Raw genomic sequence first — 72,089 nt, forward strand, 5'->3', positions numbered from 1 at the left:
TATGGTTTTAAACAAAACCCAATCGAAAAATAGGAAGAATCGTGGCATTTTAATTAATATCGCGGCTCGCCGGAAAATTATCCGGTCGCCGGATTCTTGAAACCGGCCGGCCGGGGCTGGTGTTCTTGTTCGACCCGACAACTCGGTTCTCGACCAGATTTTTAAACCGTTTTTGATCTATTTTCCCCTATTTCAAATCTAAAAATCTGTTAGTGCAATTCTAATTTAAAAATAAATCAAAATTCTGTTTTTAATTTCTAAAATTTATTTTGATTTTAAAATTCAATATTTATTATTCTGAAAATTATTTTTAATTCCCAAATAAATCTAAATTATTTAATTAATTAATTTTAGTTGATAATTAATTATTTAATTAGTCAATTAATTTAAATATTAATTGATTAATAAATTTAATTAGTTATTAATTAATTTTAATTGAATATTAGTTAGATTTAATTATTTGTTTCAATTTAAAAATTCTAAAAAATAGTTTCGAGCTTTAAAATATTATTTTAAATTATTTTCAAGGCTCAATAATTATTATTAAATGATTTTAAAGTCAGATTCGGGTATTCGAACCTTATAATTTAAATATAAAATGATTCGACGACCCGTTTTAATTCCAAAAAATGTTCAAAAATTTGTAATAAATACCTGGAAAATCATTTTAACCCTGAATCTTCTTTGAAAAATTATTTTGATCGAATATCTTACATGCTATGTGCTACGAGCTATCTGATTGATGTGTTATATGCCTAGGTGGTTATTGTTTGACTGTTTTGGTCATAAATTTCGATCCATAAATCGGATTTGGGTAAAACGAAGGATAAATAGAAGCTTATGACGTCTATGTGACGATTAGAATAATATGAGATTGAATATTGATAGATACTTGTGATGCCCAGCAGAGTAAACGTGGCATAAAAAAAGAAAGACAGTGATCAGTAAATAGAACTGAAGCGTAGAAAAAGAAAGCAAATGATCGGTGAATAGAAGCAATGCATAGAAAAAGAAGATAAGTGATTATTGAGTAGAACGTTAAACGAATGCAAGTGAAGTTGGAAATTATCTGTGATAAGGCAAGTACTTCTGAACCTTCTTCGAGATATATTGCAAATATTTCTGAACTTTCTCATAACATGTTGCTAGTATTCAAAATAAGTCATGTTTTATATTGCAAGCGCTTTAAACTATTCGACCTTGAACCCTGATCATATCATTGAACTTGAGATATAAGCTTTATTTCTTGTAAACCACCGACGGTTGATTTCCCAGATATTAAACCATACAAATACAATACTACTCCACAAATACATACACACCATAAACTAAATACTAAAACAGAATGACTTGAGCATACAGAAACTTATATACCCTATAATACCCTATGACATCAAAGATCTATACCCTGTTTTATCATTGAAACAATATTCATCAGATACCTGATATTTCAACAGACTTGAAGACGTTCTTCATATATATACCTTGATATACCCTGGTGATACTTATGAAATGTCTTATGCTCCAAGATAAATGCTTTATCAATGTTAATTATGATTATGTTTTATTGAATTACAATGGTTATCATATTGAATCATTTTAGAATTGGATGGTTTTATAAATGTGGACCAGATTCGTGGTCATAGTAGGCCAATGCGTGCCTTGAATCCAGTATAGAGATCAGAGCTGTGTGCTTTGCTCGGGGTTAGTGCGTGACTGACCAGCAGCCTAACCTTGGTTTTTAAAATGAAAAGTGAATATCCAATTCTAATCATTGCTTATCCAGAAACTTGATTCTTCTAAATCATTTCAATTGATCATTGTTTAACCTCAGTTATTGCTATTATGACTTGCTGAGCTAGTTAGCTCACTATTGCAAATCTGTTTATGTTATTCCATAGTTAAAAAAGAAATGGTTGGTAACGAGGATTCCCAGACCAGTGTACGAGCTAGGATTCCAGGTTATGTTGGATCGAGATAGCAGGAACTTTACGTTTAGTTTTGAGTTATTAAGCTTGTAAGAATATTTTCACTTTCAGTTGTAAGTTGAATTAGTTGAGATTTGGTATGATATAATAAAAGTTAAAGTGGTGGCTTGTTTTCATACTTTAAACTGTTGTGATCCGTGGTTATGATAAGTAGGGTCATTGCATATATTACTTTCATAAACAGGTTTATATATTGGGGGTGTGTGTGTGTGTTGTGAACCTGAAACTTCTGACCCGGGTTTGGAGGGCGTCATAGTATAGTACCCTAAAGATATTATACTTAACATGTTTGGCTGTATAGATATAGATTACACAGGTTGTAAGAAAGACATGAGAAGCATCTCTGAAACTGTTAACTTAAGTGACATGAGAAGCATCTCGGGAAGCTGTCAACTTCATGGAAGAAGATTGATTTCTTGTTATGATGAGAACCAACTTCAAATCCAACAACTCTGTGGAACACTCTATGACAAGGCCTTGACACCAGGTTTCATTTCTTCGAGAGCATGTCTTTCAGTCAAAAAGTTACTTGCAAAAACATGAACTAAATCATTTGATAAAGTTAATTTTTCAAGACTAGTTTATAAGTGTGGGATATCATTCATTATATATTAGTTGGAAATCCCATCTGTTAGGAATTCTTTATATAAGTTCACAAGTATTAAATCTTCAATATTTAAAGAACTTGTGAATTTATCAGTGATCCAGTACCTCGGACTTAGTGCTACTATCTTGATTATTATGATTATAATGTCATATACATTTGTGGTAATTAAGTATTATAGCATTAAGTTTGAATATTATTTTAATTGATTTAAATTATGATGGTAGACAATTCCATTCGATATTAGTCTCATAATTTAAATTATATTAAAATAATATGCAACATAGTTATTTGTATCATGAACGAATAATTGTGATACTTTTAGTATTAGTGATGTTATTTAGAATTTTTATTCTAAGTAATCAATGCTTATTTCTAAAATCAATAATATTGAAAGTTGAAGTATTTTTTAAGTTATTTGTATAAAACTCTCAATATTTTATATGCTTAGAAAGTATTTCTAAAATTACTAATTATCCAGAAAGTGATTGCCATGTGTATAACTTTTATATTCTATTGGTAATTATTCAAGGATAATTATAAATATTTAAGTGCTAGTATCTAACTCATAGATATTTAGTATTTAGTTATTTATTATTTATTTTAGGAAGTTTGGATAATGGAAATTGAAGCAAATCAATGATTTTATTTGCTCCATAATTCAAACTAACTTAAAATAAATAAGCAGCATGATTGATCATAACAAAATTTGTTCACGATTGATATCTAGTATTTTGATTGTAACTAAACTGTTATAGGTTAATTGTGAGACTTTGGTTTCGTGAATTTATCAACTTATATCTCCAGAATTCACTGAAATCAGAATCATGATTGTAGCATGATTAGCTGTGTGTTAATTCTTGACTTATATTAGTTAATGATATTTAGTTAAGAGTTTAACTATAAACTAATTGTAAAGTATTAAGTATTTGTGGCATTACTTAGAACTCCTCTAAGTAATCAATGCTTATCCTCAATCACTTATACGAATATAAAAGGTGTGAAAATATTTCTTAAGTACAACTATGTCCAATGTGGATAATACTTTATTAAAAGTAACCATATGTTGTCCAATTAGAATAATTTTTATACTTACATGCAAATTCCTGAATGCTTTGATATAGATGCAATACTCAATGAATCAAAGTATATGGAACTTAAAATATTTTTCTAAGATTGCAAAAAAGACAATGTTGGTTAATGTTGCTTTATTTATCGAACCAATATTGTTTGAGATATTATAGTTGTTAGGTGTTCAATGAATCAAAGTATATGGAACTTAGAATATTTTTCTAAGATTGCAAAAAAGACAATGTTGGTTAATTTTGCTTTATTTATCTAACCAGTATTGTTTGAGATATTATAGTTGTTAGGAGTTAACAATTGTATAATATATGAAATTGAATGCTAATGTCTATTTGATAGATAATTGGTATTTAATTCATTGATATTTTAATTTAATATATTTAAATTATGATGTTAGACAATCCCATGTCAAATTAGTTTCATAATTTAAATTATATTAAAGTCGGTTGCAACATAATTATTGGTATCTAAAGTAGTTGACAAGTATCAGTCAATGATATATTGTTAATATTTTTTTGCAGATAATTGTGAGATTTTAAGTTCTAGTGAATTTATATGAGTTGCTATATCTGACATATTCACTATAATTTGAAATTAGTAGCATAGTCATTCTTATTAAGATTATTTTTCAATAAAAAATGTTGTTGATAATAATTTTATAATGATAGATTATGGAGCTTTTAACATGAATGAGAATTGCTTAGACTTTATCCTAAGTGAACAATGCTTTTATAAAAACTCATTCATATTAAAAGAAAAAATCTTTCTTTCTCTTCTTGATACTGCTAGGTCATGAGTCTGTGCCTTTTCATATTAAAAGACATGATTATTTATCTATTTATGCATAAAAACAAACTCGTGCACTCGAACAGTTTTAAGAGAAAAATCAAACTTCTTTCTATAGTTGTGATTACTTATTTCATGAAAATCTTTGTGAGATCACTATTGTACATCATTTTTCTTAAAAGATTCAATGCATGATTTTTATTCATTATATATTAATGTGCATTCTATCTATTTTGTGCTATATGTTTGATAGTGCAGGTTCAGCCTCCAATGGCCTTCTTTCATTTGGTAGTCATGAGGTTGAAAACCCACAATTTCTATCCCAGACTGTAAAGACAAACACGGAAACAGAACCAACCAACACTCTCTTACCAGTAAAATGAAGTATGAATGCGCGTGAGGGAGAAATTGCCTTAGTGCACCATATATGGAAGGTTCTGAAGTCAACCCAGAAGCCCTGTCTCCTACAAAGTTGAGTAGTATCAAACTGAGATAACTACTAGCCCCTATACATCTTCTCAAAAAGATATAATGGATGAAAAGGCATAAAAATAGTTACTAGATTTATCCTCTCAACAGGGTGCGTCTATTGAAATTCTCCTATTGGCCAGGGTATCCGATGTAATGTCACCACCTCAAACATAAACAATTCTTGATGTACAAGGAGAGGTACACACACAAAGGAAGAGTTGACAGAAATAAGAGTTTCAACCATTTTAAAGTCAGATTTGATTGTTCAAGGTTCTTTAATGGACCAATTACCTTTAAATGTGTTAGGAGATGATACTGATCCAATAGCCATATATCAGTGCTCAGTGTCTACCTCCCTAGGCTTAAATCCCCTGGATGCATCTGTGGATAGTGGGTTTGACCTAGGTGCAGATCGACAACTTGTGGACAATAATTCAGATTTATCTGATGAGTCACAAGGAAATGTCCTCATAGACATTAGAAGGAAACTTTGATCTTTATGCTTAATTCTTTGGATCATTGTTTACCTTCCCAAAGTTCAAACAAGGAAATCTCAAAAGGAAACTAGCAACTTGTAGATTATGACTCAGATTCATCTGACGAGTATAACGAGGATGGGGATTTGCGAACTTCCATTGCACCACCTGTGACCTCCTTAAGGATGGCTAAGGTGATTTTCCTTGCATATACAGCTGGATTTTGGAGCTATGAGAGGAGTGATACACTTGTGAGAATGAGTGTAAACACGAGTGGAGAGAAGAGTGAAACACTTGTGAGGTACACAAAACAGAATCACACACTCAGAGTGAGGAAGAAAGAGAAACACCATATCCCATTCCATATCCCTAAACATGGTTCATAATGTTCAATCTTTAGACAGATGATTCCTAGGGATCCAACTTGATACTTCGGGCCTCGAATCTGTTTATGATTGGAACCTAACTCTTAGGGACCTAACATTTACAGATTGGAATCAAATAGTTGGGGCCTAACAATTGTGATCTTATAGTTGGGAGGTATACGGAGTTGGGAAGATTGGTTAACAGGATGATCAACGGTGAAGTCATTCTTGTAGCATTTCAAGGGACATGGTTGATCAGACTATGACTTGTTATTTTTTTTCCAACCAAGTGAAATATGAGAACTCCTTCAGACGATAGCATTCATTCCTTCTCTAAAGGGATAATTGACAGTTTAAATAACAGTTTGGAGGATTCCTCAACTAAGAAGGAGAAGTAGCAGGCAGGTGGAGCAAGGTAAAATATATAACCACAAAACCATTATTGTTTGAAACTACGAATCCTATTATACGGGAGAGGTGGTAAACACGAAGGTGATTTCCTAGCTATCAGAAGAAGTGGATTGGTTCATAACTATTCTTCATAAGGGGATAAGCTGTTTCTAAAAGGGGAGTACCATTGGTTTTTATCTACGGATCCTATTGTACGGGAGATGTGGTAAACGAAGGTAATCTCCTTTAAACAGTTGACTCTCATAGGGGGAGAATCAAGAGAGATATGTGCTTCTCAACAGGAAATGTGATTGTACAAAAGAAGCTGTTGATGATTACTTCAAGACTGAGAAATGTTATCTGGCAGAGATTTGAAGAACAAGTGAAATAAATATGAGACTACTTGAAGATCAGTTCAGTGCTAGAGGAACAAGCATCTTTCATCTCAGTTACTCAAGAAATCTGGAAATGCAGAATTTGATCCAGAAAACCAGTAACATTATTTACAAGTCTTGGTACTTTACTTTTCCTAAGTTGTTAGTTGAGTTATCCTCTCTATTTAATTTGTTTGTTAGGTTTAACAATTAAATAGTGGGAGATTGTTGGTGAGATTGTGAAATTGTATGAACAGTAGACATGATAACTCAACACGAGAACAACACTAGAACCAGATAGGTAAATAATACTACGTCTATACTAGAAATCAGAAAGAAATGAAGACGAGGCAAATACAAAGAATCAAAAGATTAGAAAAAGGCTTGAAGTCTGTTTACAGGTCACAGTAAGAAGTTCATTAATATGTTCATGCCTTAATGAAGAATAAAGGTTAAAGACTTTCAAGGTTTTAGAAATATTGAAGATTCAGTGTAAAAGTGCCACCAGAAGATTTCAGTGTATCAGCATTGATAGAAGATAGACAGTGTTCGAAGCATAGGAATCTGAAGAATTAAAGATATGGTATAGACAAGGGTTAAAGAAGATAGCTGCAGTCTTGAAGTTATACTCATTGAAAGGAGTTCATTTATATGTTCAAGCGTCGGTGAAGAACAGTGAATGAAGTATTCAAGATTGTAGTAACAATGAAGACGTTGTCTAAGTTCCAGAAAAGATTCCAGTGAAAGTACATTTGTTTATTGACAATCAGTGTTCGAAGCAATGAAGTTGTTTCAAGCTTAACAATGAAATCAAGGCCATAATACGAAGACCTGAATCAGAGTTAGCCATCTGTGAACCAGACTAGTTGCACAAGGCGTTAACAGCTCGTGACAGGAATCTGAGTATTATTTGTAGAAGAATTGTTAAGTTGAAGAGCGTACTTGGATTGAACGTTTATCTGTTAAAGTACGAGAAGAGGTGTGTAGAGTATACAGCTAAACAGCTCGAGGAATTGGCCAAGTTTAACTTAGCTTAAACAAATTTATTTAATGGACTTTAATATAATTTATTTAATAAACTTAGAATAATATATTTCATAAATTTTAAATAAGCTTATTTTATAAATATAAATTATTTTATTTATATAATTTATATTTAAGGTTATTTTATAAATTAATTTAGTTAAAATTTAAACTTAAATTAAAAAAGAAAAAGAAAAAGGGAGGTGGCCATTTTGTTTTGTTTGTTTACAAGGGAAACTAAGTACTAGTACTTCCATTCTGGTCTCCATTGAACATACATGGATGGGTACTAGGTCGCAAGCTAGGAGTTATAAAACAAAACAAGCACCAAGGCCTTCTAGTCGCCAGCAAGAATAATGAATAATTATTTTAAGTGCTAGAACTCCTCTTATAATCGCAAGTAAAAGAAAATAGTCCTTGGTCGCTAGTCACTTCTCTGCCACAACTTTATTGTACAATCAATTAATTTATATGGTTGATTTTTAGCCACGTATTGCAATTGATATAAAAACTACACGCAAGCAACATCAGATTTAACAATTCAGTTTGTATTGTTCTGTTCATCTTCTCTCTCAAAAGAGCTGAAGAATTGAAGCAAAGAGAGACAGAAGAGATACACACTCAAATTTATATCCGTTAATCTTCTCACCGGAGTAACGTTATAATTCCAAATTTAACTCTTGTATATTCATAGGGGTTATTATAAACGTTACCTGGTAATTAAATCCTTAGACAAACAAAAGCTAAATCTTTGTATAGGATTTAATTTGTTGATCTGTAGTAGCTAGGAACTTTGTTGTTCTTGGATTGTATCCGGTTAATTTATTTACCAAAGTGTAGCAACCCCTCATGGATTTATATATAAATATATATTTCCTCGAATATTTTGTGTTCCTCATTTTATTATCCCAAACACTATCCACCTCAAGAACATAGAACCACTAACCTAACACTAAATTATTTATCCGCAAAGATTTGAATAAATTTTTAATTTAGTGAGTATCGTATTCAACCCCCCCCCCTTCTAAGATACTTCGGGACCTAACATGTACAAATAAATTCAAATTCAAATTAAGACAAAGATCAATGAACTTTCATCTATAGAAGTACAATACGCACTTATAAGTTTTGTATGACTTATCAATCACATTTTTATCACAACAAATACAGGACACCTTTTGAACATACAAACAAATAAAATAATTATGCACAAATCAATATTTTATAAATATTTAGAGAATGTTCATGCATCACACTAGCTAAAGATTGTGTTATATATAGGTAATGAACCTCGGAGATATCTTGTTAGTATTTTCTCTATCGTCCTAAGTGAGTTATATACCATTCTATTTCTCAAGTGTTGTTTTCTTTGAAATATATGGTAGAAAATGAAAACAGACACACATATAATTTTTTCTTATAGCCTTCATTAGATATATGATCATGTCGGTTTATATTGGTGTTTAGCTGAGACCTTACACGTCACAACTTGAAAGAATGGTAGCGATTAAAGGAGATAATCCTAGTAAAGTTTTTGTATCAAATGAAATTAAAAGGAGCATAACATGTTCAGAACTATGTATTTTTTAATATTGAATGAGAGATGTGAAAAGTTACTAAGGTCAAGAATAAATATTCAAATAACAATCAAAAATAAAATTTTAAGCACACAGACTACTATATTCTGCAGTATCTCAAACAATCACAAACACTTTACAACAACCCTCATGGATCACCCTTAGCAGTGGTCAACAAAAAATACCACAAATATTTTATAATAACCCTCATGAATCACCATTAGCAGTGGACAACAAGACATACCACTTCCGACCTCTATTGTTTCAGCTTAATGTCAAATTTCCAAGAATACGTTCAACCCACAAATCACTAAACCCCAAAAATAACTTACATACACAAACAAATACGTAATAAATCTACCGGGCAACGATATACATATGTTGTCAATAATTGCACTTAAAACAAATACTCGCAATAACATTGCAGCAACAACATAAATACTCATGCTCATATACACAAATAAATACATTATTTGTTCATCAGACATCAACATAAATATAACGTTAACCATTATAGTTGAAAATAAAATTTAATTCACGCAATATAGAGTATGTTCGTGCATTGCACATGCTATAGATCTAGTTTATACCAATAAGAGAACATTCCCAAATTTTAGGTCATCTATATTATATTAAAAGGTAGATAATATACCATTCTCATCCTAATACACTAACCACATTTACTTAATAATCATAATTTAAGTACATGATTACATAATTTAGGTGCACAAGGTGTAAGAGTGTTTTTAGTAGACCTTTGCAGACTGTTAGGTTTGCTGTCCCATCTTAGGTAAATGGCAAGTGGGAGGATCACTTTGGTTTTGGTTAGGAAAAAAATTTGGTCCCGATACTTATGGGTTATCTGGAAATTCCATCTCGGAATTGTGATCTGTAATAATAATAAAGTTGGTTATGTAATTTAAACTTCTGGTTGGTAGTTGTAGTCTTGTTTCATACCTTATCATGTAAAGATCTTGTTATGAGTCTCAGGATTCGTTATTATATTAATTATGTTGTTTAATATTTTTGTTGTGATCCTTAAATCAGTACACCGGATTTGAGGGCGTCACAAAAATAGTTTTAATTAGCATAATTTAGAGTATGCACGTGTATTGCACGAGTTATAGAGTTAGTTTAAATGAAAAAGGCAAATTGATTAAAAAATTTAGAGAAAAAAAACCATCCTTTCTATTGCATGACATAATGTGTATCGAGAAAAAGGTTCCTAAAGTTAACCTTGGGAAAATTATTAAAATTATTAGAATTTTGCATATAAAAGTTGGATGATATTTTTGTAATAATAGAATAAATACCCGAAATTTACAAAAGTAACCTTAAATTTTTATCGAAAATTCGCTTAATTGTAGATAATTATCTAAAATTAATTTTAAGAATTTTAAACCCACACGTATTTATCTAATTTGTTTCTCATAATCTATACTTTGCCATACTATAATAACCGGAATGGAGTATAATTTGTAGTTTGGTTAACCCCTCATTTTGGTTATCCATTTCCATCACGACTGTCAGCTCTTCTTCATCAAATAATCAGAGTCGTTAGATCCAAATACTAAAAAAATACACTTCACAAGTTCTCAGGTTCGAATCCCGTCAACAACAAATATTCATATTAATATTATAAAGATACATATAAGTTCTCAGGTTTGAATCCCGTTAACAACAAATATTTATATTATTATTTATAAAGATGCATATAACTTTTCAGTTTCAAATCTCACTCACCAACAACAAACATTTAGATTATTATTTATGAATAAGATCGCATCATTCATATACTATTTATACTATTTGAACCTAACTTGAAATTGTAATTATATAATCATTATTTAGTATTTAATTATTTATATAGAATTTTTAATAAAATTATAAAATAGAATTAAAAATATATAAATATTAACCAAGACCTGTGCATCGCATAGACTGTAAGCTAGTATTAAATAATACGTATTCATCACATTTATTTCTCACAATTAACTTCACCAGATATATACCTAACATTCCGATGTTTGTTGGAGTGAGGGTTACGATATACACATTTGATGCACAAAATCTATCTACATAATAAATTATGATTCCATTTCAAGCCTTTTTTATAGCCCATACCATGAACCTTCACACATATTTACATACTATACCATCCATTTAAACAGTTAAAACACTACAAAATAGAAAACACACGCTTTAGTATTACCCATTTACCCTTCACAAATATTTTGGTACCTGTTCATCATTTAGAAAGCAAAAAATCAGTTTCCCACACTTCACCCGGTCAATAAATAAATGAATAAAGGATACCTTATTGTCCTTCCAAGTACAAAAAGCTGTGCGAACCGTGTGAACTCCTCTTTTATTGTCACAATTTTTTAAATTTCAAATTCTAATATTCCATCTTTTATTAACCGCAACTCTATACACGTGCAAAAATAGTGATTTAATACCTATTTTATAATCAAATCAAAACACTACTCCCACTGCAAACATCGAAAATCGTTCACTAATTTAAAATTCAAAATTTGAACTCCATTACATATTTACATGTTATATGTACAATTTATTTTTAAAACTCTCATTTCATATCTGTTTTTCTTCTCTTCACACCTCTTTGATTTAGACACTTCATTTCTCTTTCCGATCTCAAGTTTAAATATTGCAACTATCCATTGTCGTGTGTTTTATATTTTCTTATACTAATTTCTTCTTCTATTTCAGGTGTTCCTGCTTCCATTTTCTACTAAAATACAGGTATTGTATCAGCTCGAGCATTTCTCCACTGTTATTTTGTTGGTTTAATATGTGCTTTACTAATTGTTTATTATTTTCTAGTAGGTCAGGAGTTTTGATCATCTAAAACTTGACAAATTTATTTCATTTCAAATCTTCCATCTGTTACCACCACACCTAACACATCCTTTCTTCTCTTGCAGTGCACATACTAGCAGGTTATTTCATTTGAATTTTTTTTGCTTATGTTTATTTTTTCACGCATGTTCAACTTTGGTATTTTTCATGCAGGTCAGAAATCACCAAATCTTAAACTTAATGAATGCTGAATATTTCAGTTTGATCGTGATAAATTTTTTTATTTAAGTCTGTGCTTACTAATCACTTTACTTTTAAACTTATTTGAAAAGCAATTTATGTAGTGTTCCTTGAAAATAAAACGTAGGTATAGGTGAAAAATAAAGGTAGTTTAATTCTTCTGACAAAGAGAATTCTTCAATTATGAAGATCATACCATATGTTTAAGCACTTTAGTAATTATCATCATCTTAAAATGATGAATCTCGAAATTCCAAACTTATCTTATGTGAGAACCAATTTTTGTACTCAAACATGTGATACCAAAATGGAGGTACCAGTACTATAATGATTTACTACCATTCACTTAATAAAATTTAAGTGGATTTTAGTCGTTTTTTAATCCTATAATTAGTCATTTTTTACAATTTCTGGTAGCTTACTCTTCTTTAGACTCAAAAAAGTAATCGTTAATCATTTATTATCATATTTTCTATGTGATTTTTGGTAGTTGACTAAGTTTGTGCCCCCATTACTTGATTCCATGTTCGGATGTGATAGACCTCCTTCAAAGCAATAGTGGACAAAGTCGAAGATTGTTGCGACACAATTTCTGAACTTAGTTTTCATGTTTTATTATTATCCTTTGTAATTATTATATGATTTTCTTGAGTTCAGCACTATCTAAAGATGTAGTAGTAATCAAAGGTCGGCGTTGTTCACGGATTTGTATACTATCACTGTAACTTGTGGTTAATATGATAAAATAATAAAAAAATTACACTTATATATTCATTACTCGGTTGGTTCACCCTGCATTCAAGCCATCAAGGATGGGAAAATATTTTATGAAAGTTGACAAAAAAATGTAGATACTTTAGTTTGCACTGCATTACCAGCTATTTGATGTCTCTTGGTTGATTGATAGACGGCTACATGAATTTGCTGTTTAGGCCTCTTGATTCATCATCATCCTTTTTTTAAATTGGAACTACAAAGATCGGTTTACTACATTAAACAAGTCTAGCAGCACTACTTTTACACGCTATAGTAAAAAACCTCACCATCCTTTACTTGCCAACGTGATCTATACTTTTAAAAATTGGCTCGGAACAAAGATGCATTCTTAGACATTTACAAGCCTACAAACGGAAGTATTTATTAAATTTAAATATATATTAATAGACATTTACACGTCAATATATATCAAAAATATCTTATCTTTAAAATAGTTTATAACCAAAAGAATGCATTTTTTTCTTCTCATTTTGTTAATAATGTTGTAATTCAAACCAATCCACCACTTGGTGGACCTTATATGCAACCTATTCCATTATTTTCATAAAAAAATTTAAAATTCATTTTTTTTCTCCATAAAGTAGAATATAATCACAAACCGAAATATTTAATAGAATTAAAATAAATTAATAGACATTTACAATTTAATACCTAATATAATTTAAAATTATCATAGCTTCAACCATTTTTTTTAACTTTTTATAAAGAGCAACCCAAATCAATCCCAAATACCTATTCTGATTCTTTTTAAATAAAGAATTTAGTTTATACAATTTTCAAAGATAAAGAATTATTTTATACAAATTTCAAAAATAATTGAATTTGTCGTTGGGTGCATTTTAGTATATTGATAAATAGTTTTAAAATAAGTATTTTGTGAATAAGAAAATTTTATCATAAAAAACCCAATAAGAAAATAAAGAGCTTGAATTTAGTTTAATTTAATATATTACTACTATTTATTATAAGTACTGAGTTAATTTATATTAAAAAATGTTAAAATTACGGTGTACCTACCATTAAATTGAAAGACAAATATCTGCATAACAATATGAGATTACGATATTAAAGCCATATCATATCTTAAAATATAATTGCATAATAAGACGAAATAATACTCTTAGTAGATATATATTTAATCTTAATGGTATAAGAGTGGTATACTGTTTTAGAAATTTACTTTTGACATCAGATTACAACAGGATCAAGGACCATAGGTAATACTTTAATCAAGTAAAAATCCAACATAACATCCAAAGCCTCAATACATTGACCAGTGCTTTCAATTCTACCAAAACATAAAAAATAAGAATCAACATCAAAGCCACAATTTTGGGTAGTTGACCACCTATATAAAAATGGCATTGAGAGGTCCTGAAAAATAAAGATTAACATCACATTCAAACAAACTTGAATAAAAAAAATTTATTTTACATATTAAAAGAAAAATAATAGATGAACAAAATTGCATATAATTTTTTCCATAAAATGACTTATAATGGGTTTTAACTTTGAAATGACCACGTTCACATAAATGACGCCAATTATAACATCCTAAGTGATATGCCAAATCATTTTGTAAGTACTCACCAATTTTTCACGTTATATTTCGAGATAAAATGACTGCACATAAAATTGATCTTACAATCAACTAAGTCTATTTTAGGCAACCGCAAAACTTCTTCCTAAAAAAGAAGAGAATGAGAATAGACAATAGGCGATTTTAGTCTTGAAATAACAATAAAATTAGCTAAAATTTTGAATTGCAGTGGATAAATTGGTTGCTGGGAAGTTTTGTTTTTAATGTACATCTTTAATTTATGCTATTTGAGAAGTTATTCGTCATATTTATATCTTTTTTATTATGCCGACATGCATACAATAGAACTTCTTCCGGTTCTAAATATTTAATTTTACAAAATCGAATGAAAAAACACCTATATTGAAAAGGTTTTGGTTCTAAGAAAAAATGCTAAAAATTATTATACAAACTCTGTCTTTTCTCCTTATGGTTTATTGAATTTGTGTGTATATATATGAACAATAAAAAATATTATGTATTTAACTTTTCCCATAAATTTTAATTTTATTATTCGTTAAGCGTACTGATATATCTGATTTTTTATTGGAGAAGTTACTTGTTTCATTAATAACTCAAAATTAACTTTAAAATCAAGTCTTGAAAAAATAATGGAGTATGTAGCATCATCCTCTTTCTCTGCTATAATTTATTTTATATCCATGTAATATCCTCTTTCTCAACTCTCAAGTAAGCTCTCCTACATATAGTTTTCTGTAATTGCGTTCATCTTACGATTGTGTTATGCCTTTTAAAACCAATTACATCCGTTGAGTTGATAACAAGGGTTCGAAATAAACTCAATATATAGCCTTTTCTTGAATTGTTAGTCCTTTATGATTTTGAAATCGTTGCTTTAATTGCTTAATTCATTTGATTCTATCCAATTCTCAACGGTAATATGTAGAATTGCTTAAATTCCATGGTTTTGTGTTTTTATTTCTAGTTACGAATTACTATATGTTGGTATCTACAATTTTCACTCATTTTGTTGTATTGACTGCGCTATTGTTGATTGCTTGCTACTTCATTTTGAGCGAACTTATAATCTCGATCACTTCGTAGGAATTATTGATCTCACGGGAATAAAGTAAATGGTGATTACTGATTAGAATTTGGTAAATGGAGATAACCTTAAAATCTTATTATAGTATAAATCTATTGCAAGTAGGCTATAGTCGGGTTATTAATAGGATCATAAATTAACAGTAATGAAAATTTCACGACCTCGTAGTTTACTTGTCGGAATTCAAACATTTTTATTGTCGGTTCTTGTATTATATGGTTGTAGATTAGTTGGAAGTTAATAACAGTTCCACCATTTAATCTCATTTCTGTTTTGTTGCAGTCTTGCCGAATAGGAGATTAAATCACTCAATTTGTCCTTCCAGGCGTCTTTTAGAACCTTCAGGTTTTCTTTTTTGTCATCTGTTACCTCTGTAGTGCTAGAACTTATTCGGTAATTGTGTGGTTGCTATGAGCCTGTATGCCCCTCTATTTTGCTTTTTGGATGAAGAGTTACCGTGATAGGACTGATACTTGTAGGTATCCTGACAGAAGTACTACAGAGTCTCCCAAAGATATTCCGGGTTTAAGTAATTCAGAGCCCGGAACGAGCGAAAATAAGCATTCTAGTACTTCGTGGTCGGGATTCCTGGTGTCTGCTTTCTCAAACTTTGAAAAGTACAGTGCATCGAGACTTTTTGGGAAAAAAGAATCAATTACTAAAAGGCATGGTTGGACTGCAACAGTGAAGAGGGTGATGGTTGGTGCGACAATGAGAAGACTTCATGAACGCATGTTAGGATTAAACAAATCTGGCATTTCTATCTCAAATAGTGACATTTGGCTTCTAGGAGTGTGTTACAATCTATCTAATGAAGATTCGTCTTCAGATGCGATTCATAGCCATGGATTTAATGCATTTGTAGAAGACTTCGAATCAAGAATGTTGATGACGTACCGTAAAGGTTCGTCTTAGGGATAGCTATTACCTCTTTATATGGCTTTACATAAATATCAGACTCTTAAATATGAAATTCTAGATCGAGGTCTAACTTTGTTGTTCACAGGGTTTGCTGCTATTGGAGAAACAAAGTATACTAGTGATGTAAATTGGGGTTGTATGCTTCGGAGCAGTCAGATGCTTGTAGCTCAGGTAATAAAGCTTGATAACTAGGTCTCTTGGTAATATGTGTTCCACCTCTATATCTGAATTTTGTAAGTTGTAAAGGTGCAGTTTGAAAAAGGAAAAGAAATGGACGTATGACTAATTTTTGTTTTCAGGCACTGGTTTTCCATAGGCTGGGCAGAAATTGGAGAAAATCGCTAGAGAAGGTATCTTTTAAATGAAACAGGGTGTTACTGTTAGTTATTAAATCTCAGGAGCTTATTTTGATCTGTAGTGTGTAATTTGAAACTTCTAATACTAATACTACCTGAGATTTGGAACTGAGGAGTTCCGCGTACTGTGAATTCCCGCTCTTTTAACTGCTTCTGTTTCAATGATGTAGCCACTGGATAAAGACTATATCGAGATCTTGCACTTCTTTGGTGATTCTGAGGCATCAGTGTTCTCTATACACAACCTCATTCAAGCTGGATCACTCCTTTCTCCTGGATCTTGGGTAGGGCCATATGCCATGTGTCGCACTTGGGAAACTCTAGCACGCTGTAAAATGGAAGAGATTGAACTTGAGAATCAGTCATTGCCAATGGCTATGTATGTTGTTTCTGGTGATGGTGATGGGGAACGAGGCGGAGCTCCTGTTGTTTGTATTGATGATGCATCTAGACATTGTCGTGAATTTTCAAGGGGTCAAGCTGAATGGGGTCCTATTCTTTTGTTAGTTCCATTGGTTTTAGGGCTTGACAAAATTAATCCAAGGTATGTCAAGTCTGGTGCTTATCGGCTAATTTGCTATTGTTACACCTCATTTTTTGTATAGTTTCTACTTTTTATGGGGTTTGGATTTAGGGAAGCTTTCAAATTCTAAAAGCAATAACCTTGATAGTCCAGAGATGGAATATATTCAATTATTCATTGACTTTGCATAATTTGTGAAATATTGCTGTTACTTTCTTTGGCGATAGTTCTCCTGTTAATTCATTTTCAATTCGAATTAGTTAAAAAAAATCTTATTATAAAATATAAGTCGCGTTGTCCAAAAAGAAGTGTCGTATACTTTTGTTAGTTCCATTGGTTCTTGGTTTAACAAAATTAATTCAAGGTATGACCAATCTGGTGCTTATCGGCTAATTTGCTATTAATACACCTAAAGAATCACAGTGAACGGAAGTAACGGATTAATTTGTATGTTATTAATTAGTTTATGTTTAAATAGAGTAGAGATACATAATATATCTATCAATATGTTTTATATGTGAGTCTAGGAGTTTATTAATTAAGTAGTTTATTTACAATAAAGTCTATATTGTTTATAGACCTTAGTCCATTAGGTGATTTTATTAGGGTTTCTTATCCCTATATAAGCATTGTAATCCCCACATTATTACTTAGCCCTCTTTATACTTTTTTCTTAGGAATAATATTTTTTATTCTTAAGATTCGTATAATTCATTGCTTTTCAAATCTTGTCTTGCATCTAAAGGTCAATTTTTGTATAGTTTTAAGGTGTTTTGATTTAGAAAAGCTTTCTAATTCTAAAAGCAATAACCTTTATTCTCTTGAGATAAAAAAATATTGACTGGCTTCGTATTATCTGTAAAATATTTGCCGTTACTTCCTTGGCGGTATTACTGTTACCATTACACCTTATGGTCATTTTTTTTAATAGCTTTAGGGTGTTCTGATTAGGAAGCTTTCAAGTTCAAAAAATAACCTGGAAGCAAACAATTAAATTCAGTGACCTTACCATTATTTTAAAAATATTTCCCGTGACATCATTTGGCTGTAGTACTCTTATTAACTATTTTTCAACTCGAATTAGCTAAAATTATTGGCTTTTTGTAAAATTCTAGTTAACTTTTGCTAAAAAAACTGTCTCTTAGATTGTTAAGTCTTGCAGATTGACTTTTTTTTGTCTTTTTTGTTTAGATAATAGTTATACATTATATATTTATGTCTCTTATTGGGAACCCTCATCTTATTCCTATCTATAATGATACTGAAGGTAACTTTTGAAATTAGTCTGTCTGGTGATAATTGTGTACTATTTCTTAATGAGTGTTGTTTTACTCGCCACACTCTGCAGCTTTTTTTTAATTTTTTATACTTTCGGCACATTTGAACGTGGAAATTGTATATGTTGTGTTTTGGAATTTGAATGTGCTAAAATGTATTTGAACTTAAAATTAGAACCAATCAATAGACTGGAACTCTGGAAGTTTATCAATAAGAAACCGAAAGGACCTGATTCGGACAAAGTTTAACGAAAAAGACATTGTTAGAATTAGTGGAAATCAAGTGGTCCAAGTATGTTGCATGGGACTCGGCCATCTGTATGACTTCTTGATAGAAAAAAATTGCAAAAGGTCCATTCTAAAAGAGTTATTAGTAGCTTCCTATTTAAAAAGTAAGTCGCAAAGTTTATGTATAAGGTACTTAATTAGTTGCAAGCGTACACTTTTTTGTCTTATTTGCATTTAAGTTGCTTTATCACATTGCCAAAAGGTATTGTTACAATGGTAATTTTATTAATGAATAACAAATGTTGGTTCTTCATAGGTATATACCGTTGTTAGCTGCAACATTCACCTTCCCTCAGAGCCTTGGAATCTTGGGTGGTAGACCTGGTGTGTCAACATACATTGTTGGGGTGCAAGACAACAATGCCTTTTACCTTGACCCTCACGAAGTTAAACAGGTTGGTATAATCCAAATTTGAGGCGTGAATCGCGATGCGCCATTAATTGCGCGCCTTTTGACCCAAAAACAAATTATCACAGATTTAACAAGAAACTAATACTTAACAGAATCTTAAAATTCAAAGATAAGAAATAGCATAGTTAATGTGATAATAATGTCAATAATGAAGCCGTAATCGAAATGGTTCTCTATGTTCAAAAGTTTTGGTATCATCTAACTCAATCTTTTAGATGGAGGCTGAAATGTAAAGACCGTTGAGTGACTTGAGATCGAGGCTAAATGTAAAGTGTCGTGTGCAACACTTTGGGAGTTCTTTTCTTTTACTCTCCTTTTTGAGTGTATTACTGTCCTTTACCCTTATGAGCACCTTTTTTTGCACTTTTTAGCGCCTTTTGGATGATTTCAGAATCGCGCTAAATTCCACTTTTTCAAATCACATATACCTTGCATTGCGCTTGCGCCTAAGGGTGAAGCGTCATTAATCACGCAATTAATCTCGCCTTTAACAACACCGGTATAATCTTAATCTTAATTATTGTGAAGTTCTTGGAGAGGTTACTGTCACATACTAGACATAGTAGCTATGCCAAAATATGCATTGCAACAAAGGCATCAGATGTGCTGAGACACAATTTATGTCGACTGTGATGCTAATTCTTCCGTCAACTCGAGAGACAATTTAAGGAGGCGTTGTTTCTGACTTTTGAACTTTCTATGATTAGCTTATAATACCATTCTCGCAATTATTGTTACCGTATATGAACCTGATAGAACCTTTGATATATATCAGCAACAAAAATCAACAATAGCCTAAGAATATCAGAGATTCAAGAGTATTTTATTGAGTATAATATCAGAAAGATAGATACCGAGGTATTCGAGAGACCTGGTACTCTCCCTAGAGCATAAGTAGCTCAATACAAATCAATTTCTGTCTCTCTCTCTCTCTCAACTCCTCTCTTGACAATATATTCTGTCACAATCAGTACTTTCCAAATATAGAAGATACTAATTTATTCTCCCAGATTCATATTAATTAATAATAGCATATATATATATATTATATATCTTCTAATTGATTTAGTAATATCAATTAGACAGTCTAGCCACCCCTTTTTATTGCGCCTCGAATACGTGTATCTGATTGGGGCTCTATCAGAACCTATCATATCTCTCTCACTTTTGGTCAAATTTCTGATTTTACACTTTAAAGTTTCAATAGTAACTTCTTCTATGTCTGTTTGTGCATGTAATAGGGTTCATGTCAACATGCATTCTATTATAATATCCGATGTGGGGCCGTACCTCTTTCATATTAAATAATAATACATTCACACTATAAATTGTATATTGTTATCATATCTGATGTGAACCCATATTTCAAAAGTTTGAAATATAAGTATGTTTTCTTACCTGAAGAAGATTATAAACAGTTTAACTACTATAATAAGTCTATTCCATATCTGGGAATAAATTTGTAGTTACTATATGCCTACCCAGTCCTTCAAGCTCGTTATTTTTTATTACATCTTTTTCTGTTGTATGTTATCATTTTCTTTAATGCATGCAATCTTTTCTGTTCCTTGAGTTGCTGGCTTGTCTAACTTTTAGCCTTGGATATTATCATGTTACCTTTTTCATCTAGAGCCAAAAATTGCTTGTAGCTCTTGAACCTCCACTGATTGCCATGTATTTCCTAGTGATATAATATTAGATGAAGTTTGATCTAATAAATGTACGTGTGTATTCGGAAAATTTCCAAGATTTCCTTTGTTCAATCAATTACGAATAATATGACAAATACTGACTGTGTCTGCTGATTGAATAATTAGGTTGTTGATGTCAAGCGAGATGATCTTGAAGCTGATACTTCATCGTACCATTGCAAGTAAGGAGCATGATACTTGAAATCAAATACTCTAGTCATATGTTTTGAATTTGACTTCTTTGTTCAATTAGATATCTGTAGTGGTTGAAATGACTTATTTTGCTATGTTGTTTATGCCAGTGCTATTCGACAAATTTCTCTTGACTTGATTGATCCATCCTTGGCAATTGGATTTTACTGTAGAGACAAAGGTATATCGGATCTTATTACGTCATATTTTGTGCGTGTTTGGAATGAACTGAACTGAATTGTAGAATAAGTTTAAGAATTAGTTTCTTTGACAAATACATTATGAATAGTGGGAACAGAAGAGTACTACATATGCAAGTACATCAGCTACCACAATTAGATTGAAAAGGATGAAATTGACCATTGTCACTCCTAAGATGAGTACTAACTTCCGAATTCGAATAAGTAGAAAGTCTATAGTGAGTGAATGATTATGTGTATAGTAGGAACAATTGAGGTATAATCTATAAGAATAATTCTCTTTGTGATGACCGTACTAAAAAGGATCCCAGGCTGAAGTTAGATAGTTTGAGATGCGAGAATTGATGATGTGATTTCCATGATTACAGATGATTTTGAAAATTTCTGTTCCCGGGCGTCTGACTTGGCAGCTCAATCAAATGGGGCTCCATTACTCACAGTTTCTCAGTCATGCAATTCAATGAAGTTAGCACGTCACTGTGAGACATCGTGTCACAGTGCTGGAGTTCATGACGACGATCCCTTTGCTGCCCTACCCACAGGTGATGCGGACAATGGTACACAAGAAGATGAATGGCAAATTCTCTGATTCAATTGTTATCTGGTTTTCTTATGATTTTGACTTTAGGATTGGGACACATAATTTGTCCTCAATCTGACCCTATATATCTTGTTCATACACATGTATGATTCTCTGGTACTGTGGTGGTTCTCATAAATTAATATTGTAGTTAGTTGAAAGTATATTTGTGGAAATTACAAGTCAGTTTTTCTCTTTCCTGTTTTGTTGATTTGGGAATGTTCAGTTAGAACAATCGTTACAGATACAAACTCCTGCAGTCTAGTGAACCTTTTCACCGTATTCTTTTTATAATAGCCTAATTACAACTAATAACAAATTGTGTAAGCAACTTCAGAGATTGACACATTCGAAGCAAAGATGGATAAAATTGAAGAATCTGCCAGGAAGAGAAGAAGCGAGATTGAAAGATAAAATTGTCAATTACATAATATATGGATATTTGCAGTACGTTCAAGCAGGGACCTTTATGGACCAAGTACACATAACCCTTACAATTGATCGGTTTCAATAACTTTAATATCTCATTTACAATGAAAAATTCCTGATGTAATAGTGACTTTACTGTAATTGATTCATCCAGGCATATGTCTTGGACGAAAGCCATGTCCAGTTTATCTATATATTTATCAAGAAATTGATAATGTATTTACAATCCATATATTAACACAAAACTCAAACAATCAAGCTTAACGCATTTTTTTTTTTTACATGTTCAGCCATTTGGCAATCCGGAGAAAAAGATGTCTACAGTTTGAGGTAATGACATGAATATAACTGAAGTAGAAAAAGAGAATACTCATCATTTTACCTCCAGTGTTTTAGAAGTGGAGAACAGGAGGTTCTAACCAATAAAATGCCTTTGTTTTATCCTTGTATGGACTCCCACAATTATACTTGTACTCGATTAAATCACCACTGCCATCCTCCAACAAGTTCGAATTGGTAGACTTAAACTCGACCAAATCACCATCCTCCAAGGAGTATATAATGCATCCACAGTTAAATATAATGCATCCACAATCGAAAAACCGATATATCTTGTTGGATAATACTCCATCATTTCTCATTTCTTCTCTACTAATTATTAGAACAGAGAGAAATTTGTCGCTAACAATTAATGTTTTGTTGCCTAAAGTGCTTACAGGAAGCCAAACCTTAGTTAACCAATCATACCTTTTGATACAATGCTTGCTGCCAGGAATAGGGCTGTTGTTTTCCTTCCATGAGCCTAAATATATCAGCATGAGCTCTCCATTTAGCTCAAACACTTGGTGCACCATGAATGAATTGTAATTCAGAGCAAAAAGTTGATCTATAAACAAACTCTCAAACTTCAACTCCCCATCAACAATACTATAAGATGCTAGTTGTCCATAAGGAGAAACAATGTACATGATTCCCCGAAAGTAGATAGGATCACAATAACAACGCACAAAACCATTCCCTCTATCAAATTCTTTAGCAGTCCATTCCTTATCACCCTTGCAGTACGTCACAACAACAATTTTGCGATAATTATTATAGGTGTCTACCAGAAAAAAGACACAGTTTGGTGAATCAGGGTGGGTGGAAAACGTAGTATTGAACTTTAAACAACGCGGACTCTCTAATTTAGGAAGTGTGATGAGCTTTTTAGTATAAGATGAGAATAATAAGAAGTATCTACACGTCCAAAAATAATAATGTGAAAAGCTGATGGTAATAAATAACCAATTATTCTTCGAAGAAGCTCCCACATTATCATAAGATGGAGATGGAAGACCTAATTGAGTCAATGATATATTGTGCACCCAAGCTAGTTGGGGAGTTAGCGATGACGTGGATGTATCATAGAGTCGAAATTCTAAACGATTACTCACAGTTGGTAATATTCGATCAAAACTCAGATACCATGGTATTTGTTTCTTGTCAGTAGCAATGGGAGTAGCAGCCAGCCAGTTCTTGCAAACAACACGAAAACGAGCCTGATCAGTAAGACATAGTCTGCCCATAATATCTTCCAATATATAAGTATCAAGTTCACACCATACATTCGTATCTGTACCACTGATCAATTCAGTATTTCCATCACTAGTTATTAATACACTGCACTCGTGTTTTTTGGGTTCAGGTAACGAGTGATAACGACTAGCAAATAAATTGTGTAATATGGGGTAAAACAATCGGAAAAAAGGAAATATCAAGACAAAACCAATCATGTTGTTTACCTTACTTATGCTCACTGGCTTCAACCAAAACCAATACTTCGTGGTGTGATTGTGAGTCTTTTTTGTTTACTTTAGTTGTATTGTGTCTCTAATATATGTTCAGCGCCGGCGCTCGAGGCCAAATAGGCGACCCCTAGCCTCTACAATTTCAAGGCCCCAATATTTATTTTATTATATTTAATATGAAATTTTATTTTGAATAAATAGTTTACAAAAATAAGTTATTTGTATGCATTTTTTTTATCATATATGTCATTTATTATTATATTTTATTTTTACTAATTTAGTATATATTTTGAACAATTAGAAATATAGAAAATATTAGGAGTATATTTCAATATATTAATATACTAATATTAACACTTAGAAAATATAATATAAACAAAAAATTTACAAATTAATATTAACACTTAGAAAATATGATATAAACAAAAAATTTACAAATTTAAATCTTGATAGAAGTATGTGGTCATTAATTATATACGAAAAAAACTTTAAAAACTACATTAAAAATTATAATGATTACTGTAAATAACATGAGGTTACAACTTTGACATTTGCTTGTTTTCTGTGCCAATGAGATTATTTAATGATACATTGTTCCCGGTGATAACTATATTTTTTCTGGTGATTATCATATGACCTTTCTTTCTTGTATAAATTCTACGTTCATTTACGTGCAAATAAAAATAATTTATAATAACTATATATATAATTATTTACGTCATAATAGTTAATACTAATAATTTAATATAATTACCAATTTCTGTGTTTCGTACTTCTGTTTGAATTTTTCTATGCAATGATTTCTTTTCACATTGATCGCATATGTTTTTTATATTTGAAAACTATCAAAATTATAATACAGATATAAAAATATAATTTTTATATTAGATAACTCCTTACTTATTATAATATAAAAAAATTATTTATAATTCATGCTCATTTGTAAGGATTATATATATTTTTTTAAATATATTTGTTAGGATAATATGATCTAAAGTGAATCAGTTAAACTGAGATATAATATAATTATAAAATTTTTAAATTAAATTATCTAATACGAACTTAGAATATGTAATTTTTAATAAATGACATTTTTTTACAAATAAGTATATTAAAATTTATTTCATACATAATAGCCTTATTTTCAAAATATTTAACCCACTCAAATAAATACTATTAAAGTGAATTTTATGTTAAGCAGAATTATGTCCATATTTGAGTACATAACTTTACGGACTTGTGATGATCAGTAGCAGCATTTATGAGATAGTCAAAATATTATTTAATAAGTTAAGAAGACATTTAAGAGGTACGAGGGTGTCATGATAATTTCTCGTTACTGCATTAAGTAAACTAGTAATAAGCACGAGTATTGGGTAAAAACAAACGAAACAAGGGAAATACTAAGACCAAACCAATCATCTTGTTAATGTGGCTACAAAATAGAGTATAAATCTCTCTTATTGTAAAAAACTCAGGACTTATTTTTCATTCCTGTACAATTACTTTTCTTCTTCAATGGACAATACATTTCTTCCACGGATGTTACAGAACAATACACATACACAGCTTCACATAATTGCTCTAATGGAGTTTCAACACAATATTAAGAATCTTAATATGGTATCAGAGTTTCTTCCCGCAACTGATTCTTCGATCTTCTCTTCATGAACTGTTCGATGCAATCTCCATTGTTTTTGTGAGCTTTTCTTCATATTTTTTTAATTCGATCAATTTGCTCTATGTTGTTTGTGTTGATCATATCTTTTTATAGTTCTGTAATTGTGTTTGACGACTGATCGCTGTGTTTGTTCGTGATTATACTGTTTCTTCTTGATTGATTGCTTCTATTTTAAGTTTATGTTATATTACTCGGATGTATTTGACGAAATGCTTCTTCGAATGTGTTGGTTCTGATCGATCTGAGCATGTGTTAGTTCGATTAGTTACGACTGTATCACTCATCTTCTCTCCCTGTACATGAATGTAATCTTATTCATCTCCTCATCGCACATATGCTCGTACGATCTAATACAATGACATCACCTGAAAATACTCGTTCTTCAACACCTTCCAATATAACTCCTCAGTATCCTAACTCTATCGATACCAATGCACATCCATTGTTCTTGCATAATAATGATCAACCTGGTATGGTTTTAATCTCGAAGAAGCTTACTGGTTCTGAAAACTACGCGTCCTGGAAAAGATCTTTGCAAATTGCCTTGCCTGCAAAAAATAAACTAGTGATTATTAATGGTGATTTTGTGGCACCTGCTACGTGAAAGGCATATGTCATAGCCTATTTGTTTATTCGAGGATTTAACTCAACTCAAATAAGGATGTAACAAGTAAATAATGGTTCCATCGTCAGAGAGATCTCTCAAAGTAACATATGTCAAAGAATTAAGTAACATTGTTCATCTACAGACTTGAGGACTTAATTCACTAGAAGAAGCTCAAGAAATTGATCAAGCCTCAGTGATATAAATCAAGATTGTGGAGTTAATCAAGTGACAGAGATCTCGTCAGAGTATCAATTAATTACAGGGATTTAATCTGAAGAAAATCAAGGCATGAAGAAACATCACAGATGTTAGTCATTCATGAACCAGACAGTACATCGAGTGTCAACATTGAAGTGGTGAAATGGATTCATAAGTTTCAGTGATTTCAGAAGATTGTCAGAAGAGTGGTTGCTGTTCAAGATTAGTATTAATTCTCTATTAATTAATTAAGTCATATAATTTAATTAAGAAAATAAATTATATCTGCAAAGATTAATTTATTGATTAATTGAATTAATTGGTTAATTAATTCTGAATTAATATTATGCATTTTTCAGAAATGATTTTGAATTAATATTCAAAATTAAATTAGCAAGACAAATATTTGAACTGGTATGACAATTGGATTGTCATACCGAAAGTCTTTCCAAACCTTTTTAGATAGTCCTACCGAAAGTTCTACCAGTTCAATCGATTGTCCTACCGAAAGTTCTACCAGTTCAATCGATTGTCCTACCGAAAGTTCTACCAGTTAAAAGGATTGTCTTGCTAAACTAAAAAGATTGTCTTTCCAGTTAAATCAAGGATTGATTTAATATAAAAGAACTGAAGCTGATTTTCAACAGAACACATCATTGAATATCAAAAGAAACTGAAGAACACAGAACAGCAGAGAACTTATTGCAAATTCTCAGGACATTAATTTCTAGTATTTATTGTTAAATCTAAACCACTAGAAATCCTTTTCTTGTTCTTGTGTAACTATCTAGCGGATCAAAATCCCTAGAACTTAATCTCAAATTGCTTTTAGCATTTGATCCTTTTTATTTCAAAAATAGAAAAAGTTCATGTCGAATTTATTCTAGATTTGGAATAATTTATTTGAGATTAATCCCTTGTAAACGATACTGTTGTTGTAACACCTTTCAAGTTTAATAATAGTTTTATTTAACTTGAATTTTGTTTCACTTTTTTATTCCGCATTTTATACGATTAAACGGTATAGTTTGTATTCAACCCCCCTTCTACAAACATATCGAGACCTAATAATTGGTATCAGAGCCTTCTGATTAACGAACAAATCAAGATCCTAGACTTTTGTGATTCTTCCATTCCTTGAATTTTTATTTACTCAAAAATTCATAATGACTACACAAAAAGTTGGAACCGTTAAAATTCCACTATTCAATAAAGAAAATTATGTTATGTGGAAGAAGAAGATGCTATTGTTTTTACAATTTGCAAATCCCAAATATCTGGAAGTGTTAAAGAAGGGTCCAAAAATTCCGATGGTTATTGAACCAGAGGTAATAGAAAATGATGTTGTGATTACCAAAGCTAGAACTTATGTAAAGAATCCTGAGGATTTTTCTCCTGCTGAAAAAGAAGAAGCCTCCCTGGATGCTAGCCTTCAATTAATTTTAGTTGATTCCCTTGATCCCTTGATGAATAAACATATGATGAACTATAAAGATTCCAAACACATCTGGGAAACTATTGAGGTGATTAATGAAGGCACAAAGGAAGTTAGGGAGAACAAGTTAGAGATCCTAACCTCTGAGTATGAATACTTTAAATCCAATCCAGGTGAAGGAATTACTGAAGTGTTTGAGAGGTACAATGCATTGATCAACAACCTGAACATAAATGGTAAATACTATTCAATCAGGGAGGTCAACAAAAAGTTCCTTTTAACACTGCCAACTCATCTCGAACATAGAATCACTGCCATAAGAGAAGCAAGAGATCTGAGTGAGATTTCTTTGGAGAGGCTCTATGGTGTGTTAAAAACCTGTGAGTTGAAACAGATTCAGCAGAAGGAAGTCTACGGGAAAGGAAGAGTGGTCAGCACGTCTACTGCTCTAGTAGATGAAGAACAACAATAACAACCATCACAACAACAACAATCTCAACAGTCAGAGAGAATGGTACAGTCTTCCAAGGCTAAAGAAAATGTGATAGTAGCAGAATTTGATCCTCCTACTACAAATCAATCAGGAGATGATTTTTATTCCTTGGAAGAACTGGAGCAATTGGAAGATGAGTCAATGGCCCTAATTGTCAAGAGATTCTCCAATGTCAGATTCAAGAGGAATCCCAAGTTCAAGTACAAGTCCAACTACAACAGATTCCAGAAAGGTGGATCTTTATCCTCTAACACCAGTAGTGGTGGGTACAAAACAGGGATGGTTGATCGAAGCACCATTCGATGCTTTAACTGCAATGAGTTGGGACACTTTGCCACAGAATGCAGGAAGCCAAAACAAGTTAGGAAGAACTCTTATGATTCTAATCAGAAGAGTAAATCTGAAAGGGCTTACCTGGCAAAGGGAAGAAGCTGGGATGATACTGACAGTAAAGATGAAGAAGTTGAGAATCTTGCTCTCATGGCTAGTGATGCAAACACCTCATCGTCAAGAAAATAGGTAAAATTTACTGATGCTGAATTAGTTTATCATTTAGGAGGTTCCTTAGATTGTGCTCGTCGTGATAATGAAATATTAAATCAACAAATCAAAGACCTTGAGAAAGAGGTCAATGAACTAAGACTTGTGCACATTAATCAAGACAAATTAAAAGAACAAGTATCTTTTCTATATAATAGAGTTGACTGTTATAGACAACTCGAAACTATTCTCAAAGACAAGATCACCGGTCTTGAGACTAAGGTTAAAGTATACTTTAATTCTTGTTCAAAGTCTAAAGAGTTTTACAATAAGCAAGCTGTTAATCAAACATCTGGAATAGGTTTTGATTACAATGTTGCTATTGGAAAATTAGGCATAAACTCCCCTCCTCATGTCTGTGCTAAAGGTAGGGAAGTACCACACGTGCTTAAGGGTGTTGATGAACCCCTCTATAAAGAATCAATTGCTGAACCATTTGATGAGACCTCATTTATTATTCAAGAAGAAATCCGTGCTGAAGATCTTGCTAATGAGAAAGCTATTTCCAAGTCAAGTGTGTCAAAGGTTCCAGTCAAAGTTGTGAAAGCAACTGAGACTAACTCAGACACACATGAGTTGGATAACACAAATGCCATGTCTACCATGCATAAATTACCTATTGTTAATCCCTCTCATAAAGCATGTGGTTTTCCTGATTGTATGTCTTGTGCTTTTAATTTGATGTATGCTTATTTTAATGGTAAACATGTTTCTAATGATAAGACTACTCCTCGTCAGCATGTGAATAATAGGAAGCATGATAGGTCTAAGACTACTAGTCCTCCTAAAGCTGGAAAGGAGACATTTGTGCCTAAGCCTAAACAGAAATTTGTCAAGGCTGTTTACAAGGTCAAATGTCCAGTCATTGAGAAAGTTGAGAACATTAAAGTTAAGAATGTTGTTTTGCCTGATAAAGGCCAATTTTACAAGTATGCCGGACCCAACCAAGCTTGGGTTCCGAAGAAGGTCTAATCCATTTGTATTGCAGGGCATTAAACAGGTACAACCGGTAGTGTGGATTCTTGACAGCGGATCGTCAAGACATATGACCGGAGATAGAGCCCTGCTATCAAATGTGGTTGAGAAAGCTGGCCCTGTTGTTACCTTTGGAGATAACAGCAAAGGTCTAACTGAGGGATATGGCTGTTTGCTAGCTGGTAATGTTATCATTGAAAATGTGTATATTGTGCAATGACTTGAACACAATCTTCTTAGTATTAGTCAGTTCTGTGACAACGACTACAATGTTTTATTCGATAAGCTGAAGTGTCAGATTCTGCACAAGAAAAGTGAAAAACCCTCCTTGATGGAAATCCGGAAAGGAAATCTGTTCGTAGCTGACATGAACTCTGGAAGCAATCATGAAGTCAATTGTTTCTATTCAAAGGCATCGTCAGATGAGAGTTGGCTATGGCACAAGAGATTTTCCCATCTCAATTTCAAAACAATGAATTCTCTTGTCAAAAGAGAATTGGTCAGAGGTCTACCTCAGATGGAATTCTCCCCAGAAGGACTATGTGAGGCTTGCCAGAAAGGAAAGTCAAAGAAGGCAAGTCACAGAGGCACTGACACATCCTCCATAACTGGTGTTCTGCAATTATTGCACATGGATTTATTTGGACCAGTTAATGTTCTTTCGATGTCAAAGAAGTGTTACTGTCTTGTGATAGTTGATGACTATTCCAAATATACGTGGGTTTTATTCCTTCACTCTAAGGATGAAACACCACAAGTTGTGATTGATCATATCAAGTTGATCGAGTTAGATTCTAATGTCCCTGTTAGAGCTATAAGGTCAGATAATGGAACAGAATTCAAGAATTCACTTCTCAATGGATTCTGTACAGAGAAAGGGATTACCAGACAATTTTCAGCTCCTAGAACCCCTCAGCAAAATGGAGTGGTAGAAAGGAAGAATCGTACATTGATTGAAGCTGCAAGAACTATGTTAAGTGAATCAGGTCTTCCAATGTACTTTTGGGCTGAAGCTGTCAATACTGCATGTTATACTCAGAATCGAACTCTAATCAACAAAGACTTCATGAAGACTCCTTATGAGATAATGAATGAACAGAAACCTTCTATCAAATACTTTCATGTAATTGGTGCCAGATGCTTTGTGCTCAAGGATGGAGATGATCGTCGTGGTAAATTCGAGGCAAAGGCATATGAGGGTATTTTTGTTGGATATGGAAGAAGATCATACATGGTGTATATCATTGATCAACTCAAAGTAACTGAAAGTGTCAATATTACATTTGATGACACTAAACTCCCTAGTATCCAAACTGAAGATCCTTCTGAGAAACTGAAGTTTGATGATATGTCAGATTCATAATCAGAACATGATCAAGAACCTGAGGTTTTTGCTGGTGAAGAACCTGTTAATCATAATGATACTCAAGGTAATGGTGATGGAAACATTGGCAACAATGGAGATACCACTGCTACTGAAGAAGAATCATCAAGTCAACCTGACAACAACTCAGGGGGAGATGCTAAAGGATCAACTAGTAGGACACAACATCCCAATGTGTGTCGAGGCGAATCATCAAGATCAAATCTTCCAAGACAGACTGTTTGGAATAAAGCTCATCCTTTTCAGTTGATTATTGGTGATCCAGATGTTGGAGTCAGAACTAGACGTGCTACTCAAAATGAATGTCTATTCTCAGGATTTCTTTCTGAGATGGAACCTAAGAAGATTGAAGAAGCACTGACTGATCCAGATTGGGTGATTGCTATGCAAGATGAACTCAATCAGTTTGAACATCAACAAGTCTGGAAACTGGTACCTAGACCTGCACACAAGAAAGCTGTTGGTACTCGGTGGGTATTCAGGAATAAACTAGATGAAGATGGTGTGGTTACAAGAAACAAAGCAAGACTGGTAGCTAAAGGGTATTCTCAAGCTGAAGGCATTGATTATGATGAAACCTATGCTCCAGTGGCTAGACTAGAGGCCATCAGGATATTTCTGGCATTTGCAGCATTCTCTAACTTTAAAGTTTATCAAATGGATGTCAATAGTGCCTTTCTGAATGGAAAGCTGGATGAAGAGGTGTATGTAGAGCAACCTCCTGGTTTTGAAGATCCAGATCATTTGGACTTTGTCTACTTTCTTTTCAAGTCTATCTATGGTCTCAAACAGTCTCCGAGAAAATGGTATGACACTCTCTCTGAATTTCTTATTTAAAATAGCTTTATTAGAGGTGTCATAGACAAAACTCTCTTTTCTAAAAAGCATAAGAATGATACTTTATTAGTCCAAGTCTATGTGGATGATATAATATTTGGGTCTACTAATGATAATCTCTGTAAGAGATTTGCTAAGTTAGTGGACAACAAATTTAAAATGAGCATGATGGGAGAGCTGAAGTTCTTTCTTGGATTACAAGTAAATCAAAGGTTAGATGGAACTTTTATTTGTCAATCCAAGTATCTCAAGGAACTCCTCAAAAAGTACAATCTAGAGGATTCTGCATCAGCAAGGACTCCATCAACTACAGCTGTCAAGCTTGGACCATGTGAAAACTCCATTAAGGTAGATGTCACAAGCTACAGAGGTATGATTGGCTCGTTACTCTATCTTACTGCAAGTAGACCAGATATTATGTATGCTACATGCTTATGTGCAAGGTTCCAAGCGGATCCTAGAGATATTCATCTCGTTGCTATTAAACGAATCTTGAGATATCTTAAGGGAACACCAAATCTAGGTATTTGGTACCCTAAAGAATCTAGTTTTAACCTTGTTGGATATACAGATTCAGATTACGCAGGAAGTGTTGTTGATAGGAAAAACACCTCAGGGAGTTGTCAATTCCTAGGTAGCAGACTAGTCTCATGGTATAGCAAGAAACAGCAAATAGTTTCCAATTCAACGGCCGAGGCTGAATATATTGCTGCTGGAAGCTGCTGTGCTCAGATCTTGTGGATTAGGAATCAGCTACGGGACTATGGCTTTGTATTGAACAAAATACCTATTCTATGTGACAATACAAGTGCAATAGCCATCACCAACAACCCTGTGCAGCATACAAGGACCAAATACATTGACATCATGTATCATTTTATTAGAGAGCACGTCATGAATGGTACTGTTGAACTATTTTTTGTTCCAACAAAAGAACAAATAGCAGATATTTTCACTAAACCTCTTGATGAATCCACATTTACCAGATTAGTTGGTAAATTGGGTATGTTGAATAGCTTTAGTGATTAAACTTGTTAATATCTAAAATCTGTTCTTGAATGAATTTACAAATGAATTTTTCATAAATGAAAAATTCATTTGCAAATTTATTTTATCATATTTTCCATAATTCTTGCTTATTTCTATGTAAGTTTTATTATCTTATCTTATTTATTTATTCTACTTGTTAATTTTAATATCTCCGAATATTTTATTTTCTCTAAAAATATTTTTTTATGAATTTTATTTGCCAAAATTCAAGAGAAATCTATTTTTGGAATAAAATATAATTATTTCTGAAATATTGTTTTTTTGTAGATATATTCTGTAACTGTGTATATATATAAATTCTGTTTATAATTGTTTTATTACTGCAATGACAATCGGCAAGACAATTGTAATTGTCTTGCTGAAAGTCATTTCAGTATATATATGTGTTTAATTTTATTTTTCAGTTTAACTTTATACTGGAAAGACAATCGATAAGACAATCGGTATGACTATCGATTGTCTTTCTAGTTTATTCTGTTTTAATTCATGTATTTTATACTGGTATGACAATCGATATGACTATCAGATTGTCATACCGGTTATATTTTTAGTATTTATTTTTATTTCCATTTGCCTGGTATGACAATCGAGAAGACAATCGGTATGACTTTCCTCGATTGTCATACCAGTTGTCCTACTTAAGTCTTTCTCTGTTTTGTAATTGTAAATCAGTTCTTTTTCTGTTCAATTCCAACAGTCGTTCTCTTGTTTTTTTTCCTCTCTCAAATCGCCATTGTTGATCTTCTTGCTCGAGTTTTTACTCAGCAAACCAAACTTCACTTCTGATATATACACACATGTATATACATACAGGAGTGCTGCCATTTTTTTTATTTTTTTTTAAAAAAAATACTATTTCACTTCGTTTTAGTTAATTTTGTTTTGTGTCTTGTGCATTTTTCAGATCTATTATTGTGAGTTAAGAACATTAACGAGATACATTACTTTCTAAATTTTTCGGATATAATTGATTTAATTTGAATTATTAAATTATTTTTAATTCGAATTTTCTTGATATTATTCTTAAAATTCTGAAAGTGTGTGTTTTATTATAATTTTTTAATGGCTCTCAATTTCCAAATTGTCTCGCATAATCTTGTTGGTTATTTTAATCCAGAAAAGTGTGATGTGGAAAAATTTAAGTCGTGAATTAGATTTTTAAATGACCATTCGATTGTTAGCTCTGCTATTAAATCAAATGTGCTATTAAATGTCGATCTACTCAGACTGATTTGCACAACCTCTACTGTGGCCGATGATTTTAAATCTTTTTCATTCACCGTGGAAAACACACAGTATGTAGTTGATGAAACAGTCGTCAATCGAGCGTTAAATTTTCCAATGGACAATTTCTGTAATTTACCCTCTGAAAATGATATTTCAAACTTTTTCCATGCTATTCACTATCAGGGGTGATTAATTTAACCAAGTTGTCTAAATCCAATTTGGTTTCCGAATGGGATATTTTCTTCTATACACTTTCCAAAGTGTTTGCCAACTGCACTAAATCCAACTTTCACAACATCACTTCCACTCTGCAGTATATTGGTCTTGCGGTTGTTTTCAATCAAAGGATCAATTTTGGCAAACTACTTTTACCCATTCTTCTGAGACGTCTCACTACTGCTTTACGTGATCATTCTACAAATCGTATGGTTTCGTGCTACTACGCTCGTATTCTTATGCTTATAGCAGAACATCTTCTCACACCTGAGCATAAGGCTCTTTTTGCTAACTCTTCAGTAACTGAACCCCCTCCAGTAAGCAAAAAGATTTACACACGCCAAGACACAACCTTCAAATTCATGCAAGTTCCAGTACTTGTATCTGCTTTCATGGCCACTTACATTCCTTTACCAATTTTCAATCTTCCCGGTCATGAACAGCAAGCTCAACCTCCAGTGGTTCAAGCCACCCAGGCTCAAACATCATATGCTCTTCCACTGCAGGTAATAATTCCTCACTCACAAACTATTCCTACTTCTGTTGAAAGACCCCCAGTGGTTGATAGGGCTGACCATGAAGTTGTAGAACCGCAGCTTCAATCCCAGGTCATAGAGCCAAACACAGAGTCACAACCTATCTCAACCTCTCCCCACTGTCTAAAATGTTACCTAGAAGGTTAGTTGGAAGTAGTATGTTGTTGGATGTGAATGAACCCTCAGCTCTGCCTCCTCCCAAGAAAAGAAGAACATTTACTGAGGCATCTGAAAGCCCATCCTTGTCCTCCCAACAGGACATGGACTTTGATATGGCCAGTGAACAGTTACTAGAGACATTCTATCAACATGATGAATCTATTGAAATTCGCCATAGGGCCATGGCATCCTGTACTGAGTCAAGCACACTTCCATTACTCACAATGGAAGCATACTGATAAGTGGCATTTTATACCACTTAGAGCGTCTTAAAATGGCTTAAATTGGTGTCTTGAAATCAAGTATTTTGTGTATTTGATGCGTTTTTCTAGTGTTTATACATTTCAGGGTATTAGTTACATTTCGGGGGAGGAATCATCAAGAATAAGCCTTGGCATGTGTTCACCATTGCGAGAGGAAAGAAATGGATAGATTACGGCGAAGAAACGGAGCAACTCAGGATTTTTTCCAGTAGAGGAAGCTGAGCGCCCGCTCAGCTATGCTGAGCGGCCGCGCAGGGTCGGGAAAAGAGGCAGTTTATTTTAGGACTTCTAATTCTGTTTGGCTTCCACTTCTATGTAATCTGAGTTTTATGGGACTATTATATAAGTAGATTTGAGACGTTTTTAAGAAAAAAGATAGTAGTATTATGCAAGGAGCGAAGGAGATAAAGAAGAAGACCGATTTAGCACACCGCAACGAAGAGGAAGCATATTTTCTTGTGATTCTTGTTTCGTTATAACGTTGGATGCTAGTTTTCTTACTTTGAACTTATTTACTCTTGTGACGTACTCTGATTTAATATAATTAGTTTAGTTATTATTTTCTTGTGTTTGTTTATCATGATTTCATATGAACCCATGATGACGATAAGTGCTATTATGGGCTAATCGTGATCATGGGGTTGCAACGGATTTATTATGGAATTCTTTAGTAATTGTTTAATACTTTAGTGTGTGATGATTGTATGATATCTAGTATTGGTTGTGCGTATTCGTCTTATGTGCGTCGCGAACATATAAGATAGGGTGTTAATCTCTTGTGAAGCGACGGTGGATCTTGAGATTTAGAACTTGCCATGCTAGCATAGGTTCATGTACGTTGTGCATGATTAGTGGGTAACTCTAACAATTTTATTTGCCCTATGTAATCAAAAGGAATAACTTGTGCTTAAATCGTTGTGTTGTCAATTTCTGTAGACATATAGGAACTCAACATAATTGATGACTATTCAACTTCTATCTTGATTGTGGATGTTTGGTAGAATGGTATTAGTACAATGAAAGTTGGCTTTTATCAGTTTTGTGTTATTCGATTAATATCATCACTATCACATACTAAAGGTAATAACAATGACTATTGAAGGAAGTAGTAATGAAGTTGTGATCTTATGAGTGTTTTATTATTGATAATTTGAAGTGTTAGTTAAGTGATTAATTAAGTAGTTAATTGTAGTTAATATTTAGTTAACAATTTTAAGTGTTAGTGTCTTAACATTGAGAAGTAATCATACATTGGTGAGTGAGTTTAATTAGACAATAATTTAGTCTGAGTCTCTGTGGGAACGAACTAGAAAGTATTCTATATTACTTGCGAACACGTATACTTGCGTGAATATTAGCACGTGTTTTCGCCCTAACAAGTTTTTGGCGCCGCTGCCGGGGACTCGGCGTATTTGTTTAGTTTATGTACTTACCATCATTGGTCATTAGGACTCAGTGATTAGGACGTAGTAGTTACTTATTGTTTCCGGTTGTGTTTCAGGTACTTTAGCAAGCGTTTATGCAAACTCATTCTCGTACTCGCAAGAGGACTTTAGATACAGCTGAGGAGACAGACGAAGTTCTTGATATTCCGGAGAATTTAGATTTTGAAGATTCGGATTCAGGAACTGAGCGGAAAGAACCAGTAAACATGGGTGATCGTATTGTTCAAGCTGATCCAGCTCTTATGGATTTTTCTCGGCCAAAAATTGATGACATTCGGTCAAGCATTCTTCATCCGGCTATTCAAGCTAACACCTTTGAAATCAAGCCGGGCACTATTCAGATGGTGCAGAATTCTGTTTCTTTTGGAGGAGCGGCAACTGAAGACCCCAACATGCACATAAGGAATTTTGTCGAGATCTGCAGCACTTTTAAGTATAATGGCGTGACTGATGAGGCTATCAAGTTGAGGCTTTTTCCATTCTCACTGAGGGACAAGGCCAAAGACTGGTTACATTCTGAACCAGCTGGGTCCATCACTACGTGGCAAGATCTTGCACAAAAGTTTCTGGTGAAGTTTTATCCGATGGCAAAGACTGCTGCTATGAGGAGTGCTCTTACTCAGTTTGCGCAGCAACCTACTGAATCTATGTGCGAGGCTTGGGAACGCTACAAGGAAATGTTGAGAAAATGTCCACATCATGGAATGCCTGATTGGATGGTGATCACCGGTTTCTATAATGGTTTGGGGGCCCAATCTCGGCCCATGCTCGATGCAGCAGCTGGAGGCGCCCTATGGGCTAAAAGCTATACTGAGGCGTATAATTTTATAGAGACTATGGCTGCAAATGAGCATCAAAACCCAACTCAGAGGATGACGTCAGGTAAGGTAGCAGGTATTCTGGAAGTTGATGCAGCCACCGCTATTGCAGCCCAGCTCCAAGCACTATCAATGAAGGTTGATTCTTTGGCTACATATGGAGTTAATCAAATAGCTATGATTTGTGAGCTTTGTGCAGGTTCTCATGCTACGGATCAGTGTTCTCTTGTCAACGAATATGTTCAGTATGTGAATAATTATCAGTGACAACAGCAGCCTGTGCCAGCGACCTATCATCCTAATAACAGAAATCATCCAAATTTCAGCTGGGGGAATAATCAGAATGCTATTCAGCCACCATATCAGCAAGGAGTGAGTAAACAGTTTAACCCACCTGGATTCCAGCTACCACAGCAGTATGCTACCAGGCAATCATATCCTCAACAGGGAAGTACAGCTGCACCTACTAGTGCTGATTTTGAGGAACTTAAGCTGTTATGCAAGAGTCAGGAGGTTTCTATCAAGACCTTGGAAAATCAAATCGGTCAATTAGCCAATGCAGTGCTCAATCGTCAACCTGGCATTCTTCCCAGTGACACGGAAGTACCAGGCAGGAAGGAAGCTAAAGAGCAAGTCAAGGCTATTACCTTAAGGTCTGGAAAAGTTGCTGATGCTGAAAAGGCAAAAGAAGGAGAAGGTGAAATTAGAGATGAAGAATCTAAGCAAAAGGAGAAAGCGGCGGAACCAAGGAAGACTACTGTTGAACACACTCTGCCTGAGGCTAATACAGGGGAGAAACAGCTCTATCCTCCACCACCTTTTCCTAAAAGATTGCAGCAACAAAAGCTGGATAGACAGTTCGGGAAGTTTCTGGAGGTGTTCAAGAAACTTCACATCAATATACCTTTCGCTGAGGCTCTGGAGCAAATGCCTAGTTATGCGAAGTTTATGAAGAGTATTCTTTCAAGGAAGGTGAAACTGGATGACCTTGAAACCGTTGCTCTCACGGAAGAATGCAGCGCTGTTCTGCAGCAAAAGTTACCACCAAAACTGAAAGATCCAGGTAGTTTCACCATTCCTTGCACCATTGGCAATTTGACTTTTGACAAGTGCCTTTGTGATTTGGGAGCAAGCATTAATCTGATGCCGTTGTCGATCTTTAAAAAGCTGGATCTGCCTGATCCAAAACCCACATACATGTCTCTACAATTGGCTGATCGTTCCATTACTTACCCAAGGGGCATAGTGGAGGATGTGCTCGTCAAGGTGGATAAGCTCTTCTTTCCTGCAGATTTTGTTATTCTGGATTTTGAGGAAGATAAGAAGATTCCCATAATCTTGGGAAGACCTTTCTTGGCTACTGGCCGTACCTTGATAGATGTGCAAAAAGGTGAACTTACTATGCGGGTACAAGATCAGGATGTGACCTTCAATGTATTCAAGGCAATGAAATTCCCTTCAGAAGATGAGGAGTGCTTTAAAGTGGATGTGATTGATTCTGCGGTTACTTCGGAACTCGATCGCATGCTAATGTCTGATGCATTGGAAAAGGCCTTAGTGGGGGATTTTGACAGCGATGATGAAGATGGCAACGAGCAATTACAATATCTGAACGCTTCTCCCTGGAAGCGAAAGCTGGACATGCCGTTTGAATCTCTTGGTACTGCTGACCTCAAGAATGCTGAAGGAAAGCTCAAACCATCAATAGAGGAAGCACCTACCTTGGAGCTCAAGCCATTACCTGAACACTTGAGGTATGCTTTTTTAGGTGATGCATCTATGTTACCTGTTATTATTTCATCTGACCTTTCAGGTAGTGAGGAAGACAAGCTCTTAAGGATTTTGAGAGAATTCAAATCGGCTATTGGATGGACCATAGCAGACATCAAGGGGATAAGTCCTTCATATTGTATGCATAAAATTCTGCTAGAGGAAGGTAGTAAGCCAACTGTGGAACAGCAGCGAAGACTGAATCCTATCATGAAGGAGGTGGTGAAGAAAAAAATTCTGAAATGGCTGGATGCAGGCATCATTTATCCTATTTCTGACAGCTCGTGGGTAAGCCCCATACAATGTGTACCTAAAAAAGGAGGTATCACTGTGGTAGCAAATGAAAAGAATGAGCTCATCCCCACTCGAACAGTTACAGGATGGAGAGTATGCATGGATTATAAAAAATTGAACAAAGCCACAAGGAAGGATCACTTCCCTCTTCCATTTATTGATCAGATGCTTGACAGGTTGGCGGGTCATGAGTATTTTTGTCTTCTGGATGGTTATTCAGGGTATAATCAGATTTGTATTGCACCAGAGGATCAGGAAAAAACTACCTTCACTTGTCCATTTGGCACGTTTGCTTTTCGCAGAGTTTCGTTTGGGTTATGTGGCGCCCCGACCACTTTTCAGAGATGTATGATGGCTATATTCTCTGACATGATTGGAAATAATGTCGAAGTGTTCATGGACGACTTCTCCGTCTTTGGACATTCATATGATGAATGTTTGAGTAATCTGCGCGCCGTACTCAAAAGGTGCGTGGAAACTAATTTGGTGCTCAATTGGGAGAAATGTCATTTTATGGTGCGTGAAGGCATTATTCTTGGGCATAAGGTCTCTAACAAGGGTCTGGAGGTGGACAAGGCCAAGGTGGGAGTCATTGAAAATCTTCCACCACCTAATTCTGTGAAAGGAATCCGTAGTTTTCTTGGTCATGCGGGTTTTTATCGACGATTCATCAAGGACTTTTCAAAGATATCTAAGCCGTTGTGCAATTTGCTTGAGAAATATGTGCCTTTCAAATTTGATGAGGAATGTTTGGCAGCATTCGAGACTCTCAAGAAGAGTTTGATCACTACACCAGTTATTACAGCACCAGATTGGAAAGAACCATTTGAGATGATGTGTGATGCGAGTGATTATGCGGTAGGTGCAGTTCTGGGACAGCGCAAGAAAAATATCTTCCATGTGATCTACTATGCGAGTAAGACTTTAAATGGGGCCCAAATGAACTACACCACTACTGAGAAGGAGCTATTGGCTATAGTCTTTGGTTTCAAGAAATTTCGATCTTATCTACTTGGTACAAAAGTAACAGTATTCACTGATCATGCGGCTATTCGTTATCTGGATTCCAAGAAGGATTCGAAGCCGAGACTCATTCGTTGGGTGCTTTTACTGCAGGAATTTGAGTTAGAGATCAAGGATAGAAAAGGTACTGAGAATCAAGTAGCTGACCATCTCTCTAGGTTGGAGAATCCCGATTCTACTTCACAAGATAGGACATTAATCAATGAATCTTTTCCGGATGAGCAGTTGTTTGCAGTTCAGGAGGAAGAACCATGGTTTGCAGATATTGTAAACTATCTCGTCAGCAATGTAACGCCTCCTAATTTGACTTTCGCTCAAAAGAAGAAGTTTCTGCATGAGGTGAAGTGGTATATGTGGGATGAACCATATTTGTTTAGACAGGGAGCTGACCAGATCATCAGGAGATGTATCCCGTTCTGTGAGACAAAAGGGATATCACGAGACTGCCACTCCACGGTTTATGGTGGACACTATGGTGGTGAGAAGACGGCAGCTCGTATTCTGCAAGCAGGTTTTTTTTGGCCTACTTTGTTCAAGAATGCTCATCAGTTTGTTTTAAGGTGTGATCGTTGCCAAAGAGTGGGAAATTTGACAAGGAAGGATGAGATGCCATTAAATGTGATGCTTGAAGTCGAGGTCTTTGATGTTTGGGGAATCGATTTCATGGGGCCTTTTATCTCGTCTTGCAATAATCAGTACATCTTGCTGGCAGTCGATTATGTCTCCAAATGGGTAGAAGTTAAAGCTTTACCGAAAAATAATGCAAGGGCAGTGCTAAATTTTCTTCATAAGCAAATTTTCACAAGGTTTGGAACACCTCGGGTAATCATAAGTGATGAAGGGTCGTATTTCTGCAACCGTAAGTTCACTTCTATGATGCAGCATTATAATGTGAATCATCGAGTGGCTACTGCCTATCATCCGCAAACAAATGGTCAAGCGGAAGTGTCTAACAGAGAGATAAAGCGCATTCTAGAGAAGGTTGTTTGTCCGTCAAGGAAGGATTGGTATTTAAAGCTCGATGAAGCTGTTTGGGCTTACAGAACAGCATACAAAACTCCACTTGGTATGTCCCCATTTCAGTTGGTGTACGGTAAGGGATGTCATCTACCTGCGGAGCTTGAGCATAAGGCCTACTGGGCATTGAAAAAGTTGAACCTGAATTTAGATGCAGCTGGTAAGAAAAGAATGCTTCAGCTTAATGAACTTGATGAATTTCGACGTCAAGCGTACGAGAATAACAAAATGTATAAGGAAAAGGTGAAGAGGTGGCACGATAGGAAGCTACATCCTAAGTTATTTGTGCCGGGGCAACAAGTTCTCTTATTCAACTCTCGGCTCTGACTTTTTCCTGGGAAGTTAAAATCGAGGTGGTCTGGACCTTTTATTGTCAAAACTATGTTTCCACATGGAGCGGTGGAGATTTTTGAGAATGATCAGGACCAAGCATTCAAGGTTAACGGTCAGCGTTTGAAGCACTACTATGGGGACATGGCAAACCGAGAAGTGGTTAGCGCCATTTTGTTGACTACTTGAGAAGGGTACGCAACGTCAAGCTAATGACGAAAAAAAAGCGCTGCGTGGGAGGCAACCCATGAATTGTTGTTACAGGAACCCTTAGAAGTTAATAACCTATCCAAAAATACAAAAAAATCAGAAAATAGGGGCTGAAATTTTTTTTTTCCAGTAACCCCCTGAGCGCCCGCTCAGCAAGCTGAGCGCCCGCTCAGGGGTCAACTGCCAGAATTTTTTTTACGTTCAGAAAAAAAAAACAAAAAAAAACTCAGAAAAATAAAAAAACCCATCACAGCCCATAAACCCACGAATTCTTTTCCTATTACCCCATGATTTTATCCCTCAACCCCACTCCTAATCTAATTTAACCTATTCCACACCCTATATATACATACACCTATCCTACATATCTCCCACAAACTTCCTACACTTAAACTCTCTCCCAAGCACCAAAACTCAGTTCTTACACACTTTTATTCACGAATCAATGGCACCCAAGAGAGCACGCACTATTGACAGCAGCAGCACAGTTCCTACTGCTGATTCATCGAGGGGTACTGCTGCAAGGCCTCGGTTAACTGACAGAGCTGCGGAGGAGGAGTACACTAGGCTTTTGGGGAAGCCGATTCTGAAGGAGAGAGGGTTTTTACCATCGGGGAGGGATGGTGAGTTGCTACCCATGATTGTAGAGAAGGGGTGGATAGCTTTCTGTGAGTCGCCCGAAGCAGTGCCGATGAGTGTGGTTCGCGAGTTCTATGCGAACGCGAAGGCCGAAAAGAATGGGTTTTCTGTGGTCCGAGGGCTGACGGTTGATTATCACCCTGCGGCGATTCGCCGTGTGATTGGAGAGCGAGAGAGGAAGCCCGAGGAGGAGAACTGGAATGAAAAGACTGCTGAGGATTTTGACTTGGATTTGATTTGTGCGACTCTTTGTAGACCGCACACAGTTTGGACCTTCAGGACGGGCACTAATGAGTATCGTCACTTCCCGGCGATCGCTATGAACAGGTATGCCCGTGCATGGAATACATTTATTTGTGCTAATATTTTGCCTTCTTCGCATGCACACGAGGTCACAGTTGAGAGAGCACAGTTGTTGTGGGGAATTCTTAATGAGGAGTACTATGTGGACCTTGGTGAGTTTATCTACCAAGGAATTCTGAAGTTTTTGAGGGGAACGAAGCATATGAACATCCCTTATGCATCCACGGTTACGAAGCTGTGCCGAGCAGTAGGAGTGAACTGGCCGGCTCATGAGCAGTTGCAGTTGCCGGCAGCTCCGATTGATTCTGGGACTCTGAATGGGATGCAGGAGTGGACCGGTGGTGAGCCTGAGGAGCATGGACTGGGTTATCGTCTTCCAGGAGGGCGTCCAGCACGAGGTGCTACTATGGCTAGGCCTGGGCGTGATGAGGCTGGTTCTTCGAGAGCTCAGGAGGGTGCTGGGTTGGCTGATGCTCAGTATAGGAGGCTTTCACGGCGGATGGATGTCATGTATGAGACGCAGAGTAGGTTTGCTCAGGAGCTCACCCTTGCGTTAGGGACTGCTTTTCGGGGCCTTGGAGCTGATATGCAGTGGCCAGTTTTTGGTGAGGACTCTGCATACCCGCCGCCTGATACTCCACCCACTGAGGGTGATGATGATGATGACTCCGAGTAGGTATACCCTGTGTTCCTTTCTACTACCTTCACTGAGGACAGTGAAGATTTTAAGTTTGGGGGTGGTAGTTGAGGAATATTGTGTGTGTCATATAGCTGCATATTCATGATAGTTTAGTTCATATAGTTGCATAATTTATGCCATATAGTTTTTTTTGTTATGTATGTCATGTAGCTCATGCATTTACCATGATCCCTTTTGCAATGATTTATCGACTGAATTGTGATATTGATGCGAGTGTAGTGATAGCATTAAAGTGATATTAAGTCGTGTAGGTTGATATGCATGCTAGAAGCACTTGTAATTCCACTAAGTCTTAGAGAATGCGTAATGGCTAGATTGTTGTTATGATTTGATTGTTTTCGAGGTCAATCCATTTATTATGCTTAGAATTCGATAATAGGCTCTTAGTGATAAAGGCATGAAAAAGAAAAAATTTGGAGTAAAAAAAAATGGAATTTGTTGCTAAGTTGTGGCTAGGCGTCAAATGGCTAGTAGCCGGCTCGCATGTGGTGCGAGTAGTCTAGGGTTGAGCAAGATGGAGCGAAACGCACTTGCTCAGAAGTTATTAAAAAAAAAAATATTTTGGTGGTTATGCATAATTGATCAAGAGTGGGCTCTGTGGTATTCGAGTTATTAAGTTCTTAGGGGACTTTGTGCCTAGTGACCTAAGGCTTTTAGAGTCTGGGATCCGCTAACCTAACGCTCGTTACATGGATACCATTGTATAAGTCTTTTGTGGACCTCACTCATTGCACGATCAAATAAGCATTTATGTTGTGAATAAAAAGCACGATTCCGTAGTAAGCTCCAGAATTCTTGTAGTGTTGTATATCACTTTGTGCCTAGAATTTTTATTCTTTGTATAATTATGGGATTGCCTTGAGGATAGTCGAGTCATAATAATTGGTCCAGTTCCGAAGCATATCTGTTAAGCATTTGCACACACCAAGTTTCTGGCTGTATGTCCGTTTGCACGAGTTTATTGATCTTTAGTTGTCTAACTGCATTTGTTGAGATGTTGCAATTTGGTTGGTTTATTTGTAGTAAGGGGGATCGCTGTATTTTCATATAGATTGCATTCATGCATGTTTTTATTTGTTTTTGAGTCTGTGACGCTTGAGGACAAGCATCGATTTAAGTTTGGGGGTGTGATAAGTGGCATTTTATACCACTTAGAGCGTCTTAAAATGGCTTAAATTGGTGTCTTGAAATCAAGTATTTTGTGTATTTGATGCGTTTTTCTAGTGTTTATGCATTTCAGGGTATTAGTTGCATTTCGGGGGAGGAATCATCAAGAATAAGCCTTGGCATGTGTTCACCATTGCGAGAGGAAAGAAATGGACAGATTACGGCGAAGAAACGGAGTAACTCAGGATTTTTTCCAGTAGAGGAAGCGGAGCGCCCGCTCAGCTATGCTGAGCGGGCGCACAGGGTCGGGAAAAGAGGCAGCTGAGCGGGCGCGCAGGGTCGGGAAAAGAGGCAGTTTATTTTAGGACTTCTAATTCTGTTTGGCTTCCACTTCTATGTAATCTGAGTTTTATGGGACTATTATATAAGTAGATTTTAGACGTTTTTAAGAAAAAAGATAGTAGTATTACGCAAGGAGCGAAGGAGATAAAGAAGAAGACCGATTTAGCACACCGCAACGAAGAGGAAGCATATTTTCTTGTGATTCTTGTTTTGTTGTAACGTTGGATGCTAGTTTTCTTACTTTGAACTTATTTACTCTTGTGACGTGCTCTGATTTAATATAGTTAGTTTAGTTATTATTTTCTTGTGTTTGTTTATCATGATTTCATATGAACCCATGATGACGATAAGCGCTATTATGGGCTAATCGTGATCATGGGGTTGCAACAGATTTATTATGGAATTCTTTAGTAATTGTTTAATACTTTAGTGTGTGATGATTGTATGATATCTAGTATTGGTTGTGCGTATTCGTCTTATGTGCGTCGCGAACATATAAGATAGGGTGTTAATCTCTTGTGAAGCGACGGTGGATCTTGAGATTTAGAACTTGCCATGCTAGCATAGGTTCATGTACGTTGTGCATGATTAGTGGGTAACTCTAACAGTTTTATTTGCCCTATGCAATCAAAAGGAATAACTTGTGCTTAAATCGTTGTGTTGTCAATTTCTGTAGACATATAGGAACTCAACATAATTGATGACTATTCAACTTCTATCTTGATTGTGGATGTTTGGTAGAATGGTATTAGTACAATGAAAGTTGGCCTTTATCAGTTTTGTGTTATTCGATTAATATCATCACTATCACATACTAAAGGTAATAACAATGACTATTGAAGGAAGTAGTAATGAAGTTGTGATCTCATGAGTGTTTTATTATTGATAATTTGAAGTGTTAGTTAAGTGATTAATTAAGTAGTTAATTGTAGTTAATATTTAGTTAACAATTTTAAGTGTTAGTGTCTTAACATTGAGAAGTAATCATACATTGGTGAGTGAGTTTAATTAGACAATAATTTAGTCTGAGTCTCTGTGGGAACGAACTAGAAAGTATTCTATATTACTTGCGAACGCGTATACTTGCGTGAATATTAGCGCGTGTTTTCTCCCTAACACATACAGACCAATAGATGATACTCAGGACACAGAGCGAGGAGTGCACATTGTGTCGGTTACAGTGCCTGCCATAGTTACGGCGGAAGAGCAGTCACATGCTTCTGAGGGAAAATCTGACTCTCAGCCACCTTTAATAGAGTCATTTTCTCCCCTCCCAGATCCAACACCTCTGGCTCCCTCACGGGATTCTCCACTCGCAGATTTATCTGGAGAAAGTGGAGGGCAACTCGGTCAATCTATCCCTGAAGCAATTTAGACATCTATTTCACATGAAAAGATAGGTTTGACTGAGGATCGGAACTCACGAATTCCCATTACACCACCACTGACCTCTCTTGAAGAGGCTAGGGTGATTTCAATTGCATGTACAGAAGATCAGCAACAGGAAGGCTCCTCACGAGCAATTATATTAAGAGATACACAAGCACGTGAATTGAGTGAACCAAACAGGAGAGATATTCAGGTGAGCGCACACAAAGACACAAACACTAAAAATCTGTTAGCTCAAATTGCTGATCTGAAAGAACAACTTGCAAAAAGTCTGGCTGAGGCACAATCATTCAAAGCACAAGTGGTTGAACGGTCTTCTTCTTCCACCTCTGTCAATAATCAGCTGGCTCTCATCAGGACTGAGATATCAGATTTGAAGACCTTTGTTGTACCAAAGCTTAACTCAATACAGGCATCTCCAACTTTATCAGATGAAGACATTTCAAACTTCTGCTCTCTCCATATAAGAATGACTTCTCTTGAAGACCTGGTTGAAATGAATCATTCGCTGGACTCCTCCAGATTTCTGAAAATAGAAACAGGCATGGAACATCTCAATGAAGGGATGAAGCACTTGTACTTCATGATCAAAAATTCTCACTGCCCTAATGAAGAACAAAGGACTTTCTTTGAAGGGCCGTCTGGTGGAGGCTCAGGCTCTGGAGGTGATGGAGGTCATGGAGGGTCTAGAGGAAAGTCTGTAGAGGATTCCTCAACTAAGGGGGAGAAGAAAGGGAGAAGTGGAAAGGGAAAAGAAAAAGATTCTTCTGCTGGAGACACAGGGAAGGCTGATGATGTCTACTATAGTGGAGAACATGATGACTTTGATATTTTTGACATTCCCACTGAACCAGTCTTGGAAGATAAAGATGGTTTCTTTGAAGCTGAGGAGGAAAGTGATTTTGGAGAATGGGAAGAGGAAGCTCAAGTGGATCCTGTTTTTGAGAAAGAGTTTCAGCAGCAGCAGTCAGAGTTGAAAAGAAAAGAAGCTGAACTCAAAAAGGTATCCCAGATCATTGACATGAGGAAAAACATTGAACGAACAGAAACTCTTGAAAAGCAACGTCTTCATGACATTAAAGCTAAAGAAAGGAAAATAGATGTCAAACTGAAGATTGGTGAAAAATGGGATGAAGCTAGGAGAGTACTTGATATGCCTCAGCTGAGCACAAATAATGATAGGCAGTTTCTACATCTTCTTGACAAGCTGGAGATCTCTAATCCAAATAATGACGTGTACATGAATGCTATCAAGACTGAAGTCTCAAGGATCACAACTGCCTTTGACAGATCTCTAAATAAAATGAGCATATTTGTATATTTTCAGAGCGAAGGATCTTTCAAGGTATCACTTCATCTGTTTGAGAATCGTTCTTTATCAGAGATTTGGGTTCTTCTCAACAAAGTCAAAAGAAGATCGGAATTGAATGAAGTTCTTCGAGAAAGGCTCAAAGAGTTTGCCAGCAGGGCTAGTCCTCAAGTGGTCGACAATCCTCATCAAGTAAGATTCTTTAAGTCTGACTGTCTTCAAATCTGCCAGCTCGATTCACAATCTCTTAAAGACTACTCTGCTAAGCATCTTGTCTGGATGGAACATCACTTAAGAACTGCCGGATATTCATCCATGTTGAAAACTCAAGCAGCTGATCTGATTCAAGCTTATTGTGAAAAGAATATTAAAAGGTACAATCAGTTCAAGAATAAGTTAAAGTCAGTTGGAGTTCAACCAGTCAGACCAGCCAGCTTTACTTCTGAAAAGGATCGTGTCTTTGACAAAGAGTTGCTTCAAGATTTGGAAGAGGGTGAATTCGGAAGGGAAGACAACTGAATTCAATTAGCTCAAAACTTAATGTAATATGCTTAGAGCTTTATGAATCAAGATAGACTAATGTAGTTATATGTTCAGTCTAGAGGAACATCTATCTTGTATTCACTTATAAATTTCTTTTGGAATCTGGAAAATGTTAAATATAATCTAGAACTTTTCTGCTATTTACTTTGCATTACTGTTTATATCTTTTTATTATTTGTTAGTTGAGTTATCCTCTAGGTATTTGTTGTTATTGTCTAACAAACAAATAGGGGGAGATTGAAAGGCATATGTCATAGCCTATTTGTTTATTCGAGGATTTAACTCAACTCAAATAAGGATGTAACAAGTAAATAGTGGTTCTATCGTCAGAGAGATCTCTCAAAGTAACATATGTCAAAGGATTAAGTAACATTGTTCATCTACAGACTTGAGGACTTAATTCACTGGAAGAAGCTCAAAAAATTGATCAAGCCTCAGTGATATAAATCAAGATTGTGGAGTTAATCAAGTGATAGAGATCTCGTCAGGGTATCAATTAATTACAGGGATTTAATCTGAAGAAAATCAAGACATGAAGAAACATCACAGATGTTAGTCATTCATGAACCAGACAGTACATCGAGTGTCAACATTGAAGTGGTGAAATGGATTCATAAGTTTCAGTGATTTCAGAAGATTGTCAGAAGAGTGGTTGCTGTTCAAGATTAGTATTAATTCTCTATTACTTAATTAAGTCATATAATTTAATTAAGAAAATAAATTATATCTGCAAAGACAAATATAAAAAGAACTGAAGCTGATTTTCAACAGAACATAACATTGAATATCAAAAGAAACTGAAGAACAGTGAACAACAGAGAACTTATTGCAAATTCTCTGGATATTAATTTCTAGTATTTATTGTTAAATCTAAACCACTAGAAATCCGTTTCTTGTTCTTGTGTAACTATCTAGCGGATCAAAATCCCTAGAACTTAATCTCAAATTGCTTTTAACATTTGATCCTTTTATTTCAAAAATAAAAAAGTTCATGTCAAATTTATTCTAGATTTGGAATAATTTATTTGAGATTAATCCCTTATAAATGATACCGTTGTTGTAACACCTTTCAAGTTTAATAATAGTTTTATTTAACTTGAATTTTGTTTCACTTTTTTATTCCGCATTTTATTCGATTAAACGGTATAGTTTGTATTCAACCCCCCTTCTACAAACATATTGAGACCTAACACTACGGATTCTCCTATTTACGCTCATTGGAAACGAGTTAGTGATATGGTAATCACATGGATATTGAACATCGTATCTGATGACATTAGCAACAATATGAATTATATGGATAGTGCTGTTGTGGTTTGGAATGAACTTAGTGAATGTTTCTCAGCAGTCAGTGGTCACAAATTCTATGACACTCAACGAGCATTGTTTAAATTCGAACAAGGAAATGATTTAGTCGAGTTTTACTTTCACAAACTCAAAGGTTTCCGGGATGAACTCAGAGCTTTGTCACCTGTTGTACGATGCACATGTGCTGCTAATAAAGAGTGGGAATTACAATTGGAGAAGACTCGTTTGATACAATTTTTAATGGACCTTTATTCTAGCTATACAACGGCCAGATGATAGCTACTAATGATGAATCCATGGCCAACAGTTAACCAAACATTTATGCTCATTAAACAAGAGGAGAAATAGAGGCAATCTCATGGCACAGTGCAATCTCCAATTTCAATGATGGTCAACTTACATACTCCATATGGTTCTAATTCTTATCCGTATATTCCCAACAGATTCAGTGATAGATCCAGTGCTCATGTTCAAGAATGCTCTCATTGTCATATGAAGGGTCATAATAAAGACAAATGCTACAAGCTCATAAGGTATCCAATCAATCATCTTTTGCACCCTAACAACATAGGTAAACGCAGATTTGTTCCACATTCTTGATTTCAGCATTCTTCTGCAAAACCTATTGCTGCTCAGGTTTCCTAGGGTACAAATCCTGCAGAACTGATCACTCTTCAACTACTTTTTCTAATAAAATGGAGGAACTACAAACTCAGTTACGCTCTATCATAAAATGCCTCAACAACTCTACTTCCAATGCTTATGTATCACCTCAGTTCAGTCTTGCTACACACTTGGCAGGTACTGCATATTCTTTTTCCTCTTCTACTTGTCTTCAACAAAATATTTGGGTTTTAGACACTGGAACCACGAAATAAATGTGTTGCAATATCAGTATAATGCAAGATATTTCTTTTTTATATGTACCTTTAACTGTTCAATTCCCTAATGGAAATGATGATGTAGTAACTCATATTGGGTCTGTTTTTCTCCAACCCCTTTCCATCCTTATTTCCTGAGGTTCTTTTAGTTCCTTCCTTCACTTTAAATTTATTTCTATTAGTAAATTGTTCTCTCAGCTTTCTTCTACAATTCACTTCACCGCTAGTACGTGTTATTTGCAGGACCAATACCGAAAGAGGGAATTGGTTCTCGGTAATCTTACTGGAGGCTTGTATCAACTTTCCAACACATCAGATTCTGTCCAAGCTTTTACTGCCTCAATTTCTTCATCACATACTCACTGGTATCAGCGTTTAGGTCATGTCCCTTCATAAGTTTTATCCAAAATTTATGTATTAGACTTGCAATCTCTAATACTAAGATGTTTGAACCTTGTAATACTTGTCCATTAGCTAAGCAATGCAAACTTCCTTTCTCTTTAAGTCATTATAATGCTCCTCGTTTGTTTCAATTTGTACATTGTGATGTTTGGGGTCCATATCGGATACCCACTTATAATGATTGTAGATATTTTGTGACTATTTTCGATGATTTTTCTTGTGCTATTTGGACCATCCTTTTACCTACTAAACAACACGTTACTTAATCTATATGTGATTTTTTTTTGCTTATGTTAAAACACAATTTTCTTCTAACATCACATCTATACGTAGTTATGTACTGATAATTGGGGGGAGTTTATTAACACTGATTTACATTTATTCTTTGCTTCTCATGGTGTGATACATCAAACCTCTTTTCCGTATGCGCCACAGCAGAATGGGAGGGTCGAACATCGACATCGTAATTTACTTGAGATGTCACGAGCACTTCTTTTTCAGTCACATCTTCCCCTTTATTTCTGGGGTGATTGCTTTCTTACTTCCACCTATCTTATTAACCGTATTCCAAGTTCTGTTCTAGGTTTTATTTCACCTTATAAGAAATTACTTGGAAAGCCACCCTGTTATGATCATCTCCGTGCTTTTGGTTGTTTATCACACATGTCTGTTCATCACAATGACAAACTCGCTCCCTCTAGACACCTTTTTAATCCATGAGACCCATGTTCTTCCAACTGTTAATACACAATCTGCCTCTTCTAAGCATTTTCCTCGGTTATCTACGCCACCTAGTTCTCCTACCCCAACTTCTCTTACTACACATTCATCTTCTGATATTAGACCACCTTTTGATGTTACACATGCTGTTCCAAGGATCTCTTTAAGGCACAAAGTATAACGTTCTTGGATTAAGGATTTTATTGTTCCTACGGTGTCAAAGGAAAATACAATTCTTTTGAATTGTCCTATTGACCATCACAAGTATAATTTCTCTCATTATTCTCCATCATCTACAGTGTATGCTTGTGATGTGAGCCCTTTAATTCTTAAAGAGCCTCACACCTACAATCAGGCCAAGTTAGATCCCAAGTGGGTCGATGTTATGCATAAGGAGTTAACTGCATTAGAAACTAATGATACTTGGACTGTTGTTGATTCTCTTTCTGCTGGTAAACGTGTTATAAGGTGTAAATGGGTTTACAAACTTTAATACCTTTCTGATGGTTCTTTAGACCAATACAAGGCCCAAAGGGTTATACCCAAATTGAAGGCCAAGATTACCACAACACGTTTGCCCCGGTTGCTAAGATGTCAACCGTTCATACTCTTCTAGCTTTGGATGCAGTTAAAGGTTAGGACTTACACTAGCGAGACATTAATAATGCGTTCCTCCATGGTAATTTGGTGAAGAAAGTGTACATGGAGTTGCCCAAAGGCCATCCTTTATATGGCACTTATGCTGTTTTCAAATTAAACAAATCTATTTACGGGTTAAAGAAAACTTCCCGTGTGTGGTTTGAGAAATTGGCATATGTTCTTCTCAGCCTTGGTTTTGTTCAAACAGTTTCTGATTATTCTTTATTTACATTTACCAATGTCCATACTTTTTTTGTTGCATTAGTTTATGTGGATGACATTTTATTAACTGGAACCGATTCTGGTTTCATCAGCTATGTCAGTGTTGTTTTACATTCATCCTTTATAATTAAAGATCTTGGTTTAGAAAAATGCTATCTGGATTTGGAGATACATCATACTGATGCAGGCCTGTACGTTCACCATCATAAATTTGTGCATGATATGCTCGTAGATGTTGGCCTAGTGGATTGCAAGCCTCTTTCTTTACCAGTTGATACAAATGGTAAACTCTCTCCTCATGATGGTGATTTGTTTGATAATCCTTCATTATATAGAAAATTTGTTGGAAAAATCCTATATCTCTCAGTCATACAACCATATATTGTATTTGTGGTTCATCATTTAAGTCAATTTTTGCAACAGCCTAGGGTCCCTCATATGGTAGATGTTCAACGAGTTCTTCATTATTTGAAGGCAAGACCATTTTAAGGTTTATTTTACTATGCTTCGTCTGACCTCAAGCTTACTGCTTTTTGTGATAGCGATTAGGGTTCTAGTTTAGACTCTACTGGTATGCTCAAGAGCATTACTGCATGTGGTTAATGTTAGGTTCTTCTCTCATTACTTGGAATTCGAGTAAGTAGAAAGTGATATCACGTTCAACAGCTGAAGCCGAACTGCGTGTTATTACATACACATCTTGTGAATTATCATGGGTTAATCTCCTTTTATCTGAACTCAACATGTCTCAGCAACTTCCTGTGGTTATTTACACTAATAATCAGGCTTCGTTAGATATTGCAGTTGATCCTGTCTTCCATCCTAAAACCAAACACTTTACTTTAGATTGCCATTTTGTACGTGAGCAGGTCCAGTCTCACTTGATTCTTCCTGTCTACACATCTAGTTCTACCAAGTTGGATGATATTTTGACCAAGGGTCTTGGTCGTCAACTCTATTGGACTATTCTTTCCAGATTAAATGTGCGACAACCACATTCAATCTGAGGGGGGAATATTGCATATAACTCTTATCATCTTGATAAGTAGTAGTTTATATATAACCTGATAGTTAGTACATCTTATTATAATCGTTTCTATTAGAGAGAATGGAGTATAAATCTCTCATATTGTAAAAAACTCAGTACTTGCTTTTCTTCTCTGTACAATTACTTTTCTTCTTCAATGGACAATACATTTCTTCCAAAGATTTTACAGAATAATACACATACACAGCTTCAAATAATTGCTCTAATGGAGTTTCAACACAATATTAAGAATCTTAATAACTACTAGTATTGTTAAGCTCAGTTGCTTCTTTACACCATAATGATTTGGCGAAGGTAAATAAAACATTAAAGATACTTGTTTCTCTTTTTTCTTTTAAAGTACACAATATGCAGTACAAAGTAGACTATAAAACACATAGGGAATTAATGATACTCAAGTTATAACAACTACTAGCCTGGAAATGGTTAAAGAAAAAAGAAGAAGAAAAGAACTAGCCTGGAAAGGTCAATGTGATAGGTAATGAATTACACACAGAGGGGGGGGGGGGGTGTGAATGTGTTTTTGTGTTTTTATGCTTTTCTTGAAGTGTTTATGGTTATGAACAAAGTAAATTAAATCTTGCAGTGAGATGTGTTAAAACTGGGATTAAACAAGCAATAACAGTGAACACAAATCTTTCAAAACTCACTTAATTTTATATTAAAATTAAGAATATTTTGCTACAAAATTTCTAGAATCCTTGTTATTAAAGAGCTTAGCTTCTTCCTTGAGAGAATACAAGATTCTTCTTATCTAAATTGTAAATCCTAACAAAGGACCGGTGTTAACTTTATATGATAGTTAACTACTGGTTTACACAGTGTATAATAAGAGATTCTATTCACTTTAGTAAACTGTCACTAATCATTCCATTTTAGGAAAAGTATATCTTCCATTTCTGGATTAGCATATCTTTGCATAATGTGTTAACTTTGATCTTCCTTTGTCAGTTAATCTTCACCCTTGATCTTGAACACTCTTCAAGCTACTTTTTGTAGACTTGTCAATCCAGCTGGTTGGATTGTTTGTTGATTGTTAATCTTGGATATTAAACTGATCTGCACTTTGTACTTTGAGTTTTACCTCGAGATCTCCAGTTTGGTATATAGAGAACTTGACATCTCGATTAGTATATTGGCTTATCGAGATCTCTCATTACTCTATAGTTGATCTGACTTGTAGAGGTCTCTGATTTCTGTATAAGAGAATTTAGCTTGTCGAGATCTCTCCGCTTCATGTCTTCACTTTGGCTTATAGACACCTTTGAGTTCTCTAGTGACTAATTGACTTATCGATAACTCAGAGTTCTCTAGTGATATTTAACGTGTTGATATCTCAGAGTTCTCTAGTGATAGTTGACTTATCGATATCTTAGAGTTCTCTAATGATATTTGACTTGTCGATAACTCAGAGTTCTCTAGTGATATTTGACTTATCGATAACTCTGAGTTCTCTAGTGAAGAAATGACTTGTCAATATCTCCAATCTTTATGTCTTCAATTTGTCTTGTCGATATCTCTGAGTTCTCTAGTAGCTTTCCTTAGTTCTATATAAGTCATTCTGGAGTTCTCGAATGACTTTTCTATAATACTAAATCTGTGACTTGTAGAGATCTTGACTTAGAATATTTTTCTCAAAACAGATTTTTTCAACTCTAAGCTTCCTCATAATTCTTCTGAGGCATGATCTTCTTGATCTTCTTCTAGATAGAATTCTTAGGCTTGATACTATTTAAAGAAAAAGACTCAAGTCCGCTCTTTGACATTTTTACAGACTTTAAATGTTACAATACAAAATACAAACTAAAATTACAATACAACTTACTTAGGGGTTCCAATTTGACTTAGTCTTGTTATTGTATAGGCATGTCTTGCATAACAATCTCCACCAATTTGTGAGAAGATTGTTTAACACAAATTCATGCCTGTTAACAAGACTAACCCCAAGTTATAATGGAAACTAAGACTAATATAAAAATTGAGACAATTACAGCAATGTACATTAGATGATTTTGAGTTTGATTAATTACAAGCATCAGACAAAGACTGGAACTTTTGATTCTTCTCTAATGAGGTCCTTGAGATATATAAGAATTTCAAGTTCCTCTATGATTGGAGTTCCTGTTAGAGCTTTTATCAGTTTGAGTCTGTCTTGCTTTGGATAACCATCTAACATTTCAATTCTGAATTTTGAAAATGAGCCAGCTTTTACATTTAGAAATCTTCCATCTTTGGAGATTCTGCTCATCCCTTTTGCTTTGAGTTCTTCTGATCTTTTGATATACATTTCAATCTCTTCATCATACTTCCTCTTTTTCTCCTCATATTCTACTTTACTCCTTGCTCTTCTTTCCTCCCTTGCAATCAACCATTCAGCTAGAACAGATCTCCATGCTCTTGTAGCAGTATCCTTATCCTTCAGCAGACTTATCACTCTCTTGATTTCTGTTGGAGAGAGAGTGTCCATCAAATTGCTTCCAAGAAAAGTGAAGGACCCATCTTGAAAGTATATTTTCACTACCTTTAGAGTAACAACCCAGACTCTAACTATTTCCTCTCTCAATTGTTAAAAATAGTCTTTATCTGAGATGCACCAGTTTAAGGGTAGAAAATCATTTTGCTTGAAACAGTTCCAGATAGCCCTTTCAGCGACTTCACCTTTTTCAGTAGGCTTATCCTTCTTAGGTTTTCTCCCAACAGATTTGAAATGAGTTTTGTGTGATGGTTTTGCAGAAGGTAGGTTTGTGATTTTCTTGAGAGATGGTTGGCTTGAGGTTATTGGTAAATTTAGAAAGGTGTTTGCAGTTTATTTTTATAGGAATTTTGGCTTAGAGGTTTGAGGTAGAATGATGTTGGAGTTTGTTGGCTTTGAAGGTTGAGCCAGAGTTGTTTGGATTTTTAGGGTTTGTTGTTGTGGTTCTGAGCCATCTTGTCTCTTCTTTCTTCTTCTCTCACTTTCTTTCTTCTTCTCATCATCCTTCTTTTCTCATCCTGCTTCTTGTCCTTGCTACCCGTTACTTTTGAAGATTGACTTGGATTTGATCCAAAAGGTTTTTGTTTGTCATCCTTCTGCTCATCATCATTCTTGTCTTTTCTTAGATTGTATTGAGTATTTGGCAGCATGGTGTCAGGATTTACAAGATATATATCCAAGATCTTTATCATCTCCACATCCTCATCCTTCTTGTTCCTTTTGTACTTAAGATCAGACTGCAAAGTCATGATCAGCCTCATATTTGATCTGACATAATGTTTAGGAACAAGGAGATGTCTGGCTTGTTTGGTTGTTGGACAGACATAAACTACTCCTTTGTTTAGATATAGATAGACTTCTGGAAAAGCTGCTATTTGTGCCTTTTTGAGCTCTTAGAGAAGTTGAGTGTCTTCTGGAATAACTGGACTCATTCTGTCAATCATTACATCCAGTTCAGATGCTCTTAAAGTTTGAAGATTTGTGAGAGTCATCTGAAGATACTTGTCCACACCACCATCATTGATGTTCATGACAATCCTTTTCTCCAAAAAGTTATCAATTTTCACCACCACTGCCCTTATGAAGTTGATGTTCTTGGCCAAAGATTTCTTGCAGGTCACATAGTTATTTTGAAGAGACACTCTTAGTGCTGCAAGAAGGTCATTGAATTCATGATCTTGATTGGGTCTTTCTGCAGCCTTTAGAAGTCTTTCTTTTCCAACATCAACTTGAGAAGAGCTTTGACCAACCTGAATAGGCTCTTTAGATTTTGCCTTAACATCCCTAGATTGTCAAAATCCTAGCCTCAATCTCCCCCTTAGTCTTGGTGACAGGCATGAGTAGGGGAGTTGGAATTTCTGGCCTTCTTTGTTCAGGTAGTGAGGGTAGTGGTTGTAACACCCCCAGATCCGGGGTCGGGGATCCGGGTCGTCACGGTCTTTCTTTCCACAATATCACTTCACTTAATTAATAATAATAACCTTAAGCTGTGACCCCACACTAACACACACCACAACCCGTTATAGTCTCAGAGATGAAATTCAAATAAGTACAAGTCTTTGAATCCACAATTTAAAAGTTATTACAACCCAAAATGATTACTTGATAAATTTACAGTTAATTGCCATTATCTGCCACAAGTTATAATTATACATAATTTGATTCTCAAAAATAGAATGCCTGATCTACCAATAGATCTACCTCTGCAGCTATAGCAGCCACAACATCATCGGGAAGACGCGGGATGCTTCCCACGCGCTTGCGCTGGGTCTGCTGGAGTCTGGCCATCTTTCCTAACTGTTGTTGTGTGATGAAGAAATAAAGCAAGGGTGAGCAGCAAGCCCACCAAAATAATATATATAATGATTTACAATGTATGAGCCTACTCATAATACTCATGAAAGTCTTGGTCAAAAGAAATGAACCAAGTTTGATATCTTAATGCGATGAAGTCGCAAAATATTCAGTATATATACATATATACTTTTCAAAATATTGGAAGTCCTCTTCCATGCATAATATACACAAAGTCCCAGTGTATAACTGTATAAAAAATATCGTTGCAAGGTGATCTCATATATCTAACCTTGTCTCAACGTTTTTCTGAAAATCTTTGTCATTCATAAGTCAATTATTAATTAGATATAAGTTTAAAAGATGAAGTTACAAGATACCCCAATATACTTATATCTTTCCCAATACTACTTGAACTACCACCGTTCAAGTTATAAATTAGCTTCAAAAGTTCATCACATAGATGAGACTATAAGACAAGATTTGAATAGATTAAATCTTTAAAATATTATCAAAATAAAATGAAGTTACGAGATACTTCATTTGATGTAAACATCATTTTGAAAACTTGACCCTGCCAACACTCAACAATCGCCCAACCGTAGCCTTTCCATCGAAGTGCTCTGGGTAGTGTTGCAGAAATTATCCAATTGGATGATGAACTCATTACGGGAGTTTGCCGCGCCAGGAAGACCACTTACGATGATCAGTCGTAGTAGTACAACCCCACCATTTTCTACATGTAGAGGAGAACCTGTCGGATTTACTTGTCAACCGAACACTGAACTCCTAAGGAATGGACCGCCTTAGCGGAACTTCCAGGCCATTTGGGCCAATATAATAAGGCTGGGCCGGCGCTACTCGGCCACTTACGCCACTCCTAGTTCAGATGAAATCCATGACTCTGAAACGTAAAGCTCGTTTCCCCCTTTCCCCAAGTAGAAACTTGTTGATACGGCTCCACCAAGAAGTCGTACCTAGTTGGAAAGGAAAACTCACCGATATTTCCCAGGCGATGCCTGTTAATGGATTAACTTGTTCCAAGAATTTTACTTCCCGAATATTGGGTAAGTAATCAAACACTCTTTTACCAAGACAGCAACCTTGTTGCGAATATAAAACACACCACCGAGCCGGATCCCCCATGTTTTGAGCGAGTATTTAAATCCCCTTTTTAAAAGGAAGATCTTAAATATAAAAATAGTTTTGGGATCCGCTCTAACTTTTGAAAATCATTTTAAAGACTCGAAAACACTTTAAAGAGTGTTTGGAGTAAAACTGATTTGATGAAGTAAATCAGTCCCCAGAATATTTAGAAATGTCTGAATATTATTATTTAAATAATATTCCCATAAAAAATAATCTTTATAAAATAATTGAAGTAGAAGTATTAAAACTTATACTTGAAATGAATAGCAAATAATCAAAGATATACTTATACGAAAGTAATATCTTTATTTGAATAATCAAAAATAAGTTTGATTATCGACACCTTATTCTTTAATAAAATAAAGAATATATCTCAGCAAATAATCGGAGTCATAGATCCTCAAATGAATGTCCAAGTAATATCCAATAAATAATGTAAAGGAGTCATACGCCTTCGAATAATATTCGAAATAATATTCAATAATAAAATAAAGTTAAAGTTATCGAATAAACCTTATTCGATTAATAGTTTTAAAAACTATATCCATATATATATATAAATAAATATATATATATAATATACTCGGGAACATCGACTCCCGGTTTAGAAATATGCTCACCTTTTATCCCCTATACTAAGGGTATACGCAACTACTTGCTTATTTCTAGCATAGGTATTATGCAACTATAAGCATTGAAATCAACATATAGATAACCAGATTATGAAACAGACATGCATATATACCATATCAGCATGCTCCAATATATCGCAAAATTTGCTAATAACAATCATGCAATATCACAAGATAATGCATATACATATATTTACATCACAACAACAGTATAACGGGTAGAAAACTTGCCTGAGCGACTGGGGTTACGAATGGCTCGGGACGAGTCTGGTAACCTATAAACAACAAGTAAGTTGGAATTAAACCAAAGTCACTTGTAAATCTATACTTTAACTAACTTAGACTCTAACGCTTGTTTTGCGCTCACTGATTCGCTTAAGCCACTCGGGTACCCTCGGCTCCACCATTTTTAATAATTTAACCTTTACGAGTTTTAAAGCGATTCCTTCGCGAGTGTCTTACCAACTGCCTAACACACTTACCATAAATGTTTCATACATTAATTAACCCTTTTTGGTCTTTAACCTATGTTTTAAAGTAAGGCGAGGAAAAAGTTTCGTTCGTGAAACGCCGTTACTTGAAACGGTCGTTTCTCCTAAACCGTAAATCGGAATCGAACGAACTACATATCAAAACGAAGCTCGTAACATGAGCTATCTAAACATGGCAGTGGTCACAATCTAGTAGGGGGTCCTCGGGTCCTAATGCTATGCACAAAACAGTCCAAAGAAAATCGGACGTTACGACGGCTATGTTTACGCGATTTCCCATATTTAAACCATTCAAACCCATTCCAAATCAACCTCAAATCCAACCTCAAATCCATCATACAACAAACATCCATCCTTATCACATCATAACAATCCCAACAAATCCACATTAACCATTTATACTATTCTTTATCATGAATTTAAACTACACTTAAGTTCATTAATCAACAACCAAGATTTACAACTTCAAAAACAACCCAAAACCCATTAATCTCTACATACACAATCATCAAGCCTCTCATGAACTCTAATACTCATTTTATGCTCTTAACTTTCAATAACAAAGCTTGGTTAAGAGATTATACCTTCCTTGGAGAGTGGAGAATCAAGGGGATGGCTTGGAATCATCTTTAAAGCCCTTATCCAAGCTTAATCTAAACAAAACTTCAAGAACACAAATTTTAGTTCTTGAAAACACTATTCACCATCTTCTTTGATGATTTATAGAAAAAGATTGGCTTGGATTTAGAAGCTTAAACTTATAGGAAGTATGTAACTTAACTAGGAGAAGCTAGGATAATTACCTTGCTAAATAATAAGTGGAGGAGCTTGAACTTCCATTTTTTAAGAAGAGAACCCGAGAGCTTCATGAAGAAGAAGAAGAATTTTGTGTTTTGCCTTGTCTTGATTTTTGGTTGGTTGATTTGGTTTTGTTTTTGATTTAGTAAATTACCTTCTTGCCCTTGGATTTGTGTGGTTACAAAGCCACCACACCTCCTCCTTCCCATGTCATGCTTATCTCATCCACATGATGTCATCCTTCCTTCCTTGTCTTCTTTCTATTGGTTGGATGACATCACTCCCATTAATCCCTTTGATTAACTTCCTAATCGTTTGCCTAATGACCGCTGATCTGTTATACGGTTCGCTTAACTTTCGTTCTCGTTTATCGTTTGAAGGATCATACCCGGGATCTTATTACTTAGGTTCCCTTAACCTTTCTCAATACATTGTATTCCTTTTATGATCCTCTCTTATAATCCTTTAATTTAAATCCTTTTTATTCTGTTACCTTATACTCAATTCTCTCCGTATCTTGTGGATTTCCGGGAAAAACCAAAGTGTTCGGAATTGGATTCTGACGATCTTTACATACACTTATATACTTCATAGAGTACTAATAATATCCCATAAGATCAATAACAGAACCCCTACATAGCGTGGCATGAAAAGTTTTCTCGTTCAGCAAAAACACTATTCATAAGGGTTTCAAAATTTCTCAAAAATTGGGGTTATTACAGTCTCCCCTCCTTAAAAGGATTCCGTCCCGGAATCAGATAGAAAACAAATGGGTATACTTTCTTAGTATTGCACTTTCTAACTCTCAAGTCAATTTTCCCACATTGTGGTTCTCCCATCAAACTCTTACTAGTTTGATAACCCTTCTCCTAAGCACTCGTTCCTTTTCACTCTATAACCCTTCCTGGTTGCTCCATATAGGTTACGTCTGGTTGCATGTCTATGCGCTCATATGCCCCTATTTGTCTGGCATCTGAATTACACTTCCTTAACATTAATACGTGGAACACGTTATGAACTTGCTACAGGTTCGGGGGTAGGGCTAGCTCATATGCTAACTCCCCAAACGTCTTAATATATCCAAGGGTCCAACAATTGGTGGACTTAGCTTTCCTTTCTTTCCGAATCTCATCAATCCTTTCCAAGGGATACCTATAACATTACTAGGTCCCCTATTTCGTACTCTTTATCCTTTCGTGTCAAATCAACATACTTATCATGTCCATCTTGGGCTACTACCAGCCGTCCTCTGATTGGATCTATCATATCCTTGGTCCTTTAGACTACTGCGGGTCCGAGCATCTTGCGCTCTACAACTTCATCCTAACATAAGGGAGATCGACATTGTCTTCCCTCAAGGATCTCATAAGGCGACATCTCGATAATGACATATGATCTATTGTCGTAAGATAACTCAATCCGAATTAAGTGATCATTCCAAATTCTTTCAAGTCTATTACACAGACTCTCATCATAGCTTCCAATCATTAGAACTTTTGCTTCTCAATACCCATTCTTTTCCAGTTCGTAATCGCTACTACCTTCCGTTCCTAATATTATACGGGTTATACTTTTGCTTGTTAGCGTTCTATAACCTTTTAATAACCACGTCAACCTTAGTATCACGAATGTGTTTCCATTCCGCATACTACCACCACTTTATTACTCCTTTTTTTTCAGTTGTTTCTATTTTCCAAAGTTTGATTAATCATATAGAAGTAAAGGAATTTGTTGAGAGATCACTATGATCATGAACACTTGTTATATCGCATAGTTAGTACAGAAGGTGGCCAGCCTTTAGTACTTGACAAGCAATTAAACAATAGCTGGTATCCTACTCGGCTTCTATCACACAGATAGATAGTCATTCGGCAATACCTCCCCTTCTGGAAGGGTTGTTCTTCTCAGCTTATATGAAATGAAAAGAAGAGAAAAGAACAAATTGAAGAGAATTGTATATATGAAAAAAAATATATACTGTCACCAAATATCTGGCTTGGAACCTACCTCTGAACTATAGAGGTCTGTCATAGGAGAACGAAACATATATATTTATATCAACATCAAGTGTTATAGCATCGTATTTCACATGCCTAAATATTTTTGCCATTCCGTCCATCATTCTATGGACCCATGCTCTTCCTCGAGCTTATACACAATCACCTTTGAAACTCCCTCGACATCGAAAATTGAATCTGGGATCTCATTCTAGACATCATCGTTACTAGAATTCTATGCTTGCACCGCAACCTTCCTCATATAGTAATACGACTCTCTTTTCATAAGAAGGAATAAATATTCAATTGGTAGATACTCTACTTAATTAGTCTATTAATGATAACTTATACATTACCACGACCCGATTAGTGGTACTCAACCTCAACATCCATTCCAATACAACTCTCACGGTTGTAATCAGCTCACCACTCGCAGAATCATTGCTGCATTACTATGGTCCACTACTAACCTACTGTAGTCATTCATTTTCCATGAAGTCTTAATAGCTAACCATACGGAGTCCATACATGTCGTATCAAATTCTCCTAAGGAGTTAACATAACCACCAATCACAATTCATGAAGAACACTCCAAACTCTGACGTACTTTCATGACATGAAGCAGATAAAAGTGCAGAAGAGTTTCAATCAAAGCAACGATAGCAGGTTAATACCATTCTTAATCATACGCCCTAAATAGAAGAATTAACTCAAGGGTTCATCTAGTCCTTTTTGAAACATGGTCCTGGATTATTCTCAAGATAGGACCTTCTAAGATAGATAGCCCGATCATGGCGATTACACGAATTAAACCTTTACCAACTACTATTACGGTTGGGTATTGCACAGTCATCAGAAGGAATGTCAATCTTCCAAACCATAATACAACCTTCACAGTTTTAACCATCATCACTGTATTCTTTTGGCACACGCGCCTATAATTATCCACTTACCCTTAAAGTGTCGGCCACCTCTTTGGCCTTTCCTGATAGTAAAATTTCCTTACAGTCAATGTCATTTTAACCACCTCCAAATAAATTTTCTACTTTATTTCCGATCACTGATTGAGTGAAGATGTTTTCCTTAAAATCAGATGGAAAAAAAAAAAAAGAAAAAAAAAATATCACCATTTTTCCATAAGTTATTGCCTCAATCTTTAGAGGTTAATCACTGTCACGACTGACTCTCAATCATACTTAGAACATCTTTTATCTTAGGTCCTAATTGCCCTGAACAATTTCGACCTTTACTGGTTCGATCCATACTTTCTCGTGGTTTAACACGTGCCCCACTTGGCATCATTATAATTATGTCATATTTCCTTTATCAACATTTTTATTCTTGAGAATTTTGAATATTACCTTTCTCCTTGTAAAACCTCTAAGGTTATCCTTCAATCGTTCCTCCTGTATTCCCTAGATACAGGGCATATCAAAATACCATTCACTATTACTAGAACCATTGTCTATATACATCTGAAAAATTTCTCCACTAATTCTTAAAGGTTATTGTTACCTTAATCCTTTCCAATTCATACTGTCAAAACTCATACTATCCCTATTAAGGGTGAAATGCCAACCTTTATGCATTCCCCTAGGATTCATTTTAAGTTACCGATGTTCTATCCTTAATTCCACCTTTGAAAAGGTACATGCATCCATCCATGGATAAATAAAGTCATATATCCCTGATAAGGGTATCTTATTCAATCATTCCCACCTCGATAGTATATTCCTAATTTCACAATAACATCTGCATACAAAATGAGGTTAATCAAAATGGCCTCCAAAAGATAACAACGGTTATCCTCTTTTCTTGCCTAATCTGGTAACGATAACATGGATGTTCTGGAAGATATTGGTCGTGTTCAACGTGAACCTCTTCTTAATAATTCCTTATTTACTTTTGTTGTTTATCTCAACAGTCATCTCAATGTTGGGATATCTTTCATACCTGGCGTCTCCCTTTCTGGGTATCAAGCCACCGGTCTTACATTTCCCATTCTTGAAGGTCACTTCCTTCATCCAATTTTCTTAATTTCTTACTTTCTTGTCTCCTCAGTCTATCCGCGTCTCATTATTTATCCTTCGAATTATCTCAAGGTTTCCTCGAATCTTCCCAACTTACAGGGGATAAACTATATGCATCTCTTATGCCTTCAACCGTCAACTTTAACTCATGGTGAATCACCCTCATCCTGACGATCATATACTTTTCTATTTCTATTAATAGGAGTCTTTAGGGTTTCCTCATACCCAACTCCCGTATCATTCCTCAAACTCTGTTGCCTTTTTATTCCTTTCCACTTCAATTCCTTTTTATTTTCCTTTCTCTTATCATTATTTCATGAACCAACACAACATAAGCATTGATTTCAAATATCCCGTCATTCTGGATTCGCGTCTTCAGAACGAATCTTGACAACTTTTACAACTTAGATTCATAATTTATCATACTCGTCTGCCTTTGTTCTGACTCTAAAGCTTTACACTATCTCCTTATCTTTGGGAATTACTTTCCCGAAAACAATTGACTGGACTTAAATCAGTTTATTATAATCTCTTGCTCCGTGCCTTCCTTGGCCTTTCACCAGCAGGTGGTCTCTCTCTTAGGAGGGTGAGTGATAAAAACAGTCTTTTGTGATTCGTCAATCATTTAGAATCTCAAATGATTCCTATATTTCCTTTAGCCAGGCTCTTGCCTCGACTAGGTCAACCTGTTCCTTGGAACTCTGAGAGCTTAACGATTTAAAGGTCATGAAAGAATTTCCTGCCGCATTGTCCCCTCAGGGTGGTGGTTGGGTATAATAGTCTAAGTTCTGTCTAGATAGGTCCATGAATTGCCGTATAGGAGTACCGTCTCGGTTCTCCTTTCCTTACTCGACTTTCTATTTCCTTAGTATGAAATGTTTCATCCTACTCCCCATAATTGGGGTCATCTTTTAATTTAAAATCCTCATTTTCCTCTCCATTATGTCATGGGTTCCTTCTATCTTGATGGCGACCTCCCTGACTATCACGTTCAGGGTTTGCTCTAAATCTTATTCCTCAAACTATGGCTCTCATCTAAGTTCTCATCCTTACGCTCTTGAACTTTCGAAACCCAAATTCTATAGGAATACCTCATTATTCCCTTATCCTCTTTCTCGGTATTAATCTCATATTTATTTGTTGGCTCTCTGCCTTCATTCATCACCTTTCTCTGGTACAATATGCTCTTTTCCGATAATTCGGACTGTATTGCAATCTCAAACAGCTTTTCGGTACCGGCTCCGGTTACCTTCATATCTATTTCCATTTTTTTTTTTTTTTTTTTTTTTTTTTTTTTTTTTTTTTTTTTTTTTTTTTTCAAAATCTCTTATCAACTTTCCCAAAGACATTAACCTCTTGAGTCTCTCCTTCTTACTAAGGGCATCAGCCACCACATTGGCTTTCCCCGAATGATAAAGAATCTCCCAATCATAATTCTTGATTAGCTCTAACCGCCTCCTCGGGCATATGTTGAGCTCTCTCTATGGGAAAATGTACTAGAGTACTTATGGTTTGCGAATCTCATACTTCTCTCCATACAAGTAGTGCCTCAAACCTTTAGGGCAAAACTATTGCCACGAGCCTAAGCTCATGGGCGGGGATATCGAATTTCATATTACCTTAATTATCTTGACATGTACGCGATTACCTTACCGTGCTGCATAAGCACGCACCCTAAGCCCTAGTGCGAAGCGTCACTATACTTCACAAAATCTCCTTTTCCATCCGGCAACTCCAGCATAGGGGCCATCACCAATCTTTGCTTCAGTTCTTGAAAGCTGTTCTCGCATTTCTCTGTCCATTCAAACTTCTCAGTCTTACGAGTGAGCCGCGTTAAAGGGGCTACTATCTTTACAACTTGAACGAACCTCCGGTAGTGACCGGCCAATCCTACCTCTGGTAGTCGACCAAACCATGGTCATCAATTCATCAGTGGTCCTTTATCCAATCCTGTCAGGATCCTCCATGGGATCCTCCTCAACAACTATCCCTTCTAGGACAACATCCTCAACCGCTAAATCCTCAATATCAACATCATCCGGTCCTGCATTAGGACACTCTATCGGATCCACAATCCGATCTCCAATTAGTAATAACATATCATCGCGATGTTGCTCCTCAACATCAGGGTTCGGAGTCCCGCTACCATATACGATAACGAACTACGCTCCTATCACGATATTTATAAGGGTTCCCATAAGGGTTTTAACTGTCAGTACTACGTTAGGTAGCCCGACTATGAACTTGGCAAGAGTTCTTATTATCTTTGTGAACTTATTATCTTAACGTCCCATCATCTCTGAGGTTTATAACGCTTAGCTCTGATACCATTTCTGTAACACCCCCAGATCCGGGGTCGGGGATCCGGGTCGTCACGGTCTTTCTTTCCACAATATCACTTCACTTAATTAATAATAATAACCTTAAGCTGTGACCCCACACTAACACACACCACAACCCGTTATAGTCTCAGAGATGAAATTCAAATAAGTACAAGTCTTTGAATCCACAATTTAAAAGTTATTACAACCCAAAATGATTACTTGATAAATTTACAGTTAATTGCCATTATCTGCCACAAGTTATAATTATACATAATTTGATTCTCAAAAATAGAATGCCTGATCTACCAATAGATCTACCTCTGCAGCTATAGCAGCCACAACATCATCGGGAAGACGCGGGATGCTTCCCACGCGCTTGCGCTGGGTCTGCTGGAGTCTGGCCATCTTTCCTAACTGTTGTTGTGTGATGAAGAAATAAAGCAAGGGTGAGCAGCAAGCCCACCAAAATAATATATATAATGATTTACAATGTATGAGCCTACTCATAATACTCATGAAAGTCTTGGTCAAAAGAAATGAACCAAGTTTGATATCTTAATGCGATGAAGTCGCAAAATATTCAGTATATATACATATATACTTTTCAAAATATTGGAAGTCCTCTTCCATGCATAATATACACAAAGTCCCAGTGTATAACTGTATAAAAAATATCGTTGCAAGGTGATCTCATATATCTAACCTTGTCTCAACGTTTTTCTGAAAATCTTTGTCATTCATAAGTCAATTATTAATTAGATATAAGTTTAAAAGATGAAGTTACAAGATACCCCAATATACTTATATCTTTCCCAATACTACTTGAACTACCACCGTTCAAGTTATAAATTAGCTTCAAAAGTTCATCACATAGATGAGACTATAAGACAAGATTTGAATAGATTAAATCTTTAAAATATTATCAAAATAAAATGAAGTTACGAGATACTTCATTTGATGTAAACATCATTTTGAAAACTTGACCCTGCCAACACTCAACAATCGCCCAACCGTAGCCTTTCCATCGAAGTGCTCTGGGTAGTGTTGCAGAAATTATCCAATTGGATGATGAACTCATTACGGGAGTTTGCCGCGCCAGGAAGACCACTTACGATGATCAGTCGTAGTAGTACAACCCCACCATTTTCTACATGTAGAGGAGAACCTGTCGGATTTACTTGTCAACCGAACACTGAACTCCTAAGGAATGGACCGCCTTAGCGGAACTTCCAGGCCATTTGGGCCAATATAATAAGGCTGGGCCGGCGCTACTCGGCCACTTACGCCACTCCTAGTTCAGATGAAATCCATGACTCTGAAACGTAAAGCTCGTTTCCCCCTTTCCCCAAGTAGAAACTTGTTGATACGGCTCCACCAAGAAGTCGTACCTAGTTGGAAAGGAAAACTCACCGATATTTCCCAGGCGATGCCTGTTAATGGATTAACTTGTTCCAAGAATTTTACTTCCCGAATATTGGGTAAGTAATCAAACACTCTTTTACCAAGACAGCAACCTTGTTGCGAATATAAAACACACCACCGAGCCGGATCCCCCATGTTTTGAGCGAGTATTTAAATCCCCTTTTTAAAAGGAAGATCTTAAATATAAAAATAGTTTTGGGATCCGCTCTAACTTTTGAAAATCATTTTAAAGACTCGAAAACACTTTAAAGAGTGTTTGGAGTAAAACTGATTTGATGAAGTAAATCAGTCCCCAGAATATTTAGAAATGTCTGAATATTATTATTTAAATAATATTCCCATAAAAAATAATCTTTATAAAATAATTGAAGTAGAAGTATTAAAACTTATACTTGAAATGAATAGCAAATAATCAAAGATATACTTATACGAAAGTAATATCTTTATTTGAATAATCAAAAATAAGTTTGATTATCGACACCTTATTCTTTAATAAAATAAAGAATATATCTCAGCAAATAATCGGAGTCATAGATCCTCAAATGAATGTCCAAGTAATATCCAATAAATAATGTAAAGGAGTCATACGCCTTCGAATAATATTCGAAATAATATTCAATAATAAAATAAAGTTAAAGTTATCGAATAAACCTTATTCGATTAATAGTTTTAAAAACTATATCCATATATATATATATAAATAAATATATATATATAATATACTCGGGAACATCGACTCCCGGTTTAGAAATATGCTCACCTTTTATCCCCTATACTAAGGGTATACGCAACTACTTGCTTATTTCTAGCATAGGTATTATGCAACTATAAGCATTGAAATCAACATATAGATAACCAGATTATGAAACAGACATGCATATATACCATATCAGCATGCTCCAATATATCGCAAAATTTGCTAATAACAATCATGCAATATCACAAGATAATGCATATACATATATTTACATCACAACAACAGTATAACGGGTAGAAAACTTGCCTGAGCGACTGGGGTTACGAATGGCTCGGGACGAGTCTGGTAACCTATAAACAACAAGTAAGTTGGAATTAAACCAAAGTCACTTGTAAATCTATACTTTAACTAACTTAGACTCTAACGCTTGTTTTGCGCTCACTGATTCGCTTAAGCCACTCGGGTACCCTCGGCTCCACCATTTTTAATAATTTAACCTTTACGAGTTTTAAAGCGATTCCTTCGCGAGTGTCTTACCAACTGCCTAACACACTTACCATAAATGTTTCATACATTAATTAACCCTTTTTGGTCTTTAACCTATGTTTTAAAGTAAGGCGAGGAAAAAGTTTCGTTCGTGAAACGCCGTTACTTGAAACGGTCGTTTCTCCTAAACCGTAAATCGGAATCGAACGAACTACATATCAAAACGAAGCTCGTAACATGAGCTATCTAAACATGGCAGTGGTCACAATCTAGTAGGGGGTCCTCGGGTCCTAATGCTATGCACAAAACAGTCCAAAGAAAATCGGACGTTACGACGGCTATGTTTACGCGATTTCCCATATTTAAACCATTCAAACCCATTCCAAATCAACCTCAAATCCAACCTCAAATCCATCATACAACAAACATCCATCCTTATCACATCATAACAATCCCAACAAATCCACATTAACCATTTATACTATTCTTTATCATGAATTTAAACTACACTTAAGTTCATTAATCAACAACCAAGATTTACAACTTCAAAAACAACCCAAAACCCATTAATCTCTACATACACAATCATCAAGCCTCTCATGAACTCTAATACTCATTTTATGCTCTTAACTTTCAATAACAAAGCTTGGTTAAGAGATTATACCTTCCTTGGAGAGTGGAGAATCAAGGGGATGGCTTGGAATCATCTTTAAAGCCCTTATCCAAGCTTAATCTAAACAAAACTTCAAGAACACAAATTTTAGTTCTTGAAAACACTATTCACCATCTTCTTTGATGATTTATAGAAAAAGATTGGCTTGGATTTAGAAGCTTAAACTTATAGGAAGTATGTAACTTAACTAGGAGAAGCTAGGATAATTACCTTGCTAAATAATAAGTGGAGGAGCTTGAACTTCCATTTTTTAAGAAGAGAACCCGAGAGCTTCATGAAGAAGAAGAAGAATTTTGTGTTTTGCCTTGTCTTGATTTTTGGTTGGTTGATTTGGTTTTGTTTTTGATTTAGTAAATTACCTTCTTGCCCTTGGATTTGTGTGGTTACAAAGCCACCACACCTCCTCCTTCCCATGTCATGCTTATCTCATCCACATGATGTCATCCTTCCTTCCTTGTCTTCTTTCTATTGGTTGGATGACATCACTCCCATTAATCCCTTTGATTAACTTCCTAATCGTTTGCCTAATGACCGCTGATCTGTTATACGGTTCGCTTAACTTTCGTTCTCGTTTATCGTTTGAAGGATCATACCCGGGATCTTATTACTTAGGTTCCCTTAACCTTTCTCAATACATTGTATTCCTTTTATGATCCTCTCTTATAATCCTTTAATTTAAATCCTTTTTATTCTGTTACCTTATACTCAATTCTCTCCGTATCTTGTGGATTTCCGGGAAAAACCAAAGTGTTCGGAATTGGATTCTGACGATCTTTACATACACT

The 72,089-nt window shown here is 35.2% G+C and overlaps 1 protein-coding gene and 1 non-coding gene across 6 annotated transcripts; one reads left to right on the forward strand and one right to left on the reverse strand.

Annotated features, from left to right (window-relative positions):
- Positions 1 to 15,135: 15,135 nt before the first annotated feature.
- LOC141724874 (cysteine protease ATG4-like) lies at positions 15,136 to 22,257 on the forward strand. 5 transcript variants are annotated; one of them, XM_074527163.1, is made up of 10 exons: positions 15,139 to 15,246; positions 15,905 to 15,967; positions 16,102 to 16,526; positions 16,629 to 16,714; positions 16,843 to 16,893; positions 17,070 to 17,443; positions 19,244 to 19,382; positions 21,217 to 21,272; positions 21,393 to 21,463; positions 21,851 to 22,257. In XM_074527163.1, exons 3-10 carry the CDS (start codon positions 16,319 to 16,321, stop codon positions 22,069 to 22,071), a joined length of 1,206 nt encoding a protein of 401 aa, XP_074383264.1. In that variant the 5' UTR covers positions 15,139 to 15,246; positions 15,905 to 15,967; positions 16,102 to 16,318; the 3' UTR covers positions 22,072 to 22,257. The 5 variants fall into 5 exon arrangements, with proteins under 5 accessions (XP_074383262.1, XP_074383263.1, XP_074383264.1 ...); XM_074527165.1 differs by having other exon boundaries at positions 16,114 to 16,526; XM_074527164.1 differs by having other exon boundaries at positions 15,203 to 15,220.
- Positions 22,258 to 37,923: 15,666 nt separating this feature from the next.
- Positions 37,924 to 38,030, reverse strand: LOC141662383 (small nucleolar RNA R71). The gene has a single exon (XR_012550503.1). It is a non-coding gene; the product is annotated as a small nucleolar RNA R71 (small nucleolar RNA).
- Positions 38,031 to 72,089: the final 34,059 nt, after the last annotated feature.

Source organism: Apium graveolens, chromosome 5, assembly GCF_009905375.1.
Source record: "Apium graveolens cultivar Ventura chromosome 5, ASM990537v1, whole genome shotgun sequence".
Taxonomy (NCBI): domain Eukaryota; kingdom Viridiplantae; phylum Streptophyta; class Magnoliopsida; order Apiales; family Apiaceae; genus Apium; species Apium graveolens.

What these genes read in the sequence shown, in the direction of transcription:
- LOC141724874 (XM_074527161.1), top strand. Translation starts at nt 16,043, where the DNA reads ATGCCCCTCTATTTTGCTTTTTGGATGAAGAGTTACCGTGATAGGACT. An exon ending in GTCAGATGCTTGTAGCTCAG is followed by an intron (nt 16,715 to 16,842) that starts GTAATAAAGCTT and finishes TTTTGTTTTCAG; the next exon opens with GCACTGGTTTTCCATAGGCT. An exon ending in ACCCTCACGAAGTTAAACAG is followed by an intron (nt 19,383 to 21,216) that starts GTTGGTATAATC and finishes TTGAATAATTAG; the next exon opens with GTTGTTGATGTCAAGCGAGA.